The sequence below is a fragment of the Sycon ciliatum genome, chromosome 5 (assembly GCF_964019385.1).
Source record: "Sycon ciliatum chromosome 5, ocSycCili1.1, whole genome shotgun sequence".
Classification (NCBI taxonomy): Eukaryota; Metazoa; Porifera; class Calcarea; order Leucosolenida; family Sycettidae; genus Sycon; species Sycon ciliatum.
The window spans coordinates 17,959,657-18,030,889 of NC_088647.1; the positions used below are offsets into that span (position 1 = coordinate 17,959,657).

General features: G+C 48.3%; 3 protein-coding genes across 4 annotated transcripts; 1 reads left to right on the plus strand and 2 right to left on the minus strand.

The window, feature by feature from the left end:
* Positions 1-273: 273 nt before the first annotated feature.
* On the minus strand, positions 274-8,669 carry LOC135817907 (uncharacterized). Its single transcript, XM_065331204.1, has 5 exons — positions 8,123-8,669; positions 5,405-5,461; positions 3,886-4,013; positions 2,364-2,504; positions 274-1,932 (listed from the first exon to the last, which is right to left on the minus strand). Exons 1-5 carry the CDS (start codon positions 8,284-8,286, stop codon positions 1,493-1,495), a joined length of 930 nt encoding a protein of 309 aa, XP_065187276.1. The 5' UTR covers positions 8,287-8,669; the 3' UTR covers positions 274-1,492.
* A 660-nt stretch (positions 8,670-9,329) lies between these two features.
* On the plus strand, positions 9,330-23,136 carry LOC135817908 (apoptosis inhibitor 5-like). Its single transcript, XM_065331205.1, has 15 exons — positions 9,330-9,498; positions 11,250-11,411; positions 11,811-11,907; positions 12,847-12,912; positions 14,078-14,235; positions 15,798-15,938; positions 16,662-16,727; positions 17,123-17,305; positions 18,161-18,277; positions 18,815-18,876; positions 19,084-19,150; positions 19,450-19,497; positions 20,461-20,517; positions 20,771-20,832; positions 22,161-23,136. Exons 1-15 carry the CDS (start codon positions 9,430-9,432, stop codon positions 22,411-22,413), a joined length of 1,608 nt encoding a protein of 535 aa, XP_065187277.1. The 5' UTR covers positions 9,330-9,429; the 3' UTR covers positions 22,414-23,136.
* Positions 23,137-23,591: 455 nt separating this feature from the next.
* LOC135817909 (uncharacterized) lies at positions 23,592-41,965 on the minus strand. 2 transcript variants are annotated; one of them, XM_065331207.1, is made up of 5 exons: positions 41,647-41,965; positions 34,221-35,391; positions 26,874-27,350; positions 25,275-25,367; positions 23,592-24,862 (listed from the first exon to the last, which is right to left on the minus strand). In XM_065331207.1, exons 2-5 carry the CDS (start codon positions 34,732-34,734, stop codon positions 24,450-24,452), a joined length of 1,497 nt encoding a protein of 498 aa, XP_065187279.1. In that variant the 5' UTR covers positions 34,735-35,391; positions 41,647-41,965; the 3' UTR covers positions 23,592-24,449. The 2 variants fall into 2 exon arrangements, with proteins under 2 accessions (XP_065187279.1, XP_065187278.1); XM_065331206.1 differs by lacking the exon at positions 41,647-41,965 and adding an exon at positions 36,598-36,821.
* Positions 41,966-71,233: the final 29,268 nt, after the last annotated feature.

Consider the following 71,233-nt stretch of genomic DNA (forward strand, 5'->3'; position numbering starts at 1 on the left):
ATGTATTCCACTTCCCAGACACAGACAACAGCTAGGCAGCCGGCATGTAACATGACTGACTCTGTACATGACTGTACAGTCATGTATGTAACATTGTATTATTGTGTGTGGGGGGGGGGGGGGGGCACGGGTTGTACACTGACTTGTGCACATGCACCACATCACGGATTCACGGCGTGTGCTAGGGGTGGAGCAAACCCTATGCACAACTCAATGCTTCAAGTGTTCTTCAACTCTTTATACATGTAATATAATTATTACGTTTACTGGAGGTTTGTTGCAGACGTGTCAAGTCACAGCGCACTGAGGATTCTCAAGATAAATCATAGTTGAAAATATTATAGAGCATACAATGATACATGTACTTCTTTCGGAGTACGAGTACACCAGGGAGTCGTCAAATACCATTATTTGACGACTCCCTGGAGTACACCTCTTTCTAGAAAGTTCTTAGGGTAAAATCGTACCGATGAAATGATTATCATGTGGATCGCATGGAAAAGAAAGTGCACAGTATTGCACTTAAAGTCTTTGCATGTACCGGTATGTTACTACTTCAAAAAGTATAATGGAATATCCATGGGATGAATGATGTCATGTCCACAGATGTGTGTGATAGTGTTTACTGTGACAAATGTAACAGTAGCTGAGCTAGGGAAATGAAGAAAGAAAGAATACAACACTGATTCCTCCTTGCACATCCAGCATTGAGCGATGCCGCAAGCTGCAATACGGGCGGGCCTGCCGATGAATCACATTTTGTCTTGATGCTCGGGCCTGGCTCCAAACACAGCCGGAATGGTAGTATTAGCATACGAGATTCAACAACTGTACACTATAGAACGGGTCATGTACATCTTACAGTCTCGCTGTTGCAGAGGGATTGCCTGTCTACTAAGACATGTGTCCAGTTTGTCCAAGGTTCTACGGGGGGGGGGGGGGGGGGGGGCCTGCTGAAGATACATGTAGGTTACACTGTACTGAAGTACATGTGACTACTGCCCACTGAATCTCACCTGGCATACATACATACATGTACCGGTAACTTGGAATCAAGGATAACATGACTGTATCGGAACTTCAGCCATCAAGGCAGCTTAGGCTACACTCATTTTCGGAGAGGTAGATTTCAAAAGTCGCCTCAGAAGTCCACGGCAGTTTAGTGGCCACTGAGTGGAACGCAGATTCTGTCGAATGTGTGTTGTGGAGGTCACAGCGGAAGCAGGCCTTGTTGAACGTGGGCTTCCTTTATGATTATGCTTCTAAGTTCTAGCCCTGCCTGGATGCAACTACTTCTTCCGCGTTGGTCCTGCATCGATGTGTTGGTCCTGCATTGATGTGTTGGTCCTGAATCGGTGCTATTGTTTCTTTTGTGTTGGTCCTGCATGGATGCAACTGCTTTTTCCGCACTGACACACATGGACATATGTTACATAATGTAGAGCTGAGTTTAAACCATTACACTGTAGCCTGGTTCTAAGCGTCTGTCTATCTAACTGTGCTCCGATGCAACAAATTCTCTCTTTTGCTCAGGAGAGACTTCAGCCTGCTCCTCAGGTTTTCTCTTCCTGCCTCGCTGTGCTTCATCCAGTTCAGTTGCAGAGGCAGGTGCGGGATGGACCTCCTTGGCACTCACGACAGTGGCTGCGTGATTCTCTTTGTTGACGTTCAAGGCGGCGGATGCGGTGTAATTCTCCTTGACGTTCACATCAGTGTGTACATTATTTTTCTCCTCGACATTCATAGCCGTGGGTGCATTATTCTCCTTGTTGTCATTCAAGGTGGCGGATTGACAGTTCTCCCCCTTGTTCTTCATGCCAGTGGGCAGGCTATTGTCCTCCTTCGCATTCACGGCAGTTGGTGCGTTATTCTCCGCTTTGCTGTTCACAGCAGCAGGTGGGTTGTTTTCCTTTTGTACATTGCAGACTGCACCTGCAGGGAGGAGAATACAATAGTAGCATTTAAACAAGAGCAACATCATAACGGTATACACAAAAACAAAACAAAAAACAAAAAAACGGTAACTTTTACAGCCCTGCGCGAGCACGGCAATTCGAGAATGCTCTCTTCAAGCATGGCAGGAGATGTTGTTGTTTATTTTACTTCGCAGATTCAAACGGGCAGGTTGCCCAATAACAAGAAAGCGAAGATGATCGACTTATGTCTAGCAGGGCTATACATTCGGCGTGCATAAGTGCTTCTACGGCCGGCCCAGGACACAGCAATGTATCTGCACAAATTTTCGCACGCAAATGCAAACATGGCTATGGATTGGCATTGAAGGGCGGCATAAATAGAAAGGAACTGAAAATTGAAGTGGGTGTTGCATAGATTGATTCAAGCCTGGGCTCTTTATCACTCACCTTCAGTTACCTTGGGACAGGCAGTAGAGTTGGACATGGCACCCGTATACAGCGCCTCACAATCATTCTCATCATCATCGCTGTAGTCGGTATGCGCCTCTGAGTCTTCAGTGCCGGATCCAGTTTCCCCGTAAGTACACCCTACACAAAGCAGCAAACTACATCCATCACTCATAGCTGTATGGCGCGAGTCAGCATGTATAGTGTAGTTCTACAAATTTCCGGCTGCATTTTAAATTTCAGCCTGTGAGGCGCTTGCCCACATACATACTGTCGCACTGTGTCATGCGAGTAAAAAATTCAGCCGCAACTAAATTTAGGCCTCACAGCGTCAAGCCGAAAATAGATACGGGCCGAATATAAATTTTGTTGATGTACAGGACACGTAGCATTGGGGTTGCAGTTTGCAACAGCATAGCGGAACAAAAATGCATCAAGGTCAAAGAAGCTACAGCCACAACTAGTACAAGTGTGCGGTTTGCACAGCGGCGCGAACGGAAGTGCATGTACACAAGCTGTGGGTGTATCCTACGTACCACAGGTCTCAGCACAGTGGGTAGGGAGGTCATGCATTCAGAAGGCACCCTGTGAATGGTGTATCTGGTAGGCTGTGTTTACATGAGAAATTTCAACCCGGGTCGAGTTCAGCCCGGGTTGAAAGTCTGTACGATAGACAAAAGAGGTGAGCGTTTACATGAAGACAGTTGACCCGGGTCAAATACTGATATGCCGCCAAAAGTCCACTTCTACAGTCCTGTATGGTCACGTGAATCCGTTCGCGCGAAATTTGCATCTGCAGTGCTGTTCAAACCTGGCGCGAGATACGCACAGAAGTACGTTTGTACGATTTTCTTGACCCGGGTTGATTTCAACCCTCCCCTTGGGGGGAGGGTTGAAATCAACCCGGGGCGAAATTTCAACCCGGGTTAAGCGCAATGCGTCATGTAAACGCGCCATTCATTTTGTGCACATGGCGGGTTGAAATCCGACCCGGGTTGAACGCTTCATGTAAACACAGCCTTACAGGTATGCACCAAGTACACAGTTAGGCTGTGTTTACAAGAGAATAAACCCGGGTCGAGTTCAGGGCAAGGGGAGGGTTGAAATCCACTCGGGGCGAAATTTCAAACCGGGTCAGGCGCAATGCGTCATGTAAACTCGTGCGTCAGTCAAGTGTCAAGTCAGGTCGGCGGGAGAAGTGCGAACTCCAGTGTAGGGTGCAACCAACTTCCTAAATTGAATAATATTCATTGCTCTAGCATATCTCTATAAGTTCAAAGCTGCCCTCAGGAAATTTACAGCTGACTATGCTTATGCAATCAACGGAATTCCGCCACCTTGCAGTTGATTTTCCCCATTTCTCTCCTCATCAATCCCTACTTCTCTTTGTACATACATCTACATCTACTGTTCTTTCAATCAAATGAACCCCTCGATAGGCACATTGCCTTTGGGTCATTTCATAATAATAATAATAATAATAATATCACTACATCCATTGCCTCCATCCACTGTGACCCACCTTCATTGGCATCGTGAAAGTCAAAAGCACCTGGACTAAACTTGACGTAATCTTTGAGCCACATAATGGCTTCCAAATTTTTATTCGGCTGTGTCAAGAACCCAAACCGACTCCTTTTACTCATCCACCTTTCGAGGGACAAACAAAGAAAGAAAACAATTCACAGTTTGTTGTGTCCTGATCCCCATGCATACAAGCATCCAGCAAGCACCAGTACATTGGGGAAAAAAGCCCTGCACAAGAGCATGCACAGTGTGATCATGCTAGTCGTACAGAAGTAGGTATATTACTACTATGTACAGTACACATGAGTACCTATCTAACAAGAGTACATATATAACGCAGTTCGCGCTACACTCGGTTAGCCTGAGTTTCCCGCATCCGTAGGAATGCCACCACCCTCATAGGCAAAGAAAGGTAGACAAGAAAGAAAAAAAAGATGACGTGGTGTGTGTATGTGGGTGTGTGTATGTGTGTATTTCCAAGTCCACCCATAGTTCGGGGATTTCAGGGGGTGTCGGCCGTTGGGTGGTTCAATAGCCAATTGAGTCATCTTTCCAAGGTTCCTTTTGAATCTCTCTCCCCTCTTCCGCGGCGAGAGCCACGTGACCAGGTTTGGCAGTGAGCAAGTACAGCACAGCACAGTACAGTATGTGTGTGTGTGTGTGTGTGTGTGTGTGTGTGTGTGTGTGTGTGTGTGTGTGTGTGTGTGTGTGTGTGCGTGTGTGCGTGCACAAGTGCTAGCCAAAAACGTCATTTCTAAAAATAGGTGGCATAAATAGTAGACCAGGATGGCAATGTTGTGTTTGTGGAAAAGAGGAAGGACACCGTGGCTGTTACAAGTTTTGAGTATGGACTAACCGGCCACCAATGTAACCCAATCAACGAAGGCGAGCATGAGCTCCATCCCATGGCAACAAAGATCACCGAATGTTACTGGACCACCCAAGTTGGGTGGTCTGTTGCTTCGCGCTAGTGTGTGTATGTCCAGCAGTCTTACAAGAAGCAAGCAGCACTCTTTGTTGCCGTGGGACGTAGCTTGGGCTCATCTTCGTTGTGCGTTTCAGGCTTCCTCTCATTGGACCTTCCTAACCTGAGCCTCCAAGCTGGAAGGTTGTTGGTTTGCGCTTTATAGACGTGTTGGAGCTAGGTGTCAGGTCTTTGAATGTCTCAGTACTCCGTGTCAGTTTTGTGCTTTGTTGTCATACACTCTAGCCGTACATGATCTGGTTACATCGGTGGATGGGTTACTCATGACGCATAACATTTTGTTCTTTCTTTTACGCTAAAGAGTGGAGGTTAATTATTGAGCCCAGCAAAGTGTTGAGCAGTTCTGAATCCCAGCCCAAGTCTCTAAAGTCTCTAGCGTAGCAGCACTTTAAAAAGACAATATGAGTGTGCGCTTGAGTGTGTGTAAGGGACGGGAGAGAAGAGGGGTGGGGAGGGAGGGAGGGGGAAAAGCCCGAGATGTGTGGAGATATTCTGCTCCAGCGGCAGCAAAACAAGGAAAGAAACTTACTTTTGATACTCTTTTCCGATTACATACCCTGGGAAGCAATTGCGGATAAAAGAATATCTACAGCAATGAACACATACAGTCATGCAGAGGCCAGACATGTGTAAGAGTAATCACAACATGCTGTTTATCACACATACTGGTATGACGGGTGTTTAATACTGAACAGTGCCGGATTCATGTGACTCTCAATAAGGTCCAAGGTGGGCACACAATGTACATGTACCGTAAAGTCCGGAGCAAACGCCCACTTCGCAGCAAACGCCCACCCCAGCGGGTCCATACTATTTTCGTCTTTTTCAGGTGAATATAGTTGTAAACAACTGGCGTGGTCGAATGCGTACGAGAACGACTGTAATGCCTACAAACTGCCTATGTCCTACCAGGAGGCTGTGCAAAAGCGATTGTCATTATCTTCCTGCAAAGAAATAACTTCTGTCGAGATTTCCTTTCATTCGATAAATGTGTCGTCTTTGTGGTAGTTCGTTCTCCATGTGGTACGAGTAATGCCGTAGAAATTTGTGCAGTGCCACGATGTCGCGCTGTCAGGAACAGTAATTGTTCTGATGAAGCGTCAGTCAACGACTTGACTGGTCCCAATATTGCATTTGCAAGTCGAACAGGGTATGTCACAGAAGCTACACCTACAAAGTCGCTGCTAACTTGTTGAAAACAAGAAAAACACCTGCCTTTAGGCGTTGTGTGATCTCGAAATGATGGCTTGAAACACCGTCAGAAGTGTATTTGGTTCCTTCAATACTCTGTTCTTCGCTACCTTGTTATTCGGAAGAAAACCCGTTCGGATTTGCGAAATAAAACAACCATCATTATAAAATCACTACGAGCTAGCTCGTGGCTAGCGCCCAAAGAGATTTCGAAACCAGGAAAGTGGACATAGTTTACCGTAGCAAAGTGCTCTTCCCGTTACGGTGTGAGATGCACTTTCGTACAGTAGGGGTGACAGTGCATGGGGTCAGTGTGTACAGGCCAGCAGATCTTGCAAAAATGGGGTGGGCGTTTGCAGCGGACTTTACGGCATATAGCCCCCTCCCCGGTGGTACCACACTAGAAATGATAATATTACTGTTGATACTGCAGGGCTGAAACGATCAACCAATATCATTAACGATCGATATATTGGTTTTATCGAATCTTGTCGGCTCTATCGAACACCAGTTTATGAAGAAATTCCATGTTGCCTTTGCTACGTTAGAAATGTTTGGCCCTGCTTTGTTGACATCTGTACATATCTGGCTGGTTTTATCAACATGAACTACTCAAGTAGAAAATTTCATGTTGTTTCTTTGTAGAGCGAAGAATCTTGTCATCACCCTCTGGCAACTGCTCTCATCTCCGACTTCTCCCACAAATGAACCGAAAAGGCAAAGTCTTCTTTCCCGATCTCTTTCAAAGCCTAAGATCAATTTTACTGCGCTTGAAAGTACATGATTGCACTCATATCCACTATCAGATGGAGAGCAAGGGCTAGAATACTGTCACTGATATACATGCATAAAAAATAGTGGTGAAACGAATATTCGAACATCAGTGCCTGTACATACATGCACGCCGAACACGGCACAGTGCAGTGCGTACAGCCTGCCTGTGACTTTGTACTGTATGCATGCACATGTATGTCCATACTGGACTGCCAATGGTGCACATAACATGTATGAACTTCGAAGTAGCCTTATGTGGCAGAACATTTTATGTGGCACTACCGTTTGTCATACCTAATAATAATGACAGTATCCATCAAATGACTGGGAGGAGGGCATGTGATGTCATCTCTGTTACCAAAAGAATATTCGTTCATTCGTTCGTTAAGCCGAAGAATATTCGGCTAGTCGGTTTTGACATTCGTTTCACCACTAATAAATAATCGTTAGCACTCGTTTCAAACACTAACGATTATCGATTGCACTCTTAACGATCAATATGCGAGTTATCGGTATAATTGTTTCAGCCCTAGTTGATAGTATAAACACTAACATTGGCACTAACATTAACACTAGCAGCATTAGACCATGAGATACTCGCCGGCACGCCCCCCCCCCCCCTTTCCCGGTTGCAGCCTCGTTCAATATTCCCGGAACTTAACTGAGAAGATTGCGGCGCACGAGGTTGAGATCTTATCAGTGACTACTGTGATGACTGTAGTGTGTGTTGAATGAAGTACAGTGCTGGACAGAGAAATCCAACATCATGAATAAAGTAGCGCCGCGTTCGAGTGCACAGACGCTAGACCAGTATGTGTAGTAGTGATAGGTTTTTCATTTGACCCGACGAGACCGCACGACGCTTGCAGATCACAGCACGAACAGTTCACCATAATGTGAGTTAGTTGAGTGTTTACACCTTGCGCCGGTATCTTCTCTATAAAATAGCATTATTCAGCTTAACCCCTTCATTCAACAACTGCTTCTCCTCTGATGAGTTCCCCGTCAACTTTATGGAACGAAACAAGACTTGTCAGGAGTAATACTACTTGCTTTCGTGGAGTGTGGCTGGTGAACTGTTCGTGCTGTGGTCTGCAAGCGTCGTGTGGTCTCGTCGGGTCAAATGAAAAACCTATTACTACCATTTGACGGACCTATTGAAGATGGCAACAAAGAATTTAGTACTCGAAGTATGTGTAGTGCTAGGGCTGCGTAGCGCCCAGCGCTATTCTATTCATGAAGTTGGATTTCTTTGGCCAGCACTGCAAATCATGTGACCTACCTTCGCTTGGCCACTGCTAGGTCAATGCCCAACTTCTTGGTCACCTCGTTCCAGGCAGCCGCCTTCCGCGTTGCGTTGCGATAGCCCGGATTAGACCAATCGTATATTTCTTTGTAGTCGCGAACGCAGTTCATCAAGAGCACATCTGAATCGTAGGTTGTCATCTTTCTTCTCCCAAATTCTCGTTCCTTGCCTCCAGGGTACTACTTCCGTGAAATTATTATTATGTAGCAGGATACTTTTAACCGCTGGGATTATGTGGTCACAGATTATTACCTTGTACGTGTATGAGTTTGTACAGTCAGTCTACTTTAATCCAGTATGGTATCTTTTCCAGAATTGGCCTTTCCAAACTCGTCACACTATTAGTATTAGAAGTCTGAACTACTTCACCTGACTCAAAAACAAAGGTACTAGTACGAGTACAAGCTGCCAAAAAAAGCCTCTCTGTGGGTAGCAGACACAGATCGTTGGCTAGTGTGTAGTCGTGACTTTGCCTCCCTACCCTCTAGAGCTCTACAGTAGTAGCAAGTGCTGTAGGGCCAGCTCCAGACTCTATCAGTATCAGTGCAGCGCAGCAGAATACTTCTGGCGCACACCACCACTGATCACAAGATGAAAGCAGAAGCCAGCTAGCTGAGCACTGTGCCAGGATTTTGGCTGCAAAAGCTGGTCAGTGCATGCAACTGCAAGACCACAAACAAAAACCTCGTGCACATTTTGGATTTTTAGAAAGCGGGCAGGGCCACTTGGCGGGGGAATTGGACCATGTGGACTACCGGTACGCCGTTACCGTACACTACAACATAACAGGTAGGTTTTTGACACACATACTGAAAAACCATTATTTTGTTGCTGCGCGGAGAAGCATTCACCCCGTTGTAAAGTAAGACTGAGTCCAGCCTTTCCACGACTGCATGCTCACGAGCGCCAGCTAGCTTGAACTGCCTTCTTCCTCTTCCAGTTCCACTGGGCTTTCTGTCACTTCCTCTTCGGACTTCAGTCTTCACAATTGACGTGACGAACCCGTACCGTACACACATTGTACACACCGTACCGCGGTACGCGGTACGCCATGCAGCTGGAGCATGGAGGCTCGCAGCGAGCGCGCGCGCCGCGCCGCCCGGCGCCATGTCTACACTTTGTAGTTGCGCAAAATTTTATGTTTTTTGAGGTGAACAAATTTCGTTCAGGATTTTCAAGCTCGTTGTTTCCGGAAACACAAAAATATTTTCAGTGTGGTCCTACAAATTTGTCTGTTTGGTTGAGCGAAAGACTAATCTACTTCAGTCGGCAAAGGAACAGGCATGGCGGACGTAGAAGTGCTGTACAAGTCTTATGGTGTGTTGGCAGACGCCGGGGAAAACGTAGCTCAGGTGAGTTCGTCACTGAGGCTTCTTGCTAGCGTTTTTGAATAATTATTTTGTTTTCGAATTATTATTAGTCTCTCCTCGAAACTTTTGTTATGTGCATGGATACGCGTGAGCTACTTGTGGCGGATCTATGGTGTGTAGGATAATATACCTTCCGGTATGTTGCGGATACTTTCTCCGGCGCACGGGCACGGAGTTTTATTCTTTGTCTTATATTCCCACCTTCTTCAGTGATGATTTTTACGAAGTATTTTGTACTGAGCCCATGCCTTCTGGGCAGAATGGAGCCAAGCAATTATCAGTCGTGGTTCTGAGTTTCGCCTTCATGCGATCATCAGAGAAGAATAAAGTGAAAAGGCCTGCACATTTAATCAAGACCCTGAAATGGGATGCCACTGTCACAATATGTGATGCTGTTCTGAAAGCGTGATGTTCATGTTGAGGCATGCTGCAGTTTATCACTCAAGTATTAAAAAAGGTCACTAGGCCACCTAGAATTAATTTGTTGTTTCGGGTCACTCCACTCATCCGTACCAGGGTCGGTCGGTCAGGGATATTTTTTATTTCGTTAACTGCCATGTGGATACATACAATTGACAATGTGGAATGTTCATTATCGAAAATCCAAGCTTTTGTCCATCAAGCCTGTCGATCAAATCTGAAGTGACTGTAGATCATAGTAGATTTAGCGCAGCCATTGTCCCATCAGGTCCATGTCCACTCCAGGACCAGATCTTGGCCTCGCTGGCAAACGAGCGAGCAACTCTCACCAAAACTTCTGGCAATAAGCGACAAGGTGGCAGAGCTGATGCTGTTTCAGGACCAATTGCGGATCGGAGATAAAAGAAGACGTCGTCCCTGACCGCTAGCGCTGCATCCTGTTAGTTGGCTGCTTCCGAGGTTGATGTCTGGACTGCTGAAAATCAATGTGCATGTATGTGTATGTACACTGCCATGTAACAATTGTACATTTGCATGCACAATAAAAAAAAACATTTTGCGGGAGAAATAAGACGGTCGGTCGGGTGATCCGAAACAACGAATTAATTCTGGGTGGCCTTTTTAATATGTAAAAAAAAGCGGTTGGGTAGCTTTGACGCTAATCCGGAAGAGTGCGCTAACTGCGGTAAACAAACACAGCGAGCTTTGCACGAGAGCAGGTAGCTAATCAGAAAGAGTACTCAACCAAGCCGAGGCGAGGGAGCGAAATACTCAATCTCTGGACAGCTAGCTGTTTCCACCACCTTGCTAGGTCTCATCAGCCGGGATCTCAGAGTACCTGGCTGAACTGGTCGCAACCAAATTTCCTAAGAGTTAGCCGTAGGGACCTTTGGCGATATTTGTAAGGAAGCCGGTTGCTGGCAGCGTTCGAGCCAGCCCTCTTCTCTCCGACTTGACGCTGTCCTGACTGATAAAAATGCACTGGTTTTACGTGCTTTTTTATGTTTGATTTTCCACGAAATTTATGGTTTCATCTGACCGTTTTTGATCGTGTGCTCGTTGGAAATGTCTTGGAGAGAGAATTACAACCAGGCCCAACTTATCAAGGGAATACGTTTGTTCTGTGCCATACCGAATACAAAGAGATATAATACTGACAAGAAAGACACACTTCAGGCTCTTGAGCAGCTCGAAAGTTTTCACTGAAGTGTGTCCTTCTTATCATCGTCATATTATTGCATTCTTGTCTCCAAGGAAACTGTTCGCAACGAGACATGATGACATTCTGTTTTGCTTTGCTTGAACGTGCGCAGCATACAGCCGAGTATGAGGCACTCATCACTGGTACGAAAGGAAGCACCGGCTCTAAGCGCCTGGCAGCCGACTTCATCACCAAGTTCTTTGCACACTTTCCTGACATCGCCGACCGTGCCATCGAGGCTCAGCTAGATCTGTGTGAAGACGAAGACCAGCAGGTGAATTTAATATGCTTGCACAGCTGGCAGTAGCAAATGCTGCCGACATGGTCAATTCAATGCCCTTCTTGAGTCTTGGGTGCGCAAAGTCAATAGGATGTGTGTGTGTGTGTGTGTGCGTGCGTGCGTGCGTGTGTGCACATCAGTATGCCTGTTACTTGTTTCCACCTGCTATGTTATCTAGTGTGTTTGTAGCACCTCGTGCCCTTAGAGTTTTGACGGGCACACATGCTTTTGACTATCGCCGCCCTTTTAATAAGTGAATACGGTCTGTGGTAATCGGTGCTTGAATGCGTACGTGCATACATGTGCACATGTGTGTGTGTGTGTGTGTGTGTGTGTGTGTGTGTGTGTGTGTGTGTGCGTGTGCATGTATGTGCACTTGTCATTTAACTGCAGGTGCGCCAAGCTGCCATCAAGGCCCTGCCATTACTGTGCCGTGAAGGCATGGATAACTCTCAGATTGGCGATGTTCTGGCTCAGCTGCTGCAATCTGGTAGGCCATATATCATCATGATGTCCCACGATTCCAGCGCAGTTCAGACCGAGTGGTGAAATTTCTATACATACAGCTGCTGTGGCCAGGCGTTGCGCGTTCCATCTGATTGTATAATTAGCCACGTTGTGAAAATCACGACCTCAGCTGGCTTCAGCCTTGGTCACTCGAGCATTCTCAGTCAACTGACCGCCTCAACAGAGGGAGACAGACCGGGTAAAGTGTGCTGCGCCATCTCTGGCGTGCATGCCTGTGGCTGTCTCTCATCAAGTATGGTCTCCGCCCCGCCGCAGTCACCTCTGTTCAGCGTGCCGTCGAAACCTCTGCTTCGATCTGGCGCTTTTTCGACGCGGCTTTGCCGGTGGCCGTGAAATCCCGGCACACACAGGTGCCGAGGAGAGTGAATATGCGCTGGCTGTGATGTGCTATATGCTACGCAGGAGTGCCGTGTACCTGTCTGTAATTGAATTGTTGTGTCCCCATTATGATGATGCCAGTGTTAGTAGTTTGGCTGATAGTTACTATCCAGTATGTTTGGGTGCTGCACTTCTTGTGCCAATTGCAACTATGCCGTTCCTGAGCTGTTGCTGTGGGCGGGGGGAGAAGTACGCTGTTTTCACTGTGCTAGAAGAATGGCTTCTTCGTAAGATTCACCTAACGTGTGCCGATGTGTTACGTACTGCTCCTCGTGATGTCAATGACAATAGCTGCGCAGCATCCGCACATAATGTAGCTTTTCCTCTTCTTTTTTTTTCTTTCTTTTTTTCCGCTCACATCGGAACCATGCTGTGATCTAGTGTGATGTGAGCGTGTTGGTATATGTGTGTGTGTGTGTGTGTGTGTGTGTGTGTGTGTGTGTGTGTGTGTGTGTGTGTGTGTGTGTGTGTGTGTGTGCGCTGTGCTGTGCTATGCTGTGCTGTCGTTGCTTGATTCTGGTAGACTCGGCCTTGGAGACGAAGATTGTGCGAAATGCTCTCATTTCCCTGTTGAAGAAAGACACGAAAGGTGAGCTATAGGTGGCCCCCGTTTGCCAGTGGCTGTCATTTTTTTTGGCAAACTGCCGGAAAAGTGATCAATGCGCAGGGCCCAGAGGTTACACGTAATGAGAGAGAGTCCAACGTGATCTGTTGTGATTTTTTAAAGTTTCATGCCAAACAATCGCCAGGGGAATACTTCGAAGTAGCTCAATGGTTAGAGCATCATTGGCCCCAAGCGAATGCTCCTGCTTCGAATCCTGGTGGTGACGACCATTTTTTTCTTCAGACTTTTTCCCTTTTGGACACCCTCACTTGATTACTACCCAGAGCAATATGGTTGCAATATGGTTATTGCTATTCATTCACAAGTCTTGACACTAAACAGTTGGTGGTGGAGATTTAAACAGGGTCACACTACAAGCTGACGCTTTTGTGGGGAAGCTTTTGTGGTGCAGCTGCGACCGGCTGTGATCTTGTCTTTTCGTGCCAGTGCTAAACATAGCATTTGATAATCATATTGTTCGTGATGGCGTGTAATTTGATGTCTGCTTGATTCTCCACCACCAACCATTTAGTGTCAAGACTCAATAGAGAGGTTCTGCTACACGGAACTACGTACCAAACTCCGTGTCAACTGCAGGGAAGTTTGACACGGAATTTTCGTACGTTGCACCGGTTCTGCTGTTCGTGCATGCTCGTAGCATGCATGAACACCCCGCCACATGTACAGTATGTACTCTGTACGCTCACTTTTCACACGGAGTCCAGTCCGTGTGAAGCGTGCTTCACACGGAAAACGGTATGAAAAAATCCGTATCAAACTAAATCCCGTACCGCGGCGAAGTTTCCATACGTACTTTGGCACGTTTTACCGTGTGGCAGAATCTCACTATTATCCCCCAGGGTTTAACCCCAGTTGTCTGGTGCTTGCTTTGGCCTTATACTTGTAGTCATACTTGGTAGCAGATTCTATTGGACCCTTCTCTCTCTTCCGTATGTGTATACCGGTATCTGTCTGTTTGTCTGTCTGTCTGTCTCTCTATCCTCCATGGCTCTCGCTGCCACTCACCCACTCTCTCTCTCTCTCTCTCTCTCTCTCTCTCTCTCTCTCTCTCTCTCTCTCTCTCTCTCTCTCTCTCTCTCTCTCTCTCTCTCTCCTCTCTCTCCCCCCATCTTTCTCTGTTGTTCTGCAGCTGGATTAGCTGGCCTGTTTCTCCAGATCGTCTCGACTGAAGTTCTAGCCAAAGACAGAGCTGTAGCGTTCTTGGGCACGGTACTCGTCGACCTTGTTCCGGAGTTAGTCAACCCGCACCCGGAGATCGAGGAGTACATTCTTTCTGAGGCGAAGGACGTGAGTGTAATAATTTGGCTAGGGGGCTAGGGAAACTGTTCTTGAGATTCAGCAGTGCTGAAGTGAGTAGCGTGTGAAAAGCTATTATTGTACAGGCAAGTTCGGTGCATAGCACTAAGTAGAAACTAAAGTTTATGAGTCGAGAACTCGGCTGGTTGGATGTGCGTTACCCAAGTCCAATTACTGCTGGTACCATGCTGTGCAATGTACATGATTGTACTGTATACATCGTTCTTGATTCCTGTGAGGACGAGATCAGCTATGCCAACGGTTACCCGCCTAAATGTGCTGGCAGTCGGGCAAGAACAGTCAGCGGGCGAAAAGAGAGAGGTGGTTTAACCCTTTGGAGCCGGCACAGTCAAATATCGACGGTATACCGTCGATGGACTAAAACATTCGTAACTCACTCGAAACTTGACGGATTTCCACGATCTAAATATCTAGGAAGAAGCCGGAGAGCTCAGCTTTCTAATGCAACAATCGCCGAACAGCTACAATGTTGCGTTGCAGAGATATCGCGCTCGACATTTCAGTCACGGCAAAAGTCGAACTTTTCTCAGTCACTGGCCTTGAGTGAGGGGTTTCCCCTTGGATGACATGCTGATTCACCCAAGCACGCTTCCTCGATCCTGCATGCACCTGGCCAGCATAAAACAAAACTCAGTGCAAAAAAATTGAGCGTTCCGCAATGAATGAGAGTGAAATGGCTGGCGGCGAGGAAATTTGCTCGTATATCCAGCTCTGTGGACTGTTCGAGGCGCCGTGGCGTTGGATATGTGACTGCTGTGGTGTTGAATTTGAGCTCTAGTTACTCTGCTCGCGAAGAGCTTTCCAGGAAGCCCAAGATTATAGAAATCCAAAAACGAACACCAAAGTTATGGCCAAAATAAGGTAAAGAATATGTAGCAGTTGCAGTTGCATACAATTATCAGGATTATTTGGGGCTCCAAAGGGTTAATGTGATTCTGGGCCAGTGCATGGTTGTGTTCGATACATTGCACTTGGCAATGGTGCTGTGCTTCGTGAGTGTATGCAGTCATGCTTGTGCTGAGCAGGCGCTGTACAGACTGCTTGTCTTAGGAGACCAGTCATCTCACTCAGGGCCTATACATGACACATGGCACCGTGACAAGCATGTTTGATCTGTGCAGAAGGACTACGGTAAACCGGGAAACTTTTGTGGTGTGCAACTTTGGCGTTTTGAAAAAAACGCCCCTGTTAACGACGGGAAATTTTAGCGATTTGGTCTTTTCAGGTGGTACTAGTACATGTACTTCCGTTCAAATTCTTCAGTTTTCAGCGATTCAAATTCGCGTTTTGGCGGTGATCGCGAAACTCGCGAAAATTATCCGCTCGCGAAAGTTTCCCGGTTTACAGTACCCGGCTGAACGAAGGTTTTTTCTTTGCACCAGGGGATATACGTAGTCAGTGAGTGAACCCTGGCTTGAGTGTATTTGTTTTTGCATTTCTCTGTGTGTGTGCGGGAGTGCGTGTGCGTGCGTGTATGTGCGCGCGCGCGCGCGTGTGTGTGTGTGTGTGTGTGTGTAAATGTGTGTATGTAGGCACTTAAACACGTGACTGGCACCCAGTTCAGTTCTGTCATGCTGGTACTCCGCAAGCTGAAGTGCACGTCTGCACAGGCCGGCATCCAGAAGTTGGCAGAGGTCCTTGCTACAGTTGGTGGCTTCAGCGCAGCCGATGAGGTCAGTACTGGTTCCAGGGGTTTGTGTGTGTGTGTGTGGGGGGGGGGGGGGGGAGGGTAGTAAATTCGAAGAACTCCTTGGTGTTTGCATGGCGATCTTTTAGCCGTGCTGTATTACTTATGCCTTCTGTTCGTGAGGTCCCTGAATCTCTTCTCACCAACAATCCAAGCCTTACTAGCATGTTGTTTATTCTCGGCACGGCCTGTGATGAAAATCTCTCGGCTATTGACACTGTGTGCTGCGTGGTCGGGGATCGCCAGGCATCCAGGCAGGCTTTTGACTGCTTGGGTTTTGGCCAGTACCCACGCCACTGCGTGCAGCAGTGGGTGATTAGCCTCGTCCTTATCCTGAGGCCAGCAACTAGATTTTCTGATCTTTTTTTTTCTTTTCTTTTTTTAAAAAATATTCCTAGTGAATGATGACCTGTCTGGCTGTGTAGGGAGGGCCACAGCTGGGATTTAGGAAGTGTTCGCAAGGAATTCATCAGTTTGAAGATGGTTCACGGGGCAGGATTTTAGTACTGACTGTTTAGGGTTTAGGTTTGCTTGACTCATTTTAAACGAGCTCAGTTCGTGTTCTGTAGACTCTTTCGGATCCTTGAGCGTCTTTGTTTGAGTGTCTGCCAGGGTAGTGGCCTTGGTTCCCGCTATTGTCCAGCGAAAGCGTGGGGATTTGTTTTAGTGTTGATTGTGTGCATGGCGTCGTTGTTTTGTGTTTGTGTAGCCAACAGAAGGTGAGGCAATGCTGCGGGCGGTAGCGTGCGCGTCAGAAGCAGCACACCTCTGCAAGGTGAGTGTGCATGAGCTCACGGCTGTTGTGAATAAGTGCCGGCGCATCCTCACCACACTCGTCCACCAATGCTTATCCTGTAGGCCTTGCCTGTTGTTTGGTATATGTGCCGAATAGCTTGTAGCTGAAGAAGTTTCCTTGGAGACAAAAAAAAGCTATAACAAAACCACTTCAGAATGTTGTTGAAGAGCCTGAAGTTTGTGCTACTACTAAGTGTTGTAGCTGAAGAGGCTGCTATAAAGCGGCCTTCCGATTATAGTGTATACCAGATACATGAAGGATGGTTTTCCCGGCCATTTTAACTGACCCGTGCGTGGCCAATTTCCTCTCGCCATTCCTTGTTTGTACATGTGTTCACCCTCCCTTACGTTGACTCGTGTTTTCTGTGTTGGCAGCGAGGAGCGGCGCCAAAGGTTTTCATTGACTACTTGGTCAAAGTAGCGTTGCCCAGTTTGGGCAGCCTGCCGGAAGACGTGCAACTGATGGCTGCCAAGGGCCTTGCCTTGTTAGTGCACCCACTGGTCATGAAACAGGAAGACATTCAAGCATTGTGCGAGCCAGCACTGGAGGGGCTCATGGTATGTATACATGTAATGCTCTCTCCCTTCCTGTTGTTTTCGTGTAGCGCTGGGGCTGCTGAAGTTTATGCTTGTATTGGAGAGTGTTGGTGGTGATAATGTGCTGCCATTTTGAGATGGTGTGTTGCCATATTGAAAGCTTAATAGCTGTATTGCTATAATGATCCATTTATCGTTCTTCATTGGTTTAAAAGCACTATGACTTTTTAAAGGAGGTAGCGGATGATGCCTTGATTGCAGAGTTAGTTTACAGATGTTGTGTTGGGGAGCAGAAAGATTGCTGAAGGCTGTACCCTGGTCGGGCCCTGCGTGTCAGTGTGTGTCGAGCAGTTGTCTATCGATGACCGGACAGATGTTTAGGAAGGGCGAGCAATGCTGCCAGTCGAGGGATTCAACTCACCCTGACGTCTGAAATCAGTGATGTGAAATACCAGTGACGTTTCCCTTCTCTCTTTGATAAGAGCTCTGACTAGTATCAAGGTTGTAGACCAAACCATGTAACATAACAACAAAGGTTTCACTGTACGTTGGCTAAATTTTGAGGTTGATTGTATACCCTCGTGATGCTCCAATCCTTGAAATTTGAGCGAATTCGTGGAGAAAATGGTTTTTGACCTTCAATAAATTTCGTGATAAGCCTGAGCTACCTTATTGTGTCTACCAAGTCGTTTACCTTTTGTTGTGTGTAATTTCACTGAAGGCTTAGTAGAGGGAATCTATATGTACTGTACTGCACTATACATCTAGTTTGCTCTTTTCTCAAATGTTGCAGTGTGACGTGTTATGATGATTGAGATTTGAGAGCATGGCTTTGTCTTCTTCTGTTGTTTTCACACTGGCCATCGTCATGTGCAGTCCCTTTTACCCGAAGCACCACAGCCGACCGAATCCGACGAAGCTCCTGCTACTCCGGAGATCAACTATCGCGTCGCTGAGTCCGTCCTGTACGCGTTCCACCAGCTGGCAAAGAAGGTGAGAGTGATCACCGGGGCCGGGTCAGATGTTTGAGCTGGCTTGCCATAGAAGTGCTCCGGGGACAGTTGTTTGAATACTTTGTGAAATGCGGTGCATGTAGTTGTATACGAGTACCAACCCATGTACTCCGGTCTTGCACGCCGCTAAGCGAGGTTACTAGTCACTGCTGCTGCCCCGGTAATTCCTACTTGAGGTTTAGGGGACGGCATTGGTTTTTATAACAGTCCAGTAAGCCACGCTTTGCGCTCAGCACTCAAGATCCCCGTCCCCCTTCACTTTTGTTCTGGCCATAACCCTGAGTCAGTATGCATGTGAGTTGTGAGCAGTGCCCGCTCTGAACACGCCCGGATACTGGGAGTTCTTCTGTACTGGCCAGTGTTCTTGGCAGTTCTGTAGAGAAGAACCACCATTTCCGCATCTAGAGTGATATTTGACAACATGCTGGAGAAGCATGGGTCCTTGTTTTGAAATGTGTTTTTGAACTGTGTTTGTTTGTGCTTGTGTTCCGCACGCTCGTGTGTGTATGTGTGTTAGTGCCCAGAGTTTATGCATTCGGATGAGGAGGCAACCACGAGGCTACGCCTGCTCAAAGTGCGGTAAGCCTGTCTTCTCGTAGTGACCTGTGCGCCTATTGCGTAGCCTGAGCTCTTGCTTCTGGTTTATGCCGCATTGTTCCCAGCGTCACCTTGACTGTGTACGGTTGCAAACTTCTTGCTGGTGGCGAGTGTGCAGCCTGTAGTCGATTGTCATTTGCTTTGCTCGCGGATTGCAGTTCTTAGAATTGTCCTTTTCTTTGTTTGCAGATTGCAGTTCTTAGGACTGTGTTGCCAGTCTGCGCTGAAGGATCTGAAGGCAAGTCAAGCCACAGAGGTAGGGCATACACCAATGTACTCCATCCATGTTGCTCTTCCATAAGTAGCTATTGCTGTCCTCTTTTCTTTGGTGTGTGCTGGGTCTGTTAGGGTAGAGGCACCAGGTGTGTCTGCCCGGGGTTTGAGCCGTGTTATCACGTACCGTTGCTGTTGTTGTTAGTTGCTGCTGCTGTCGTTGTCGGCGGTTATGGTGGTGACTTTATTATAATTATATTGCAAAGCAAACGGTGTGTATGCCCGGTAATCCTGACAGCTATTTGCCGTGTGTGTGTGTGTTCCCCTTTGATATCATTACAGGCAGCTGTGACGATCAAAGCTATCCAGAATATCTCTCTGCTGATCAAGGTGAGTGACGCTGGTGTGTTGCAGTGTATTAAATGTCAACTACTAATTTGTGCAGCACTTACAACTAGGGGGCCATCCGTAAATACCGATATTTATTTAGAAACGAAAACTATCATTTCTCCCCTTCCCTGAGAAACGAACACATACAAACGGTACATAGTATCGAAATATTTTTCTGGACATGCCCACATAATTATACAAACTGTGCATCGATATTTTTCGAGAAACGAACAGGCGCTCAACCCCTCTCTCTCCCCCCCCCCCCCCCCCTAAATGTAGTCTCGTTTCTAAATAAATATCTTGACTAGTTTGAGGGAAATAAATATCTATATTTACGGATGGCCCCTATTAGTAAAGCAGGTCATGCATTTCAGAATCACGATAGAATGTGCATGGATTGCATGTGATTCAGCCGAATGTAACCAGCCATCGTGTGTAGAAGACATTCAACCCCCCCCCCCCCCCCCCGAACATGCACACACAATGCCCGGTCCCTACGTCGTGCACAATTCACAAGAACATTCTGTTGCTTGTCTTCAGGGAGAATTGTGTGCTTGCTATACACATCTCATTGTTATTGAATACCCAAGCAAAACTTAATTTCCATGAGGGACTGTCCGGGGTTACGGTTTACCAACCGCATCAGGCGAAGACTTTTCGTTTTGAAAAATGGACAGTTGGTAACCTTGGACAGCGTAACGAAAGAATGAATACAGACCGGTGAAGGAATATGATTGCATGGCTAACGAGCAAACGCAACCTTACTAGAGGAACAACTGCATATTCTCTTAGGTTTGCATGATTGTGTTTGTGGGTGTGCACGGTGATCTGAGCTGTAGCCTCGGGGACATGTGATAGGGCGTGGTGTTGTAGAGAGCACTAGTATCGGCTTTCTCCTGTCGAGACTTGCTTTTCCCTCTGTAGTTGTGTTCATGTCTGTTTATGTTCCGGATGTGTGTGCAGACTTTCTTGAAGGCCCCACCAAGCTATCAAACCTCTTTCACATTGTCGTTCGCAAAGGTATGCCTTTCTTCCCACGGCCTAATCTCTCTCTCTCTCTCTCTCACTCACTCTCTCTCTCACTCTCTCTCTCTCACTCTCTCTCTCACTCTCTCTCTCTCTCTCTCTCACTCTCTCTCTCTCTCTCTCTCTCTCTCTCTCTCTCTCTCTCTCTCTCTCTCTCTCTCTCTCTCTCTCTCAACTGAGTGCAGGGTGTTTGCTGGTTGCCTGTAGTTGTTAACTTTTGTAACTGCTGTTGTGTTGTGCTGTTCAGCCTGTGACTGCGCCTGCAGCGTATAGCACCGTGACCTCCCCGACATCAGATACCACTGCACAGTAAGTAATACGAAGTATGCTAATAGTGGCATGTGTATTATCTGATGTACTGTTACTGTCTGCGGCTCTGTTGTCTTGTCTGCATACATGCTCGTTGTACGTGAACTGTTTGATGTGTTCACTATGCAATGTCTCAGAGTACTCATCCATGTACTGTAATCTAGCGCATATAAGGGGTCGTCCATAAATATCGAACTTTTTTCACAAAACGAAATGATTTCGTTATGGGGTGGGGTTGACCAATTTCATTTCGGAAAACATTGATACAATGTGCATGCCCATAGCAGCAGTTACACACTTGCAACTTTTGTTGTATTATGCATGCATATGTTAAACTTTTTTTTACGTTCTGAGGGGGAGGGAGGGAGGGGTTGGGTCTAAACTAAAATAATTCGTTTTGTGAAAACGTTCGATAATTACGGACGGCCCCTAAGACCATGGTGTTCTATTCGAATATAAGACCACCTCCGGTTACGAGACCATGGTCTCCTAAGTGAATGAAAATCACGAAACGAAACGAGGATCATCATAGTTCCATTGTACTGACATTCACCAGTAATATGCGTGCTTGCTCATGCACATGCCGATGCGATATTTGTCTCTCGCATATATTTAAAGACCATGGTCTTATGATCGAATGAAAATGCACTTGTGAAAGGACTGAAAACAGCGACTTTTCGATTATAAGACCATGGTCCTATATGCGTGAGATTACGCTACACGTATGTGTGTTATTTGCTGCGCTATGGGATTGTGGTAGTGATGATTCATTCAATGCCTACAATTTTTCTCTTTACGTTGTTTGCAACTACTTTTCTGGCACGGCTGTGTTAGTGGTCTGGGTGGTAGAAGCCAGTGATAGACACCTCAGCTCAGTGTTCCGGCACAATGCCGTTGCCCTGGAGCTCATGACCAGTCCTACGCATTGCTTGTCTCCTGAGCGGTGGTTTTCACGTATTCATTATTGTTGTTGGGGTGGTGCCGTTGAGTGTCCCCACACGGAGAAGTGACTGCTGTGCTAGTCAGTGCTCACCATGGCTCTTGCCCGCAGCCCATTCGTCACGTCCGTGTTGTGAAGTGTGTGGAGTCTTCGTTTGGTACTGGGCGAGTGTTATACCATGGTGCCACTGCTGTCACTGCGTTGGTCGAGTTGCAGGGTCTATCTCCACGACGTTGCATGGCACCACGATGCTTGGCGGTACGGCGCGCCTTAACTGTGTGGGCCCTATCTGTGTTTCGCCTCATGCCTGGCTTCTCAATGATGTCATCCCATCTGTAATGACGTAATGGTGTCCTGCTGTCTGCCACTCTTCTTGCCCTCGCTCCAGAAAACGACCAGCACCGGCAACAGCAGGAGCTGATGTGCCCAAACGGCCCATGACCGGTAAGGAGTTGCGTGAGCAGTACAGCACAGCCGCCCCTGGGGGCCGTCCACAGCAACAACAGAAGCAGCCGCCGCAGCAAGGAGGACGTTCCTACACTAACCGCGGCGGTGGCCGGGGACAGTTTCGCGGCCGCGGTCAGGGGCGCGGAAGCTTTCGGCCACGCACCAACAACGACTGGAAGGGTCCCAACTTTTGAAGTCTTGTCCGTTTCGCCGTCCGTCGTCTTGCCCTGAGGGTTATCTTGTGGACTGAACTCTTTGCTGTCTGCAGTCACAGTGTTGGTCTGTTGACTGCTCACAGCATCTTTATACCATCCTTGACTAGCACGTAACACCCACCCTTACTTTTTTAAAACTATGATTTCGTTTAGGTGATCTGGAACCAGTTGGGGTGTTCCTATGTATGTTTGTCGCTGGCTACTGTGTTAGCCGAGTTGGGTCTTGTCACCAACACCTCTTCCCCGCGTGTAGTCATGTGTGGCTCCCGGACAGACGTGGGTGCAGAGCGTGTCGCCTGCGTGGCCTGTATGTACTCAAGTGCTGTGTCCGGAGTCTCGTCTTGTAGCAACTGCATGTACATGTGTGCGTGTGCTCTTTTTTTCTTTTGGTTGGGTGCTTCAACGCTACCCTTCTGCTGTGCTGTATTTGTACGTTTCTATTCGCTACTGTGCACAACTCTTCTTTCCTTTATGTTTCAGGCCAGTACTGCCCAATCTGCACACGTCATGAGCAAAGCCACTAGTTTTTGTTTGGGTCTTAGTAAACTTTAGTAGTAGGTGGGTCACCTCTTCCGTGTCTAGTTGACTTTTCAGAATGGATTGCTACCACGTCTGTCAATTGTTAGCTATCTGCACGTTCTCTGTCTCGCACCCACACCGTTGTGATTGGCAGTTTCATGAAGTATAGTGCTGTTGCTTTGAGTCTTTGAGCCCATGTTTGTGTGTGTGTGTGTGTGTGTGTGTGTGTGTGTGTGTGTGTGTGTGTGTGTGTGTGTGTGTTTGTCGCCTGTGCCTGCACCTGAGTGTCATCAGCATGAGTCCATTAAGACGACAGAGAGAAAGAGAGATACACAGAGAGTGAGGGAGGAGAGAGAGAGAGAGAGAGAGAGAGAGAGAGAGAGAGAGAGAGAGAGAGAGAGAGAGAGAGAGAGAGAGAGAGAGAGAGAGAGAGAGAGAGAGAGAGGTGTGATCCTACAATTGAGTGCCGTGCACCTTCCCCCTGCTCTGGAGTATAATGTAGTTGCACTTTGATGCACCCCATGAGTTGTTACTTTGCTGTGCAATTGCTAGCTCGATACGACCCAAGATGTCCAATATGTCCTGGGCCAAGGCAGAGGAGCCTCGCGCTGCATGCAGTAATTAGAACCCGTTTCAAGCTAATCTCCAAGTTTCTTTGCAGGGTTTATAGTTTACACGCCGTTCCTGTGCTGGATGCTGATGTACGAATATGCCGGAAGCGAAAAAAAAGATATAAATATGAAAGCAGAGCACGTGCGGCAATGTGTGGTCAGTCAATTGGCCGTCTGCAGAGATGTACATGTGCACTGCTTACAGTGTTCTTGATAGTTATGCACAAGGATATACAGTTTCTCTATGTACAAATCTCAAGCCGAGACACTGTAGATATTGTTGCATCAGCAGTGGTGGAAGCATTCGCGTTCAGGCAACCGTCCATGCTCATAGTTTTTGAGTGGCTGGCCATTCATGTGCTGCCATATACTCGTCTATAGACCTAGACGAGGAATCTAGGGAGCAAGGTATGGGGTGTGATGGTGCAGCGGCCAGCACCAACTCAAGCCAGTGTGAAGTGCAACTGCGCGTTGCCGTTACTTACTCAATCGTTCTCCGGCCGCCTATCATTGATGCTGAATGCATGCCGGATCAAGATAATAGATCTGCTAACTTTGGGGAAGACCACCTTGGGTCGGCTCAGTCAGTGTGTGGTGGTTGTGGTGCTGGTGTTACACCTGGGGTGTCGCTCAATAAAAATGGCTTAGCTCAACTATCAACAGGGGCATTGGTAAAGAAGCAGGAGAAAGGAGAGTGAGATTAGATGAGTTGAGGGCAGAGATGGGTAGCTTCTTTCGTAGAAATGTCTAGAATTTTTTGATAAATCTGTTGTTGTCCCAAGTCATGACGTCAGTCCACTGCTATTTTTCCATGAGTTGTCTTTGGTCAGTGGATAGACGGACACATAAGCGGGTGTGGTTGCACACTGGCGATCACCAGCACGGTTACTGTGCCGTGTGGTCCGGTAGTTGATTTGACGACGGCGGCGGCGCGGGTATGTGCCTGCTCGGTCTCGCCGACATGCATTCGTCGGTGAACGACCACATGTCCTGCCTCCATGGTATCACCATAGTGCTTCTCTCGGACGAGTGCAGCACCTCGGCGCGCACGCTCGCCCCGGACCCGACGGGGACGCTCTCGACGCCGCGGCAGTTCGTGTTCATCACCGACATCTCGTAGCCGATCAGGTAGAGGAAGTTCGTCTCCATGTATGGGCAGACCGTCTGCATGCTGCTGTTGTCGGCCAGGATGTAGATGACCTCCTTGCGGCATGGGCCGCGGTAAACATTTCTGATCTTCAGCGTGTAGAGCACTCCCAGCTCTGTCTGCTCCACATTCTGCACCACGGCACGGAACACTGTGTGAAAGAACAGAGGCAGGTAGAGAACAGAACAGACTGTTGGTCATTGTCCGTCGGCATGGCTATGTATTTGGAAGAAATTGAATGTCTCGGATCAAAGCAAATAATGAGGCTTTTCTACCACCCCACCCTGCACCCTGCATTTGCATAGGACCTTGTGTTCAGCTTGATTATGTGGGATGGCCTTGGGGGGCATCAACATCTGCATTCACCATCCTGCAGCTATTTAGGCATTGTGGCCAGTATACATGAGATGAGTATCACTGGTACATGTAAGCGAGGTCAGCCAAGCAGCACTGCTGTGCATGTCACCTCAGCTGGCCTGCTAGAGCAAAGGCAATGCTAGTGATAGTGTGTGTACAGTAGTGCATTATAGTAGTGTGTATGTCTCTGTGCCTATGGTGCTTACGGGCTCTACGGCTGTGGAGTTGGATGAAGCGGCATGCAGCTTGGCTTGCCGTTGTCTGCACAGCACATCGATCTCTCTTCTTTGCATGGATCACTACAATGCAAATCACACACAGAAACAGATAATAATAGACCAGGATAGCAGGGTGAGCTGAGGTGAAGGACATCTGTATGATCCCATTTTCAGGCCCCACTGTCAGTGCTTTGTCGTTCAAGCCCTGAGGCATAATCCTGGGGTGTTGACTAGAGTTAATTATGCCTCTCACTAGGCGCATCCACAGACAATCGAGTGCTAGAGTCCTGTGGTTTGTGGCTGTTTACAGTGGCCAATATTAGGACACCTTTCATGTGTCAGTTGGGATTTATGTGCAACAAGGAATTAAGCCATCAGATCACGCGTCAGTCACGGCCACATTTCTTTGGTGTGTGTGTGTGTCACTGTGTGGGTGTGTGTGTCACTGTGTGTGTGTGTGTGTGTGTGTGTGTGTGTCACTGTGTGTGTGTGTGTGTGTGTGTGTGTGTGTGTCACTGTGAGTGTGTGTGTGTGTGTGTGTGTGTGTGTCACTGTGTGTGTGTATGTACACATGTAGCATTAGCAGTCGTGTATCATGTTTCCCTCTGTGGACAACACTCATAGAATTATCCAGAGCATGACCACAGAAGGGTTGAGCTGGCCGATGTTACTCTGTATGGCTACACTCAATCTGCGGACAGCATGCTGTTATGCTGCTGCTATATGGCTACACTCTGCAGTTGGACCTGCCTTGTAGTGCATGTTGTATCAGTTACAGTTGTATGCATGCTGCAACCCTACACCGGTATCTGTGTGGATGGATCAAAGTGTTTGTGTTTTGGTCTGTGGCGGCGGTACTGATGGTACCCAGCGTGTATGTGATTGTTCAATTGGCACATCAGATGGTGGCATACACAGGTGCTAGGCTGGACATGGTTTTGGGAGCAGATAAGATTGGAAGTTCATGTACGTGTCCAGAGGTGCAGTGCGTGTGGCATTGTGATAGTGAATGTACTGAATGGACACAATCCCAGCACTGTGAGCACTCCAGTCTAGACGGAGGAGCCTAAATGGCAGCTTGTCAGTGTCACTCAGTGCAGCAGTGCGAATAGCGGCGTTTCACACCTGTTTTGACACACGCAACTCAACACCTGTGCCATGCCTCATAATGTGATGGTTTCCGTGTCGATTTGCGTGTTTCTGTGCAACCGGATTCTTTCGACATTTCCACCCTATCTTGACCGCCAGCAGCTTGTGTACCTGGGAAGACATATGTGATTAACTGTGTCTGATCCTTATCGGTGAACTTCGAATAAGTGTTTACTTGTCCTATGTAACACCACTACAGTATTATCTCCAGCATTTCCCCCGTTGATAGGTATTCTCTGCGCGTATACATGTGTTTCTCTTCTGTCGGTACTCCTGTCATGTAGCAGATCATGATAAGCCCATTTTGCTCCTTTGAGCAGGATGTGTGCATGCGCGCTGTGCAGAGTTTGCATTGGAGAGGTCCATGCGACTCCTCTGCAAACTTTGCAGCAAAGCACAGTGCAAATAGTGAGCTGAACCGGACAACGGACTGCTCACCTTCTTTAGCGCCCGGCACGCACTCCGCCCGGCACTGGTCCAGGCTGGTGAAGTCGTGGTCCCGTGTGCAGCGCGCACTCTGCCAGTGCATGACGCAGCGGTTGTCGACGGCGCTGTACGTGTAGCGCACCTCGCTGGTGTTCTTGCCGGAGTTGCGCTGGCTTGGGCACGAGGCCGGGCGACTGCAGCCGGGGTGCGTGCGCATGACGGCTGCCTTGGTGGCCGGCTGGGGAGTGGACGCTCTCTCCGTGCAGCGGCACGCGTACATGAACTTGCAGCAGGCGTTGAGCAGGGTGCGTTCCAGGCAGCGCTGTCGTACACAGTCGGCCGGCATGTCCGGGTCGAGTGGCGGTCTGCAGGGAGTGCGTCGACACAGCTGCCGACCGTCGGGACTGCACTGGCACTGTCGGCACATCGGCGCGGCCTTGCGGAACGGTCCGCCTTGACTCAGATGCTCTGCACTGCAGTTGCCCTCCACTGTACACACATACACACAGACACACACACACAGCAAACAGAGAAGAGATTACAGCTAAGCATTTGTGTCAGAGTGGAAGGCCGAGGCACGCTCATAAATGTTTCCAAAAGACATGTTTTTATAAGACATGTAGTGCAATCATGACATTGTATCAAGTAATTATAATACTTGAAGCAGTCTGATTCAAACAGGGCACTGCGAATGGTGGGGAATGCCTCTCTGGGTGTCGCACTATACAGGGGAAGATATCTGTGGTCTAAAACTAGTTGAAGGCATGCAACCACTTTTGCACCTTAATCATAGTTAATGACAGGAGCAAGCAAGACGTATTTGCATTACAAGCTACTCTATCACTAATAAAGTTATTGTTAGTTTTCCTCCTTGACAATTACTTCCGCTCTCAAGTGCATCGTGTTATTTAGCCTTGTCTACACACGTTTTGTTGTCCTCAGGAGTAACCGAAATTACTTATATTGTCAACCAGGAGAACTGGGGATGTTCTGATCATTAGAGAACAGTGTTTGTGCACTTGGATCATGATGATCATTCGTGTGTGGTAGCATGCTCAGTATGTTGAACATCTTGACACACTGTACTGGTGCATATGGAGTGGGTAAGCAGTAGATCTACAAGTACATGCCGTGAAAAGACTTCTATCAAAGCGGGCAGTTGGAACTCTGTGAAGCTCTCTGGTGGGTTTATGGCGGTGCATGTACATGTATGATCGTTCAATCCAACACCAACGAGGCTCTTCTGCCCACCACTCCTTCCGCTACGAAGATCACAGTCATCGCGTATTTTAAAAGTAATGCAAAGCCACGATTAGAATACCTAGGCCAACTAAATCCAGGTGCTAAGCGCGTAGATTTGATATCCGCAAAAGTGATCCGAGACAAATGACGCTCCACGCCAGTATAATTATGACCATGGCATAGTGATGACCTCTGCTGGTTGGGTTCACAGTCCGGAAGGCTGAGGCCGTGAGGGCTAAGCAGGAGTGATTGCCTGTGCGGGCCGGCCTCTACATCGTAGATCTACCCTGGAGAGTAGGCAAGCAGCATATTCCATGCTTCCATTTCGGGATCATGGGCTCTCAGCGACCTTACAGTGACCAATGAGTCGTCCTGACACTGGTTGTAGAGACGCTTAGTAACTGTCACCGTTCGCCGCATTTGCCTATGAAAGGCAGCACTCGTGACGCCTTATCGCCTTTCCAGATGTGTTGGCCCCCGACCTGCATGCGCCTAATGATACTATTGGTCGTGCAGATCAAACCGGCAACGAGGATCTGCTTTCGGGAAGCTCTGATCACGTATCCTTCTCAAGGTACCCAGGACCAGGCAGAAGCAATGCTTCGACCTGCGTAATCTCATCAAACCTGGCAGCTGTGTGAAAGGCGGAGCGCGCACACACACACGCGCAGCTTAGCAATGCGACTCACTGCAGATGATCCAGGGGTTGCGCTACAGGAGACGTCCCAGGGCTGGTGATTTCCATAACAATCTGGGCTACAGCGGGGCCCAATCAGAAATTATACAGGCCTTTATTGCAGTTGATCCTAGTACTAGTTCAATGGGTATTCCATTATTCGTATCACTCAACCATCCTTTCAGACCTGAAAGTGGCAGTGATTTCAATAATGGCATGTCACTCCCGCCAACAATGCCATCTCCACGCCGCACAATAATACTAGCACTTATGACAAGAAGCTGTTTTCCATGCCAGGATTGCACATGCAGAGCTTTGCCCTGTGGCTATGCCCGCCATTGCCATTGGTGTTCAAATTTAGCTCACTATTACAGTAGAATCCAGGCCAGTAGCGGCTGTACGATTCCGGAGAGAGAACATATTCCACGGGTGATATCTCGAGTCTTGGTCAAATCTTCATCTGCATTGTTGGCGATGGCCGTGAGTGGCCCTACATGGCCGCTCATTCCTGCTGGCCATTATCTTCAGGCCATGACAAGATCCTCTTAGCACCCTGCCAAGCGGCGCGTGTAAACCCCTCCCCGCAGAGTTCAGAGCTGGCATTATTATTTTTGAAGTCAGTAGTCATCTGTAGCCAATATTAGTACAATGTAGATAGTCAGTAGTCATCCGTAGACATCTACACTACAGTGCACTGTAGATCTACATGTAGTAGATCTACTACTAGTACTAGTACATAGGACAGGTTCGCGTTGACCTTCTGTCCGCACTCCCGGCGATCCCGTCTACACAGTTTCAGTCTAGTCGGAGCAAGCACCAGCCGCCTTGGCGGATAATGCTCGAAAAATTGGCAGATTCTGCTCGAAAAGCAGTGGAATAATTGGCAGATCCATACGAACCTTATGGCAGGCACTTCCTGGAACTCTGCTCCATTTCTTTATGCACATACCAAACATGCATGAAACATACCAGAAAAAGTACCGAATTCTGCCCATTATTCTGCCGGCAATTATCCACCAAGGGCTAGCAAACACTGCGCTGGGGACTCGAGAGAATGGGAAGGGCAGATTTTCATGTTCAATGGGCAGACATTGAAGTGCACTTCATCACGAGTCGACTCTCGCTCTCATGCACCACCCTAATGCAAAAGCGCTGATAAACCTTTTCTTCCTCTTCTTTGTTGTTGTATTGGTGTCATCATGCCCCTGACCCTCACCCTTATTCCAATCCAGTCTACTCTTTCAGGAGTTGAATCACTCCCGAATTACCCCATTTTGGAAGCAGCTAGCGCGCCTGACAAATAGAGAAAGGCCCGGGGCACGATGCTCGCAGCCTGCGGCAGGGCCACACGCAGGGCAACACCTGATCTACCCCGTACCCGTCCAGTTTGCATAACTTCACTTACACGCATACAATGTACATCTTTACATGTGTGTGTAGTGCAACGATCTATTATTGTACTCGTGCATGTACTTGGTGTATGTGTCGGTGTAGATGTAATTGGCAGAATTCAGTCATTTTTTCAGAGGAGACAGAGGATGAGTAAAAGAGGCCATTGTTGAAGCGCTCCAGCTCAACATCACGTTTGCGGTTCTGTTTACTGGCCGACAACAATACGCTGTCAAGGACCAATCCGTTGTAATTTACATAAGGGTGTCACGTGCCTGAACGAGAATACACCAAAAGAGTCAGCAAGGCAGTAAACCATGTAAACTGAACCAGGAAGAAATGCGATTCGAAAGCACTTGTGCTGCGGGTTGCACGAGCGACACCATTTCGGTGGAGTTTTTCTTCGTGCTCTTCCTCGTTCCTGCAGCGACTCTCCAATCTTAGGACGAGGGCTGGAACGCCAGCAATGTGTCCATTGACCAAATGTGGACGGGCTCAGGATGCTACAATGACGCGATTGCCCTGGGCCACCGCAGATTCGGGCGCACGAGAAAAGATGCACTTTTCCATGGAGCACTAGTGGACGTCACCAACTTCTTTGTTTCGATTCAATACACACACGAAATGCAGGGCTTGTGTACACTGACACAGACACTGACATAATCATTGGGTCGACCGCGAAACGTGCTACTCGTGGGACACGCACTAACGAAACAGCTATCACAACTCAGTCAAGTTCATACGCAGGTTTTACATGACTACGTGCATGTACATGTACATGTACATGTATGTGCATGTGCAACCCCAATGTAACAATGCAACTTGCAATATGTATTGCAGCCGATTTGTAGTAGATTTGTAGTACAGCCACTCGCCATACAGTGCACAGTATTGTGAATTTGTGATGTTCTTGTTCTAGTAGTAGTAACCTTTTGGCAGGGGTTTGTGGGCTCACATACATGTAGAGGCCGCTACTGGAGCGCAGTACCAATGTATTGCGGAATGTACCCGAAGTTAAAGATAGTACCGCTACAATTCTATTGCCCCCCCCCCCCTCCTGCTTGGTCCGAAGGCGTTAAAATGTGCTTTCAGGCAGACAGCCTAACACTATTAGTACATGTATTTGCTATCTTGGAACACAGCTCAGCTGTACAGCTGTAGTATGTTCTTCAACTCGTACTGCTAGCCTCCCTTTTGGAATAGCCAGCCATATTTCACCGATAATTGAATATGAGTCCGGTCACTGTGTTGCAAGCATTCGACTGCTCGTGCCTGTCTGGTGTAGGGTGGTTTCGTCCAGGGTCATGTCGTCACACACACACCTGCGCCGGAAAGGCGGTAGATTGAAATCGGCAACGCTGCAGGAGCTCATGCCGCCTCTGAACCACTCACTGTAGGCTGTAGCAGCAGCAGCAGCCATAGCTGCATAACATAGCGCCACCCATTACTGTTTAACTTGGAGCACTTGAGCCACGCCGAACAGCGATAGGCATCTAACTCTTAGCACCTTCATCAGCCTCACAGTGTGACATTGTTTCTAGCCTGTACTACATGCAGTGAGTAAGAGTTGCTTGGAATCAAGTTAGAGTGCTCCAGCACTAGTACCAGTGACAGTAGAACTTAGCAACAAGTGGAAGAGTCACCGAGCAAGGATCCTTCACTAGCTCACTCTCTTGAGATGAGATCGCATCGCAGACAACTCGCGGGTGAACGTGCAAGATGGTTAATGCGATAAAACAGCAAACAACTCGTCCGACCGCGATTAAATTGTGATAGCTTCCGAGATCAGTAAATACAGTATTGCGCCAAAGCATGGCCCGCGGTCCTACTTTGCCTACGTTACGTCGTTACCTATCATTACAGCCATACATGTAGGTGGCCACATTAAAAAAAAGAAGAGCGAATGCCATTGTGTTGTCACCTGTAAAGTACTCCGGTGACTGTACTGAAAGGTAGGTGTCGACATTTCCGGGACTTGAGGTAGACACACTGAAGAACCGTCACCAGATCCTCTAATCCTGAGCTGCTGCAGCAGCAGTAGCAGTAGCAGCACAGTATTCATGTGACTTCAAACAGTCTTGTACTGAACGCTCTGGTATCACACTGGCAATAGAGTCACTCGCTGAACGCTCTGGCATCACACTGGCAATAGAGTCACTCGCTTAACTCCACACTCAAGTTCCAGGTATACAAGTCATAGTGGCATCAAGTATTATCAGTTCTCCATGTTTGAAGTGGCCGGACATTTGGCGGGCAATGGTGCAAGTGTGAGAGAGGAGCTTGTACTAGCGGGTACAGACACAGATATCTCAACAGCAGCAGCAGCAGCACTCTACGATAGTCCCAATGTCAATGCAATTCCCCAGTACGTACTGGGAATGCTGCGGGTGATCCGGGCAGGCACTCTTATCCCTGTCACACCTGCACGACAGTTCACTGGCCGTCTCACCACCGGATGAGTGGCATTCGCAGCGGTTTCACTCTATCAGCGACACCATCATCGGACGACGTCCTGGACCCTGAGCGGAGAGTGGCGGAGAGGAGTTGCGGCCCCGAGATTCGAGGAGGCACTTCAGCGATCTCAGTTTGACAAGTGACACACAATGCGAGTTCACGGTCTCACCCTGGATTGCCTCGTGCTCGTGGTCTCTGCAAGCCAATCATTAGGCCATATTTTCGTGGTGGGACACTAACCACATTAAGCCCCATTACACCGTCCAGCATGATACATTCCTGACATCTGTTTCCGAAATGAAATTCTTAGACGGGCCGTATCTCTGCGTTCTGGCTATCCGGTTTGCAGAATAATGAAATTGATAGAAACCTAGAGACGTGAGAAGGAAGCCTATGTCGCGAACACGAGGTTTGTTACTCAAGTGCCTCTCCTCCTCAGGTCTTTCCCCCTTTCTCTAGCCTCAGCTTGACGCTACGCTGGAAGGCGCATTCTCTGGTGCTTCGATTTCATTCAACTGGCCCTTCGCATTCATTCCATTACTACCTCCCGGGACCGGCTGGATAGGCAGGCTTGAGCTGCCTTACCAAGTTAAAAGACAAGGCGCTATGACCACCTGCTATCTCGCCTCACTGATGGTCGCATTACGTTTGTTTTATCTTTTCCTGTCTCAGCCTCTCACACATTGCTCGTTCCGATTTGGCCCAGCAGGTGCATGGCTCATAGCGTTTCTCTCGCCACAAATCGACAAAATTGGCCACAATCTGTCGGGAAATCTATTGTAATTGTCGGTGCATGCCTCGCCAACGTTTGATCCCCAGCCAGACATACTTTGCTCTCCTATATATAGTGGCCCACCCGATGAAGCGACTGGGTCCGATAGAATACGCGTATACGGCATGCATTCACTGCTTTGTCACGCACTCCAAGTCCTAAAGACCTGAACTGTCCCTTGAGTACGGATGCTGTTTCCTCGCCCCCCCCCCCAAACACTAATGATAGCACTCCAACAATAATACTATTATTTATGAAACAAACACAATGTTATTAAAGCCCGGATGTTGAGCCAATAGTATTCAAGTAAAGAGACCGGGCCAATATGTTACGAGTTATGACAAACAGTCCACCAAGGTAACGAGATAATACTAGTATACAGTCGGATAGTCAGTTTTGCGCCTTGTTGTCGCGCTATCTGGCTGTATTATGATCTCGTTACCTTGGTGGACTGTTTGTCATAACTCGTAACGTATTGGTTCTTTCTCTTCACAATGTTATTGTGTTTTGTTTGAGACTATTTTTCGACCTCAATATCCGCCTATCGAACGTTAACATAAGCAAGCGTGCCTCATTATTATTTCGCTCTGATCTGATTATGGCGCATAACTCGGATCAGTAGGGTAGTTCAACCATGCACATCTGCATCTACTCATAAACACAAACATACTCCCAGACGCATTCTCCTCCTCCCTTCTTTTTCCCCTATAACCATCCATTTTTTCACTTCCCTCCATAATTCGCTGCCTTGTTATTGAGCATCTCTGCTCGTTTGGTTCTGCGAATTCAAATAAAACACAACAAACAAAATGCTACTGTCCCTTACCTGTGTGGCATCTTTTAATTCGCTTCTCTCCTGCCGACGGGTAGCAGACGAGGTCCCGGTCGCACGGTCGTCGCTTACCCTGGCAGCGCTGCCCGTCGAACTTGACACAGATTCTGCAGCAGCCGCACCGGTCCAGCTCCAGACGACCGTGGCACTTCTCCGGTGCGCGGCGCGCCGATCCTCCCGGACACTTGGTCGTGTTGCATGGTGAACAGTCGGCAGGGTAGGCATGGGAGTGTCCGGTGGCAGCTGCTGAGCTGGTGGTCAGACGTCCCGCCAGCGCGGAGTAATTATCCGCTTGCTGATCTGACTGCTCGGCTGATACCCACTCTCCACCCTCGTCCAACACCCAATCTCGCGCCATCCGTCCATCCTCATGTGACTCTTCACTGCCTTCCAGTATCGATCTCGCATAGCAGAGCGTTGGAAGCAGTAGAAGGTGTAATGCCGCCATCATCAACAGAACACTTCGTACACCTTGCACGCGTCCATTTCGTGGCGCCATTGTATTCATATTGGTTGATTCACTTTGCAGGAAAACAGACGGGAGGGGACCTAAAAAATCGAATACCTTCCCAGTTCACCACTCAGAGTTTACTACCTCAGCAGGGTACTCGGACAGCTCCTTTTATACAGGCTGAAGAGAGCTATACAGAGCTGCCGTGAGTTGGAAATGAGCAATTTATGACCAGCAGTAGCAGCAGCAGAGCTTCCAGGTCACGTAAAAGGCCTGGGGGATTGATGCAGGAAACTGAATTGAATCAGCCCGCCTCGTGTGCTTTTCTGCGGGTTGCCAGCGGACGCTGTCAGGGGATCGTCGCTGGATGCGCGATGGTATCGGTGTTGATCAGAATCAGCGGACGACCAGGAGGAAAGAGAGATGTCAAGGACTGGGTCGGCGTTCTCCCCTTGCGCAGGCAGAGTAGCTCGGAATGGCTCTACCGATATGGCCTGGTCCGATGGAGGCGAGATGATCCCTATCTGGATCTCGAAGCGGGCGTAAGCAGCCAGTGAGCCAGTCACCAGTACTATTGACTATTGAGTATTGTTGGTCAGTCTTCTCGATGCCAGTCGGTTTTCAACGGCTAGAACAACACCATGACCGTAGTAATGCCTACTAATGGTAGTCTAGTGCCTGCCGTTGATCACTTGCGTTGCGGTTGACAGGCCACTACAAGCACACAGCAGAAAAATTATGTAGAGCATGAGCACATGTACTCAGACTCAGTGCAGTGTGTGTGAGCTAAGCTGGAAGTGACATTACATTTGGAGAGACCCTACTCCCTAGGCTGGGGAGAGTATTATTCCCAATGCCAATGGCATTCGTGCATTTTTTTAAAGACCCAGACAAGAGCGGCGAGTTGCAGGTCGTGCGGCGCTTTTGGAGGCACACGTGTACGTTTTAAAATGATAATGGTAATGCCATTACTGATGTCGATGACATCATTTCTCACTGGACACTAGCACTATCTCTGCTTGCTGCTAGCAGCTAGCGCTATGCCAACTCTGTCTAGATCCGTTTTACTTTTAGTTTACAAAATCTATCACCCGACCATTCCGACATTCATGCCAGTTTACTAGCAGGATCGTATTTTGTTGTATTTGTGTGCCGTTCGCTATGTGCTAGAGTAGAGAGTACTGCACTGTGAACCGCATAGCGTGCTGTGTCCCAGCTGTTATTATCTATCCTTTTGGCTAAACAGTTTTTTGGCACATGCAATGTACATGTACAGTATGTGCGGTACTGCCAATTTATTTTTAAAGATTTTCACGCACTCCTCACCCAGCTCAAGTATCTGATGATCAGTGCTGGGTTGTATGACTCTTGGTCGATTAGCTTCTAATGCATTTTTTACTTTGCACATTAGAACAGGATGAAGAACTAACAAATGTTGGCGAAGTCTGAGGCCAGAAGTGACTCTACAACAGCTAATGACGCCACTCTGAGATACAGCTCTTAGTTTAGCAAGGAAGCACCATCTGACCGATTTCAAAGCTACAATGTACATGTAACTGATCGGAGAAGGCATGTTCAATGATGCACCCGGCGTTTGGAACAAATTAGAAATCAGATTCTTAAAAAAAGTGTTTTGGTTCACGTAAGAGTCTCTTTTCCGCATCCGCAGGAATGCCCCACCTCCATGGATGGAGACGAATAAGGCATACCGCTCCCAACGTGGTGGGAGATGAGTACGTCAGATTCACCACAAAGTGGGCAAAATCTGAGAATCTCATCGGCTGCACCCATGTTACCCTACATGTCATAATGATCAGACATCCCCGGACTGGTTAAACGAGAGGAACGTGACATGTAGGGCTTGCTGCGTAAAGCAGAGCACAATTAGTCGTCAGCCTAGCCTCGATTCAGTGAACTCACGTCAAAATGGCCGCTCTGCTCTGCTCCCTGAGTGGCCGGTTCGGTGATACACGATGTTACTGAGTTGCTCCAAAACTGAGACATAAACTGCGCTAGAACTGAGCCACAGGTGAACTGCAGTTGGGTGAGTTGTTGAATATTCCTTCGTTTCAATCACCATTGACGGAGTCAGGGTTAGTTACTGTAGTCTCACCTTTAGCTACGATCGGTCATGAGCCACAATTACTGCTACCTTCTCAAATCCAGCACATGACGAAAAATGAAAAGCTCGCAGAAAGTTCAACTACTAACGAAGATCGCGTGGTGTTGGCTTATTGGCCTGCCATGCGAGATAGATTCTCCAAGGATAATTGCACCCAGACTAGTACTGAGGCTGTTTCAGCTATCACCTTCTCCCCTGGCGTCCATTTTACATCGTACGATCGGGAGGGAGAGAGAAAGAGGGGTTGTTGACACTTCCGCTGTACGGTACGCGAAAGGGTGAAAGTTGTTAACAAGCATTCTTAGCACCCGCGTGGAATGCGCGTTACAAATGCGCCGTGGATAAAGAGTGGATTTAAGCAGCGAGCACCGTCTAGATGTTGGCGAAGAAGTGCAGCATTGCCAAGAGGAATCGCATGCGCGTGAACGCTGGATGACATGCCGCCGTCCAATCATGGGCCACTTCCTAGTCACATCCATATAGTCACATGTGGTCTTCGCACGGCGATCAGTCATTTCCGCCTCTCCGACAGCACCGTCTAGCTGAACAGTTGTCGTGCGACGGCCTGCTACGTACAGGGAGCTGAAGCAGTGAAGGTTTCAAGTCTTCCTGCAAACTACAACTTGTACAAGCAGCTGTATCTTGTAGCCTCTATCTACTGTCTACGTATGTTTAATACCCCTCTGGAATGGATGGGGGCACAGGTCTCGAGCTTAAGGGATAGCGACTTGGTCGTTTGAGCGTTGGACGAGCTGTCTGTACGATTGCTGCACTGAACGCTGCCTGGACATCTGCGCCGTGCCCCTGGGGACTACGAGCAACTTGTATCTGCTGTTTTCGATATTCTCTTGCTTCGTCGTGAAACACTGAAAGCGACACGCAATACGGCGTGCTGTATGTCATGCTTTGCGCGCTTTCGCCCCATCTCAACGCAAAAGGTGTCCCAGGCAATACGCGCGTCTGGGTCGTGTTAATGTGTTGTTCCGCTCGAAGAGACGTGGCCACTCTAAATCACATCCCACAGGTAATGTTAACAACCACAATAATGACCACCACCATGGCACGTACTGACGCCTCATTCCGTCACCGTGTGCGCTGCGGCCTAGTAACGTTAGTTGGAGATGCACATCTCCTCGCTTCTCATCCCCATCGCGCCTTACCTGTCAGTGACTATGACTCTCTTTACGACAGGATACTGTACTCTCGCTGGAGCCGGTCTATGCATTATACATTGTACACTACCCACAACGTCTATACATGTACTCAGTACTCAGTACATTGTACACTACCCACAACGTTACACCATCATGATTGCATGCTGGTCTTTAGATCGATAGCAACGTGGACTGGATTGGGGTATGGACGTAAAATCGCTGTTATCGCATAGGAAAAGGCAGTGTTGCACATGCCCGCTGGACACCAATACTAGCTATACAACTGTTCCACAACGAATTGAGACTGGATGATGTGTGGTCGCAGGTGCGAGGAAGCTCCCCGACCTTTCAATCATGTCAGATGACGTGCGTTCCTGCGGCGAGGCGTGCAAGACACGCGGCGAATGATTTGTCAGAAGTTTGGAGATGGACTCCGCAGCACTCTGTTTCGACCACCTGGCCGCCGATCGCCTCTCGCCCACTTCTTTCCAGCGACCGCTCTTCACGGCACAAGAAGCACGCGAACATGCACAGGCCCAATAAAACATTGACTGGTGGCCGGTCTGCAAAATATTGTGAAAAAGTTGACCATTGACATCGTAATGCTACCTCGAGTTTAATGTGTACATTTGCGGATCGAGTGGGCGAGCGCGCGACACGCACAAGCCTGACGATGGTATTTGTATTTTTTTTGTATTTCAAGGATTACCCAGAGGGCCAGAGCCAGAGGCTCTAGGCCTGTCGAGGGGATCAGTAGGAGAAATTTGATGAATCGGGAAAGACTACAAGAGTACAAAAAAAGAAAATTAAGAAATGAAGCTGACACAGCAATTGCGCAAGTCAAGGCGACTATGTAGTTATCAATACTGATTGGGGTGACCTGAAGTCATCGTAATAGATAAGTAACATATAAATGTAGAGATCTGCAGCACACACTGACAGTGCAGGACTATTTTGCTTTGTAATTCAGTCCGCACCTTTTGGATGAAGGGAGAGAGAGAGAGAGAGAGAGAGAGAGAGAGAGAGAGAGAGAGAGAGAGAGAGAGAGAGAGAGAGAGAGAGAGAGAGAGAGAGAGAGAGAGAGAGAGAGAGAGAGAGAGAGAGAGAGAGAGAGAGAGAGAGAGAGAGAGAGAGGAGAGAGAGAGGAGAGAGAGAGAGAGAGAGAGAGAGAGAGAGAGAGGAGAGAGAGAGAGAGAGAGAGAGAGAGAGAGAGGAGAGAGAGAGAGAGAGAGAGAGAGAGAGAGAGAGAGAGAGAGAGAGAGAGAGAGAGAGAGAGAGAGAGAGAGAGAGAGAGAGAGAGAGAGGAGAGAGGAGAGAGAGAGGAGAGAGAGAGAGAGAGAGAGAGAGAGAGAGAGAGAGAGAGAGAGAGAGAGAGAGAGAGAGAGAGAGAGAGAGAGGAGGGGACATGTCTTTAACCGCATGGTTGCCACACTGCTAAGTGGCTATGAATGCGATCTCGTCTCTACCCTCGTCTCTCTCTCTCTCTGTGCCTGTGTTACGTAACAGAATACAGCGCGTGTGACCAATGTACCACAATGTACTACTTACAAGACTGTACTACTACTAGTTTTGTGAAGCGCTATCATTTCCAAGGCTAATCACTTGGCAACCTACGTACATGTACAACAGTAGATAGTGGAAGCACACAATCTGCAGTGGTACATGTACATGTATGCAATGGATCTTCTAGCTGAACCTTTGCTGGTGTGTCGTCGTTTGGAGAACCAAGCTCTTGCTTGATGCACTTGACAGCCGGCCTGAATGTCAGGATATTGGGTTTCAAGATGAAAATGGTTAAAATAACGTAACGGATATACACGTATGTACATGTACATGACATTGAACATGTACATAGTCATGGCTTCTATACACGGAGAAACGAATGGACATACCTCTTCCTTCCAGCACCGATACAGAACAAAGTTGGCACAACGTCCGCGGCTGGTTCAAGTGCTAATAAATCGCAGCAGTATTGATCGCCTCTTCACTGCACTCACAGGTCAGCAGCGCGGATTGGCATAGACGTGGCATGTGATTCTTATTCTACATCTTCCTTCCGCCGGCACGCATGCACAGTACAAAACAAGTTTCATCGTGTGCGTCGCATCATCCTATCTGCTCGTGTAAAAGACCAGTACCGCTTCCCATGACCACATTGGGACTGGGGTGGTATCACCGTTCTATTCGCACTCCAGAAGAAGGTTTCAGTGCAGCGCCGCAGAGCCGATGTCAATTGCCGTCGTGACGTAGAGATGGCTGGATTCGTTTTGCGCCTGAAGTACATTGCACCGACTCGTTTCCCACCCGATTATCACCCTCTCTCCACCGGGGACAGAGTTGAGCGTGGATCTCACCCTTTTGACGTTGCCACCCTCTGGCATTGTCCTCCTACATACATATAGCAGGCACTGCTCACACCGGGCGTGTGCTATGTCTGGATCATCCCTAGCACACGTTCCGAATTGTCTACACAGCGGCCTATGTACCGATATTCAGCAAAGAGGGACTGTGAGTCCATGATTCAGGCACAAAGTTGAAACCACACGGTTTTCCCTCGCCGCTGGTGATAGGAGCGAAGCGATGCCGGATGGGATAGGCCTGCTGACACCTGATACGAATTTCACAGGACGCTTCGTTACAGCCAAACAGAACACACCTAATGTAGTCTATTGTATATTGTACATGTACAGACGAACACTGCTGAACCAGTTTAGATAAACAAACGATGTTCGCATTTAATGGGCAAGGGCAATATGCAAGATTGGTAGCACCAACTTCAACAGGACAATTGTGAAAAATCAATGGAACGTTTCCTAAGGAAGAGCATGCCACTCAGAAAATGGCGCAAATGTGCTGTGTGTTGTTGTACTGCATGCGCCCTTCGTTTTTAAGGAAGTTCTGTCGCTATGTCGATCGCTAAACGCAGGACTTGCTGCGTGCTCATACACTCTGTAGCAGTGTGGGTGGATTTGTTGGTCGAATCACACCCTCACACATTCGTGAGTACTGAATCGATCACTATGCTTAGCAGGAGAATATTATTTTGTGCTAAAAACGAATTTAAAATACTGAAGTATACAGACCAGGAAAGACATTTTTGGAAGTTTTTGACACAAGCCCAACTGCTTGAACATGGATAAGGGGATTAGGAACTGTCCGATACGAAGTTCTGTTCGTGACGCAGTCATCTTTCCTGATCTCTCCAGGAACCGGTCATGATGTGTTTCTGCAGCTGCAGGATCCATTTTGCGGAAAAAAGCATACATTATTTGGAACACCATGGATCATTCTGATTCGGAAGCGCGAAGGTGAGGTTTAAGCCCCGTGATTGCTACAAGGCCAGAATAGTTTCCGTTTCCAAGCGGGGTTTCAGCATGCACTCATCAACTCTGCGCTGTGAACGTGGCAGCATTGCGCAGAGCTACTGGTTCACACCCCAACTATCTTTTGATGCTACAGTATGGTGCCTCTGTTGATTCGGGATTTGGCCGATTTGAGGTTTTGTTCGCAGTACAGTGTAATGTACTTGTACATTACACATCCAGGCTAATGACTGGTAGAAGGAAACGGAAGGTACTCAAAAAAAGTATTCTTAAAGTTAAAGGCACTACACGCACGCGCGGATGTTTCACTATATAAAATGTAGTTCATTGTGATACGAACTGTACACCGTACATACATACATTTACTTACGTAGAACATAAGTGGTCATATTGGAATATTGCGTACAATGGATCTCAGCAAATCAAATCCGACGCGACTGCTACCAACGACGCTGTTCAAAGAGCCACAGAAACACGAGAGTGGGTTCTTTGTTTACTCGTACCTCGTCAGTAAAGAGAAACCAACGCTTCCGCAAGATCTTCTTCTGGTTGTGGTGAGTGTCGACTGCTGGATGTGCTGTTTCAAGTACTCGGTGCACAGCATTCCGGCCTCCACGTTTGAAAGGCTGTGATGTGGTTCGATGACTCGGCGAGCGCGAAGCCTTTGACGGCGCGCAAAGAAGCGGCGAATGTTAAACAACATACAGTGGATTTGCTCTGGGCTGCACGCTTGGTTTGTTGTGTATTGCACAATCGAAATACAACATGACAATGGCCATGGTCTACCATACACTGATTAATACCATGAATATTTCCAGGAGGTTAGGTCCATGTGGCGCACTCGCAGTACAGTGTGTTGTTTTGGTCGAGCATTGGTCCGGTGCACGTCGGACCTGCTGTACATACTCTTAAACCCCCGCCGGCCGTCAATGTCCATCATCAGTGCCTGCTTCATGATCGTAGCACGTAGACAAAGCGCTAAACCAAACACGTATGGGTGGAAGAACAGTCAACTGATGTACACAAAGGCACACAATGAAAACCTTGGGCAAATTCCGTTGTCACTCAGAGTTTCATGGCTGACCCAATCATCAGACAAACAGATGTAGTCATGCAGCGGTAAATCTATCTTCTCGACTTGTCCACGGTACGATGTACTAAATTTCCTGCATGCCTAGGCTATGGCAGTGTCAGGGTGCGGAGACCGTTACTTCCCCTGGTGTTCTGCATCGTTCTCGATTGCTCCTGCAAGCGGTGCTACTGTCAGCCTCACTGCTTGATACAAGAATGAAGTTGTTTCAAAAAGCGTTTTCAGTACGCGTCCCGTGTCCTCTAGACCCACGTGTTCATGCGTAAAGGAGATCAGTACTTGTAGAGGAGATCGTTGTTATGTCTCCGACCATCTGTGTTGAGGTTTAAAACCAGCAGAGATTGAATCATCCATGTACCTGCTGGCTCCTGAATACCCCAGCATTTGCTCTACTGCCATCCAGCCGTATTGATAGTGAGGGTTGACCGCAGCGCCGCGAGGATGTAGGATTCGCTTCCGACCAGACCTGGGCCACCTCTATCTCCTGCTCACTTTGCCTCCATTGTCTTGTCGCCTACATTCTCCTCATTCTTTCTACTTCGAAGTAGCTGTTAGCTACACGCGAATTCCAATAGAATGCAGCATGAACCCCGAGACTGGCTTCAGCAACGCTATTCGCTAATGTGTTGGCTCATGTGGTGGCACAGCCCTGGTCGGCTAGCTTGTGCCAACCATGGCGTCGATGCATTGCTCTCCTGTGCACGCACATGCACGGGGTCTTTGCTCTCTGTTCCAGCAACCAGTAATGAAACCGTTTGGAGGACGTGCCTATCCACACTTGCCGTCTGGGCAATGACATCACAACAGTGTATACCGACACGCGGACTATTCCTACTCATGCATCAGACGTGCAGGGGAAATTGTCCAGCGCGCTAAACAGCCTGCTTTTAAAAAAGGAGTGCGGAATTGACGCCTACGTCATTCGAGACTATACCACCACAGCCTCACAGTCACAGGCCACAGTGCTTCGGGCTGGTCATCGCAGCATTTACTGGCCATATGCTGCTCCGAATCACATCACGTTCATACAACCCTGAGATTCGCACTTGCGTCCTGAGACTCGTGAGTGCAAGTCACAGTGTATTGTCTATAGGGCAACAATCGTCCTATCAACTCCAGCCCCTGGATTGGTCGGCACCAAACTAGGCATGTAACAATAGGCTGTTCAGGCTTGTGTGGATTGCATTTAGCCCTGACAGCAGTTGAGACGGTGATAATTCGTGTTGAACACGCCCGTGTGTCTGATCACCAGTACTCGGTCCGTAGAACGAGCCGCCAGAGCAAACAACCTGTCAAGGCCGTGTCAAGGTGTTCAGAAGACTAAACTGACCGTCGCGCTTCGCGCTTGTGCAGTCTCAGAACGACGGAAACGCTACGCAGGCTGAAATACCCGTAGAGGTGCATTTTCCGAGCGACAATGCCGAGACTTTTGCGAATCAAACACCAACATTCTGTAGGCCAGTTACGCGTACATGATCTCTTTTTGGCGAACACGTAACCAGTCGTTACTCAAGTACCCAAACAGTCATTACTTGAAGTCTACAACAGCAATATCAACAGGACCCAAAATACCGGTATAGTGTGTGTAGTTGTTGGAATAGCCAAGACGTGCTAACCATCATAAAATGGTGGCTCGCTCCATTTTCGCAGCCACAGAACTCCCTTCAAAGTTAAAATTCTGTACTGAAAATTTGAGGGGTCCCGGCATTGGAACTAGTCTTCGATAAAAGGCTGTTGATACATACATGTACATGTAGGTTTAGCAAAACTTGGTGCGTTCACGGTCTCTATGAATACCCGTGTAATCATTTCAACGGAGCAAGAACGCACCAGTTTTTCCCATTGTTTTCAAGGAAAGGGCTCTGTGTCTCCGACTATCGTTGAATTATTGATCCAAGAAAAACGCATACACCATGGGCTGGATGTTGCCGGAACGACTCGTAGTCGTACCTATTCCGAATGAGATTGCTGCTAGTCCCAGCATAAGCCGCTTGGCAAAAAGAAGAATACGTCATGAAGAAGCTAACGTTACCACTACCGGCACATGTACAGTGCTGGTCCATGAAATCCGATCGACTGAGTCAAGTACGTGCCGGGGCGCCGTGCAGCCCTATACCTGCGAATCTTCACTGGTTGAGGACGCAAAGCTGACTCACTCAATTGGATTTGGTTGGTTGGTTGGTTGGTATATTTTATTTTACTTCGCCAGAATGAACAGGCATTGCTGCCTTCTTGCCTGGACAAGTGGATTGTCCAAGCTCTCACAAAAAGACGAAGAAAGGAAAGAAATATTACATGAGAGTGTGAAGCATGCAATCTTATATATTAAAAAAAAAAAATTAAAAAAAAAAAAAAAATTCCATGAGAGTGTGACGCATGCATGATGAGAGAGGAGAGATAGATTCGAGATAGAGATAGATAGAGAGAGAGAGAGATATAGATAGATAGAGAGAGAGAGATAGAGAGAGAGACTGCTTTATTGCCTGGACAAGTGAACTGTCCAAGCTCTTACAAAATGACCAACAACAACAGCAACGACAACAACAACAGCGACAGCGACAACAACAACAGCAACGACAACAACAACAGCGACAGCGACAACAACAACAGACCAACAACAACAGCAACACCACAGCAGCAGCAACAACAACAAGAGAGAGAGAGAGAGAGAGAGAGAGAGAGAGAGAGAGAGAGAGAGAGAGAGAGAGAGAGAGAGAGAGAGAGAGAGAGAGAGAGAGAGAAGAGAGACGGCTTTACTACCTGGACAGGGAATTGTACAAGCTGTCACAATTTGACCAACAGCAACAGCAACAACAACAACGACAGCAGCAGCAGCAGCAACAACAACAAGACCAACAACAAGAACAAGAACAAGAACAAGAACAACAACAACAACAACGACAACAACAACAACAACAACAACAACAACAACAACAACAACAACAACAACAACAATAATAACAACAGAAAGAGAGATAGATAGATAGAGGGAGAGAGAGAGAGAGAGAGAGAGAGAGAGAGAGAGAGAGAGAGAGAGAGAGAGAGAGAGAGAGAGAGAGAGAGAGAGAGTGTGTGTGTGTGTGTCAGAGACACAGAGAGAGAGAGGGGGGGGGGGGGGGGAGGAGAGATATGCGGATTGTTAAAATGGATTTCGACATGAAGTTAGGTACACAGAATGTTAATATGGGTAGAGGCTGGGCAAGTCGAGAGCCGTGGCTAGAGCTTTAAATGTCTGCCAATCACCTTCCGTACGGACTGCAACTGGGAGAGCTTTCCACAGAATGCTGCTAACAAACTGAATTGAACGATGTCCAGCAGGACCAGGGAGGAACGGAACTCTCAGCAGGCTTGACACTTGACCCCGTGTCGTCCTCAGCTGAGGTGTGGCAGGGTCGTTGATCGGCACGAACAGATTCTTTAACAGGGGACTTGTCTTGTCATTTAAACATTTGAAAACGAAGATGGCAAGCTTCTGGAAGAGAAGCTGTGGCAAGCTTGGTACACCCAGTAGCTCCAGAAGGGGGGCAGTCGGGACCAGAGTCCTTTGCTGCAGGGTCGCTCTGACACCGGATTTTGACAGGCGGTGGAGTTTATCCAGGAGCTGCTTGGAAAGACTGGAGAAGAAACAGTTGGATCCATAGGACAGATGAGCCTGTATCATGCTGACATACCAGACTTGGCGTGCTCTTAGGCTCAGGGACCTGCCGTGTCGCCATAGCTGTCCAATTACTGGCCCGATCTTGCGTGTTACATGGCTGATATGTGGCTGCCAGGAGAGGTCATTGTCGATTACAACACCCAGGTATTTCGCAGATGTTGTTGCTTCCAGGGGTTGTCCTCGACAACGTACATGTTCTTGAACATCAGCACCGCCTCTTGGCTTTACAAACAGAACTTGGGTTTTCTGGGCATTCAGAAGTAGGCCGATGTCATCTAGCCACTTGGCGAGGTTGGTCACTGCAGACGACAGAGACTCGCAGACTTGCTTGGGACACGCGTTGGAGCAATCGAGAGCGATGTCATCAGCGAATTCCTGATCTGCCACATCCGGAGGCATCGTTGACTTGACGTCAGCAGTGTAAATTACGAACAGGAGTGGGCCTAAGACACTGCCCTGCGGAACACCGCGAGAGCAAGGAACAGTCCCTGACAACTGATCCTGCAATTTGATCTGCTGTGTCCGGCCAGACAGGTAACTGCAGAACCAGTTGAGTGCAGTTCCCGAGATACCTAGCTTAAACAGTTCAGTAATGAGTCGCTCATGCCTGACGCGGTCAAAGGCCTTTGACATGTCGACAAACACGATGCCGGTATACTTGCGCTCTGCCCGTGCCATTTGCCATCGATCAACAGCATACGTTAAGGCATCTTCTGTGGAGTGAAGCTTTCGGTAGGCGAACTGAGTAGGCGGAAGAAGTTGCTTGGAGTCCAAGTACTGCGTGATCTGATTTTTTACAAATGCTTCTGTGATGCGGGAGATAACTGGGAGCAGTGACACAGGGCGGTAGTTCTTTGGCAAAGTTGGGTCTCCACTCTTGAAGAGCGGACTGACGTGGGACAACTTGAAGGACAGGGGGAACTCACCGGAGGACAGGGATATATTAATGATGCGTGTAAGTGTGGGGGCAATGGTTGGATAACACTTTTGCAGGATGATGCTTGGAACTTGGTCACTGCCTGTTGCCTTGAAAGGGTTGACAGATTTCAAACTGCTTGCCACATCCTCGACTGTCACTACACTGAAGTCGGTAAAGGCCCCTTCCGCCATTGGACCAGAGGGAGAACAGAGCTGAGGAGGACGCTGGGGATCATGGACAACGTCACCAAACAGCTTGCTAAGATCCGATATGGGTACTTGAGCAGTGTGCGATTGTTTCTTCCGGCCAACCACAGTATTGATGACTGACCAAAGTTTACGTTGGTCAGAAGTCTGGCACTGCTGGATGAAATACGTGTTCTTCAGGCTCCTGTCCAGCTTCCTGGCCTTGGCACGAGCAGTGCGGTGTTGACTGCGGAGATCATCATTGCAGCGGTTCTTCATGAGCAGTCGATGGAGTCTGTCTCGCTCCCGTACGCAGGCCACAAGTTCATCTGTTACCCACGGGCAGGGACGTCTATCCCGATTTCGCCTCATCCGCACGGGTGCATGCTTATCCAATGTTGACACTATGGAGGCGATGAAAGATGATGCAAGGGTGTTGACATCATCTATGGCGAGCAGAGAGGCCTGCTCTACACTGAGATCGCTGTTGAAGGTGTCCCAGTTTATCTTATGGATGCGGCGTGTAGGTCTGTAGCTGGAAGTACGGCCTGGTGCAAACCCTGCCACAGAGAGATTCCCAAGTACTGCAAAGTGGTCACTAATGTCTAGGTAGGCTATCTCACAAGGTCCCGTCAGCGGGCAAGTTGATAGGAAGAGATCAATGATTGACTCAGTAAGGGTGGTGGCACGTGTTGGTGAAGACACATAATTGGTCATACCAAATTTGTTAAACAAGTCAGTTACTCGTATGGCCATGGGTGACTGGTTCATTTTCATATCAACGTTGAAATCACCCAGCATGACAGTTGCCAGAACCTTCTTTCCTGGTGCATGAACTGATGCGTCTAGGTTGGACTCCAGGGAGGTCCAGAATGCTACAGGTTTGTCTGGTGGACGATAACAGCATCCAACCAGCACTATGCCACCGGAAACGCTAACTTCTATCCACAGCAGCTCTAAGTCAGTCTCCAAGTCAGTGCGTCTTCGCGCAAGAACAGATTCATGGCAGTATATCCCAACACCACCACCACGTTGCTGCAATCTATCCTTCCGATGTAGCTTGAAATGTGGGATAGTAAGTTCACTGTCCAAGATATCTGGAGTGAGCCAAGTCTCAGCCATACCAAAGACATGAATGCCTCTGTTTGACAAGAACTTTTGCACTTCGGCTGTCTTGCGCCTGATACTACATACATTCAAGAAGGCAGTGTGCAGCATGGTCATCAGCAGGCATGGTTGATTTCAGAGCCATCGCTGACTGAGGGCGCGTGCACATTTGTTTCCACTTCCGAAAGGGATGCAGAGTTTGCTTGCGTGTCGTCACATGCTGTGGTTTCTGTGGTATCATCACTGACATCAGAGGCAGAGTACTTGTCGAAATTCCACTGTCTGGAATAGAGTGGTCTGGGCCAGAAGCGACGATCCAACAGCGTCTTGCTGCACGATGCGTGGACTACCAGTCTCGCAGACGACGACTTCTGCTTCTGAAAAACTTTACAGTCGAGAATTTTAATAGGGGGAGTCTTCAACTCCGACGAGCGACACTCCACGAAGCGTGCTAGCTGCTCCGGTGAGGCATCGCGCAGCAGATTGCCAACAAACACAACACTTTTCTTGACAGGTTTCCTGGCTGTCACCAAACGCCAGGCAGCATTTTCACTGTCGTCATCGACGTCTGGCAAATTGGCCTCACTGACTGCACTGGCTGCATTAGCTGAAGTTTGAATGTTGGTCTTAGTCTTGGAGTTCGTACTAGTAGTTTGAACGTTCGACGTGACACCCACGCGTTGGTGATGATCCAGGTCACTGAGGTCATGTCCTGGTACGGTAGGTCCGCTCCCGACTGGAATGTGACACGTGGCCGCAGCATCCTGCTGGGCCGGACCAGATGAAGTCAGTTGTAGATCTACTACGGTATTCGGGTTGGTTTCGGACTCAACGGTTGGGCAGTTAGTAGCATGGCGCCTCTTTCTCTGCGACTTGCTCTGAGCCTGAGAATCTCCAACCGTAATGGCGGAACTTCCTGAACTTGGAATGTTCGGTGCGCTTGATCTGGATAGCTCCTGAACGGTCCTAGATAGCTGGTCGATATGGCTTATCAGCCTTTTCTCACGGTCTGCAGCAGCACTTCTTTCGGCATCAAGCATATCCATTATCACCGCCAGAGCGTTGTGGAAATCGCGGCAGCAGTTCGACGTGGGGAAACGATCATCTGGGACATCGCATGGCTGTTCGTGCTCATCGCTCTCTACTGCGGCCATGGTCGTGGAATCCCTGTTTGCAGACATGCTTGCAACAAAAAATCCGGGTCAGAGACCCCAAAAGTAACCTAAAAACGATACAAAAACGGGAGCTGAAAAACATGCATCCTACTCTATTTCAATCGGGTTTTCATTGAGCGGCACTGTGGATTCGAACCCATACTACCATAGAGCAAAGTACTATAATAATAATATTATTATTAAAGTATCGGAAGAGGCCCCAGACTTTCCTTTTCATGGCGTACAGCACAATGGTAAACTTCGTTCGATGCCGGCTGGCTTACGCACTGGCTTAGGCACTTCTGCAGTCTGCCATCGCAAGTTTATGTAGCCATCGGCAGCGGGCACTACCATCCGAAGCCAGTTCAGCAGTGCTAGCTGTTTGCCGGTGTTATACAGGTTGACCCTGATGCTCCTATTCCCACTATTTCCTCCCTACCTTCACCAGCAACTACATTGCACTACCTGATCATCACCTCATCGACTGTTTACAAGTATATCGCAAGCTGCCTCTGAACAAATCCCCCGGAGCTGATAGGATCACCAATGAGATTCTCAGGAAACTGAGGTACTCAATTGCCCGCCCACTCTCCATTCTCCCTCTCCTCTGCCACATTCCCGTCACGATGGAAGTCAGCCACTGTCATTCCAGTGTACAAAAATAAAGGCGACAAGAACAACCCGTCTAATTACCGACCAATCTCCCTCTTGTCCTGTGTCTCCAAACTGCTGGAGAGTATAGTGTACGACCGCTTGTATGACCATCTACCCCCTCTTCTTCACCCCTCACAATCTGGCTTCCGTCGTAAGGACAACATATCCCTGCAATTGTCCCGCATAATCCAATACCTCTGCTTTCTAAAACTACCCAGCGGCAGGTCTCCTGCATCTGTTTCTTTGACTTCTCCAAGGTCTATGACACCGTGTGGCACAAGGGCCTCATCGCCAAACTTTGTGCTCACGGTGTCTCCGGCTCCCTACTCGCCCGGATAACTAGTTATCTCTCCGACCGAAATCAGCGCGTTACTTAATGGAACTTTATCCGACCCCGAATCTGTGACGCCCGGAGTACCCCAAGGCTCCATTTTGGGTCCCCTGCTCTTCCTCACATACGTCATTCAATTCCCAATATTTATTTGTTTGCAGACGATACCACTGTCCGTGCTTCCTCCAAATAGCAAGCGTGCGTTTAAATCAATGGCGTCTAGCCTCATTCTATCATCCATATGCTCCTGTAGTAGCTCACACTGTACCCCATCGTAACCCCATCCCCTGCAAAGTGTTGGTTTCCTTACTTGCTAGACTGATTTTATATGATTCTGGACTGATTTGAATCATATGGGCCATCGTGGAAATAAAGAACAATAATAAAATCTCACGCCACCCTGTACCCCAAAGTTCAGACCTGCATCAACAACATTGTCCACTGGATGAGCACTTGGTACCTCAAGCCAAATGTGACCAAAACCGAGCTCCTCCTTTTTCCTCAGCCCACAGATACAGTGCCCATCTTCCACCTTCCCGACGACCCCGGTCACCCTATTTCTGTAGCGCCCCATCATAAACACCTTGGCATTGTCATAGATTCCGCCCTCTCCTGGTCTCACCATGCTGACCATGTGTCCTCACGCGTATGTCGATCTGTCGGCATAATGACAAGTCACTTCTCCCACTTGCCCCACAATTGCCGGATTTATTTTTATAAATCATACACCCTCCCCATCTTCACGTACGGCTTCCCTGCTTGGTCCACCATTAACAAAACCCAAATCGCTAATTTGAAACTCGGGTATTGAGCCAATAATAAAAGTAGAAAGGAAAAGGACATATGGAAACGAGTTAAGAGTAACTCTCCACCACTGTAACTAGATACTATACACAGTCAGAAAGTGCAACAACTAGGCACAAAACTGACAAGAGTACTGAGACATTCGACGTCCTGACACCTAGCTTCAACACATCTCCGTAGCGCTAACCGACAGCCTTCCAACTTGGAAGGTTGAAGGTTATGGAAAGACCAAAGAGGGGAAGGCAAGCGCAACGAAAACGAGCACAAGCTACAGTCCCAACGGAACAAAGAATGTCGATTGTCACTGGACGATGACGAGACCAGTAGGCGATTTGACAAAGCGGTCTAACTACAATTCGAAGCAGCAAAGCAGCACACCATCCAACTTGGGTGGGTCAAAAATATCAAAGATAAGTTAAGAAGGGGGAAGCCTTGCGAGAACGAATTGTACAAGCCGAAATCAGGACGTCAGGACGTTGAATGTCTCAGTACTCTGTCAGTTTTGTGCCTAGTTGTTGCACTTTCTGACTGTATATAGCATCTAGTTACAGTGGTGGAGAGTTACTCTTAACTCGTTTCCATACATGTATGTCCTTTTCCTTTCTACCAAATCGCTAAATTAGAAATTCTTCATCGCCGTATACTGCGCATAATATTTCGTACTGATCGATACATCTCAAATCCAGACTTGTATGCTGCTGCATCAACTACCACGTTGCAACGCTACCTTGATGCTTCCAAGTGCACCTGGTTCATTCCATTTTTCTTGACCAGCACCCTGCTCATTTGCAGTCACTTAATTGGTTTACGTCGGGTGGCACCACCCGATGCCGCGTTCGTCTCCCCGTAGCTAGGTCTACCCTATTCGCAAATCCCCCTTTCTGTTCCTCCTACTCCACGTGGCTCCAACTGCCTCCCAGTGTTTTAGGCAAGCTTCAGATATGCCCAAATTCTGTACCCTCGTCAGACAGCACTTCAGTATCTTCCAGTAAACATAATCACAGCCACACCACTTCCGCTGCATAGCTCGCTGGGCATCCCATTGCTTTGTAACTTGTTAATCCCTACCCCTTTTGTGTACGTGCTTTTCTTTTCTTTTTTTTTCTCTTCTTCCGTGGTTGGTCTCACCCTCTCCTCAATTCAATATGGCTGTCTTGACATGCTACGAGGTGCAGAAATAAAAAAAATAAAAATACTCTTAGTAACAATGTAATGTCTTTTCACTAAAAGACTTTTGAAGTACATACTAGTACTTCAAGTACATGCAACTTTCACCCCACCCCGGAGTGTATAACTTCAGGGTTATGCACTCTTGGTTACACAAATATCGTCTTTGAGGCTTTGTCCTACATGTACATGTACAATGTACATGTATAATATTATTTGAAACTCGGGTATTGAGCCAATAATAAAAGTAGAAAGTGCCTAGTTGTTGCACTTTCTGACTGTATTTATGGTATCTAGTTGCAGTGGGGGAGAGTTACTCTTAACTCGTATCCATATGTCCTTTTCTCTTCTACATATAATATTATTATTCAAGATTCCCAACTAGGAAATGGTAAAGAGCAGCATGACGTGCGGATAAACAAGACACTTCAAGTCTTGCTGCTGGGATGGCACTGCAGGACGCAGAGCACTGTGTGATGATGAGGCCATGGAGGTTCGGCAGGCCTACGCAGCCATTAACCCCTTGAGCGCGGGGCTGTTTGTCACTGCACCACGTAAGAAAAATGGTCTTTTTTGAAAATTTTCAAACCTTGGCTATGTCAAGTCGTGAAATCTTTGGGAGCCACAACCACAGGCAGTAGTAGGTAGGACCCAGACCAGCACTCGACAACAAGAACAAAAGCGAAAATCGGCCAAGGCACGCCAGGCCGAGCGGCATACTCAGGTCGATTTTTGAGAAATTGCACCAATTGCGTGGTATGCGCGCGTAAAAAAGGAGAAAAAAAGAACTGTACTGATCGCTGTACATTGACAGCTGGGAACTGAACCCGGCACCTCTCGTACACAAGGCATAGACACTACCAATCGGCTAACAGACCTGAAGACTGAAGATACGGGCCGTTAGTTTGTATATAAACGCATGACGTACTAGTACGTCATCCGTGGGGCACTGTGTGGGTGTTATGACGTACTAGTACGTCATCCGCCCTCAAGGGGTTAAAGCATACCTACCTACATGTACATGTATAATTCAAGCGGTAGTTTGGAGGCAGTGAACGTGGTTTCGCAATCTATACCTTCGCATGCAAAGACACAAACCCTCGCAATCAAGTAGACACTTCCTTTCATAATAAATGAAGACTGGAACGAACAAAGCCATTGAAATATTATTATAGAGATGTGCTTCCGTCAGAAAGTATACATCGATAAACCCATACCAAGCTAAGGCGGCTCAGTACAAACGTGTGCCTCCACGATATAATATATCAAGCCGTAGTTTGGAGGCGGTGAAAGTGATTGTGTGGATTTGCGTCTTTGTATACGAAGGTATAGATTGCGACACTATTTTCACCGTCTCCAAACTACTCCTTGAATTGTATATCGTGGAGGCACACGTTTTACTGAGCAGTCAGCGAGTGCGACAAAGTGGCACAAAACTGACAAGAAGACTAAGTAGTGAGACATTCAACGACCTGACACCTACATGTAGTCCCAACACTCCTCCGAGGCGTAAACCAAGAACCTTCCAAGTTACTTGGAAGGCTCAGGTAAGGAAAGGTCCAAGAGGGGAAGGAATCTCTACGCTTCTTACATGTGCTGGTGAGAATATCTCTTTGCGGAAAAAGTGGCAACGTATGCGCCATAGAGCAATGGGCTTCCACTCATTCTCACATGTATCGACCCGCAGCACTTCTCTTGCACTCAGTCAGTGGAGCCACAGGAGCGACGTCACCGTCCTGCTCCCTAGCTCTGATGATTGTTTTTTTTGGGGGGGGGGGGGGGTATTATTATGGTATAGCGGTGGGCAGTTTGATGCGTGGGTGTGTGACTGCACTGTATGGGTACAGGGCGTTTCACGAATTGTCTACGCACGCTGAGACGGACGTGATGTACCACACAGCGTTGGCCCTCGGCCTCCCCGTTCCAGGTCCACAGGCACCTTTTTCTTGCAGTGCCCCTTGCGAACGATCTATGGCATCAATTTCAACACTTTAGTTTCTTTGGAATCATTGTCTTGGAATGTACATGTACACGACTTTGAATTAATCATTTAGACCAGTCAGCTCACTGACACCTGCCAGGTTGATACATGTACATTCACCACGGACATGTACATGGTAAAATATGTCCTAGGTTTTCCTTCAGAGTAAACGCATTGTTGTCTATGCACGTCAATGAAATTAGAAGTGCATTCATCCAGCAATCGCTTCTTCGCCAGGTAAAGATGACAGGAACAGGGCGCATAGCACGAACACGGTATTGCATACGTGTAGTTCGTATCCGATAATACAAAAAAAACACAAAGAAAGAATTGGTCCCGGGCTAACATTGTTAGCAGATCGAGTTCTGGAATAGTTCTCAAACGCTCTGGGGAAAAGCTTATTCATTGAATACAAATTGACGCAATGCCAAAGTAGAGTATAGCTTCGGTGACCATCTCTAACTTTAACTTCAACTCGATCGCTGCTGCCGGGGCGTTTGTTTCTACTCGTGAAGCTTTCAGTTGAACTTGAAGCCGCATTACGCCTTGCTTGTTGTCTTTCAAATGTATACACGATCATTACGTCTTGCTTGTTGTCTTTCAAATGTATACACGATCATAACGCCTTGCTGGTCGGTGTTCAAATGTATACACGATCATTACGCCTTGCTGGTCGTCTATCAAATGTATACACGATCATTACGCCTTGCTTGTTCGCTAGACTTCATTTATAATCCGATCAGTTCAGCCTGTAACTCTGAGCTCCACTGATGAGACTTAACAAGGTCGAAACAGTTACATGTACAATGATTATGTAGCTGTCCAGAGATTGAGTAGATGCAGGCAATCACTAGACACTCGGGGCCACGCCTCTGGCCGTCCCAGGTCGCCAGGAGAGATGTTTAACCATGATTAAAATTACATCCGTGTACTTTCAGAAACCCTGCGTGGTAATTCAATCAACCTACAATGTAGGTCGAGGTCGATTTAAGCAAAATATTGCGCACACAAGTACATGTACGTGCATTGTGGTAACAGTCCCCAGGTAGACCTCACCTGGGTTCAGGTTCTGATTCATAAGCTGTGTGAATACCACTGCCATAGTCTACTGTGTGAATACTATACATAATCTACTAAAGCATTTCGTACTCCCAACTGCACATACATGTAGTTTTGTCTGCGAAATGCGCTCTCTGAAAGTATACTGAAGAGGCCAATGATGGCCTTTCAGTACATACCAAGCCGCTGCCAACAGTGGGAGGTGGTTGAGTGGGTGGGACATACCAAGTGTTAGTTCCACAGACCAATAATGTTATTATTCTCTCTGCAGCACTGCTGGGTATGTGTGCCAGGGGAGCAGAATTATAGAAAATGAGAGCGCATTTGAATGAGGTGTTGAGAGTAGGAGTCAATGAGTTTGTGAATGTGCGTGTGTGTGTGTGGGGGGGGGGGGGGGGAAGGGGGGGGGGGTGCGTGTGTGCAAGTGTATGTAATGTGTATCTGTGAGTGTGTGTATGTGTATGTGTGTGTGGGTGCTATTTGAAGTTGTTGTTGTGGATGCAAGAAACCGAGCGCGATAGTGTAGTGGAAGGAGGAGGAAGGGAAGGAAGAAAGTAAGCAGCCACATACGGCCGTTGGAAATTCTCCGTAAATAGACTAAACGATAAACCACCATTGCCCTATTTTTCAGCATACATTGGTTTCCTTTTTCTTTTTCTTTTTCAGTAATGCAGCAATTCAACCTCCTCTGATGCATCGATTAGCCCTTTCTCAAAGGTGCTCGACTGCTCGCCCTTTTTTCGCCTTTTTGGCCCTTTTTGGAAAAGCCCGTTTCTTTCGCCCTTTATTGGGTTTTTTTGGTGAATATCGCCTTTTTTTTTAGCTTTTTTTAGCTGAAAAGTGCTAAAATCTGTTTGCTCATGCATGCGATCACAGTTTCCGAGTGCTCGATGGGCCTTGGGCCCTTGGCTTGGCACAAAGCTTTTTTGGAGGCAATATGTTAATGAAGCTTGTACCCGGTGTACACAATGCTGCAAAAAGTGGGATTTTTGAACTTCATTTTCCTGTTTTGCCTTTCGTGAACCCATAAATGGAAGAGTGCATATTCATTTCTCAGCTTGGGTTCATATCTGAACATGTATCATAGCTAGGCTTCACTGAAAAAAGAGCTCTTTTTGCCTGTTTTCACTGAAAAAAAGAGCACTTTTCAGCATATTTTGAGGGACGCGAAAAGCACTAAGTGCGAATTAAAAGAGCACCTTTGGGAAAGGGCTAGCATCGATGAGGTATCGATTACTGAAACAGAAGCCAGGACAAATTATGTCAGCACTCAGAACGAACCTCTTGCTGTTATGGGAACTGTGTGTGATCGTGTTTCAATCCACCTAGGTTGATGGAATTACCGCACAGGGTTTCTGAAAGTACACGGATATAATTTAATCATCTCTTCTAGCGACCTGGGACGGCCAGAGGCGTGGCCCCGAGTGTCTAGTGATTGCCTGCATCTACTCAATCTCTGGACAGCTATATGACACATGTTGCTGTTTCGACCTTGTTAGGTCTCATCAGCGGAGCTCAGAGTGTGTGGCTGAAATGATCAGATTATCAAGTTAATGAAGTCTGGTGAACAAGCAAGGCGTAATGATCGTGTATACAATTGAACGACGACAAGCAAGGCGTGATGATCGTGTGTATACAGTTTGAAAGACAACAAGCAAGACGTAATGATCGTGTATACATTTGAAAGACGACACGCAAGGCGTAATGCGGCTTCAAGTTCAACTGAAAGCTTCACGAGTAGAAACAAGCGCCCAGCAGCGATCGAGTTAAAGTTAAAGTTAGTGATGGTCACCGAAGCTATTCTACTTCGGCATTGCGTCAATTTGTATTCAATCAATGAGCTTTTCCCCAGAGCGTTTAAGCACTACCCCAGAATTCGATCTGCTAACAATGTTACCCCGGGACCAATTCTTTGTTTTTGTATTATCGGTTACGAGAAACACGTATGCAATACCGTATTCGTGCTATGCGCCCTGTTCCTGTCGCCTTACCTGGCGAAGAAACGATTGCTGGATGAATGCACTTCTAATTTCATTGAATTTCAATGTCGTTGACGCGCATGGAGAACAATGCGTATTCACCGTGGACGGTCCCGTACAATGATTAAAACTGCACCCCGTTTACTCTGAAGGAAAACCTAGGACTTATTTATTATGTATGTACTGTATCAGCCTGGCAGGTGTCAGTGAGCTGACTGGTCTAAATTCCAAGTCATGCACATGTACATTCCAAGACAATGATTCCAAAGAAAACAATGATTTGAAATTGATGCCATAGATCGTTCGCAAGGGGGCATTGCAAAACAAGGTGTCTGCGGACCTGGAGCGGGGAGGGCCAACGCTGTGTGACACATCACGCCCATGTCAGAGTGCGTAGATGTGAAACGCTCGGTTACTAAGTAAGTTAACCCATACATTGCAGTCACACACCCACACATCAAACTGCCTACCCCCCCCCCCCCCCCCCCCCTCCGCACACCCCAACAAAATATCATCATCAGGGAGCAAGACGAAAGTGGTGACGTCGCTCCTGGGGTTCCGCTGATTAATAATTCACGTTGCTGGCTGGACACTGTATCCTGAGAATATCTCTTACTTGCCTTAGTGTTAGTTGAGTGCAAGATAAGTGCTGCGGGTCGATATATGTGAGAATGAGTGGAACCTCATTGCCTTTGGCGCATACCTTTCCACTTTTGCCGCAAAGAGATATTCTCAAATAGTACCTGCACCCTATGACCTTATCTCATCATCATCATCATCATCATCATCATCATCATCATCATCATCATCATCATCATCATCATCATCATCATCATCATCATCATGTGACCAAGCCGCTTTTACGGGCAACAATATTATGAATATAAAACGCAAGGTATTGTAAGAGCAATTTTCTGAAAATAATGTTAAAACACGAAATATAACAATGCATTATCACACCGTAGCCACTTTTATGGGCAAATTCCAATACAAGGCAATAAGAAAACGAGGATGAAGTTAACCTTTTAACCCAAAGAAAAGACAAAAGATGTCAACAATCGAACTACAAATATAAAAAACAAACATCAGGTCATAAAAACTACTTTAAAACATAACCAAATGACAGCAAAGCGTCATCATCATCATCATCATCATCATCATCATGAGAAAAGCCTCTTTTACGGGCAAAGCAAATGTATATCATTACAATATGTAAAGTGAACAGGGGAAATCAACACAAAACCAACCGGAAAATGATGAAACACAAAAGCAGTCAAGGAAGTAAATCAATACAAAAACAAGCAATGAACACAGAATCATCATCATCATTTGAACAGCCTCTTCTACGGGCAAGCAAAAACGCAATACATCAAAATTCAAATAGAATGAAAAAAGAGAGGAAAATGAACACAAAGTGCACTGGAACTCAATATAAAAAGGAACGCAAAGTGCAGTTGAACACAATGAGCATGGGGCATGGGGCCACCAATCGGAGAAGACCGGCTCATAATGGAAAATAAAAGAACAAACATAAGACACCCGTACACATCAACGTGCTCTAAGGGTATGGCAGCTCGTTAAAAAGCTGTGGCGCTGGCGCTTGTATGATGCCCGCGAACCACGTATGCAGGTAATACACCAGCGGAGCAAACACAGCGACAATACAGATCGAAGTTGTCCCATGACTACAGAATAACGTAACTCGGGATTTTTCTCAACAACAAGCGATACCAAATTTTTCAAAAAACGAGACCCCTCTGGCCCACACATGCCTGAAGTTGAAAAAACTAACGGTGTAAATGATGCTCTCTCTACAATATTTACACGGGCACAATATTCTCTCTTTTTGGCCTGTTCATGGGTCTTCAGCTGACGCAGGACGTCTGTACGCGACAGCAGGCTTGCCTTCGGGTGTGTTACCCGTACATCAAAAAAGGCATCCTGCTGCCGGGTCCAGAAGCCCCGCGCCCTGATATCCAGACGCGCCTCCAAAGACCGGTTCGCAGTTCGATGTGGTAGTGTTTCTCCTTCGAACGGCTTGAGAAGAGGCTCCTTCTCCACATCTGGTAGTATTTCCCGAATAGCTTCTGACAGAATGTCCCGGATCTCGTTATGTCTTGCAATTGGGTAACCACCCGCCGGGCAACTCATGGCATGATCTATTGTCATGTCTTGCCCACAAATACAGGAACTGGACACTCCCTCCAATGACAAACCATATCGAATACAAACAGCATCACGAAAATCCGATTTGTTCAGGATTGAACTGGGCGTTATGAAAGACGGCATGGAGGATAACCAATTTGAAACACCCTTCTCACCAGCCGTTTCCAACAAAAGCTGTTGCGCCGGCGGTAGCATGGGGCGCAACTGTGCCACTCTTTCATCCTGTTTCTTTTGCCGCTGCTGACGTGACTGACGTGCCCGCTGGCGAACATCCCCGATGGCATCAAGGGTAACATCTGCGCCCGAGCCTCCGGCTGCGTCATCCAGGCTAGTGATCCCCGGCCGTGGTACAGGATGTAGGCGGAAATCATCGGGTAGAGATGACGATAAAATCAACCCGGGAGAATGGCCCCGAACGTTGTGAGGCTGTTCCGCGCCCGCAACGGTCAGAGGCTGTGTGGAGGACTGGTATGGAGCAGCAGGTGCCTCTTCTGGAGGCGTTAATGTATCTGGCGGTACAATCAGGCGCACGAACGGCTCAGTGATCTTTGTTGAGGCCGCATACTCCACAGGCGCCAGGGAAGGCAGAATCGGCACAGGAAGACCACCACATCTCGTTGGCAGAGACAGAAGCTCCCGCTGTGAGCTATTGGGGTCGAACTCATGGCCCAGGAGAGCTGGCAAAAGCTCCGAATCGATAACCTGGCCAGGTACCTGAAGAACCTCAGGGCTGTGCTGTGTGGCACGGAGATGGTATTGCCACCGGCCAGCCAGACCCTTGGTTAACACCACGTATGCCGCGTGTGGCTGGGTCCTCGCCAGTCCAGCCAGAGACTTGAGTTCTTGTGCCCAGGAACGCGACTTTGCGAATATACATTCTTCGGTATACCTGGCCGATCCCAGCACACCGCCCAAGTATCGGGCTCCTTCGGCTGATATAGTCACCCCGGTACCGTCAAACACCTCTCTCGCTCGATCGAGGTGCTCTGGCTTCGTAACGAGGATGGTCTTGGCTGCATTGGCGTGGTAACCATATCCGCGGCCAGCCTGTTCCAGAGTATCCCAGTACTGTCGGAGCTGCAGGAGTCTATCCGCCGCCGCATCGTCATCTGCATACCAGGACTGGACGACCGACGGGCAAGCCGCTGCCAGGTGCTTCACCAGAGGTGCTGTGGCAACAGCATACACTGCCATTGCCAATGGGTCCCCTTGGCATGTCCCTTCCTGTGACAATATCTCACCGCCACCAGCAACGAAAAGGCGAATTGGCGAGCTGTAGGTGTTGGCAAACACTTTGCCTAGAGCAGGGCAAATGCGGGGAACGTTATGGAGTGCGGCCTGACGATTAAGCGAGTTGAATGCATTTGATGCGTCGACCAACAATACTCCTTCCGTATTTGGTCCAGCGAACATGGACGTCATTGCGTGAACTGAGGCTTCGCAGGCTGATGGAACACCAACACATGTCTGGTGGGGGGCAGTTACGCGGAGGACGTCGTGTTCCGTGATCCTCGCAATAGCTCTGCAGATCAGTCTCCTATGCACCTCACCGACCGCGATTGGGCGCACACCTGGTTGTTTGTCGAGTGGAATCAGGCGAGCCGATGTAAACCCCAACATTGATTCTGGCTCCACGGTCACCGTGCACAGACATTGTGCGGCAGCAGCCAATGCAGAGCAGAGAGTATCTGAAGCCTTCTTAAAACACGTCAGCATTCTACACCATGCATCAGAATCCAGGCCGGACGGGCCCGACGATCCGTGCATCCCCCGGCTTAATTTACGAATCAGCTCCGGTGTGATTCTCTGGAACAAGATGTTGTTGGCTTCGGCCGGATCACCAGGAAGGAGGACATCTTCGGAAGGCTGAGTCGCGATGGGGTGCTTCTCCAGCAATACCTCACGAACTGTAGCACCTGTGGACGGATTCCCAATTTCATCCATTCCCAGAACCCTTCCAGAGGATGCCGGGTCCAGATACCTGATGGCTGAATGGATGCGTCCCGAGAACACCAGCCTGCTGAACTTGACGTCATCCAGTTCCTCTGGGCGGTCCGGTGCCGTAGGGACACGCCTGGGAAGATGAGCCTGAATGCAGGCACACTCCTCGACTAGTTCCTTGATGGCTCCTCGTTGCCATAGACCCATACGGCGGCGCAGATGATCCGCCTGATTGCATTGCAGTCTCGAGTCGTGTGGCTGCTGTAGCAGGAGGTGGCAGGCAACTGATACAGCTCTCCAGGCCACACATCGTATATCTGAGCCATCAGCAAAACAATTAATGAGCCAAGACAATTCCCCAACAAATAGAATGCCAGCCGAGCCATGAGGAACAATGAATAGGTTGCGCCTCCACGTGACCACTACCTCATATGCTGCCTTCACCGACTGCACGAAATGGTCCCTTACACTTGCATCCTCCAAGCGCGATGTTGCATTCACTGGGCGTTGACTGTCAGCAAGACCAGCCAAGAACAATGTATCACCTCCAGGAGATTCATGCTCTGCCCCGACCGCAGAGATATTGGCAGGAGGTGGTGATGTCACATCTATTCCGTGAGGACGATCAGGGGTCGCACTTCGATTGACCGTGGCAAGGTGTGGGGAGCACTCATCACCCTCCTCGCCATTCTCACCAGAGCCGGAGGCTCTAGAGCCGGAGGCATTCATCATCATCATCATCATCATCATCATCATCATCATCATCATCATCATCATCATCATCATCTTCCACTCCTTCATCTTGGGAAATTGTGTTTTGTTTGCCCAAAGAAGTGGCTTAATCATCATCAAAAAAAAAAAAAAAAAAAAAAAATCATCATCATCATCATCATCATCATCATCATCAAATCTCTATTATCTCAACCCTCCCCCCCCATCAAGAGTCCTCCATTCTATATCCATTGACAATGTTGTTCAGAGCAACGAAACATCTGCATGCAGACTGGGTGGCAAATCTTCCTAACCGGCGGGAGATCTCCTGATTTCTTTGATGTTTTCGAAACATCTCCCCATCTCTCGACCAGAAAACCTGCCTATATCATAATCCACACGAGGTTTGTGACAAGATTTGCTGACCGTGCATGTACATGTACATGTAAGGTTGGGCACGTGTTGGTGTGACTGGCACTGCTTTCCTACCTGTATGCATGGTCACATGCGCTCACATAGCACGTCCATGTTTTAACCACTCCATATTGAGGGCCGCTAGGGTTTATCGGGTGTTAGCGGCCGTCGTGAGTTCCCTTCGGGAACGGATACGATAATTTACTTTTTTTTATAGTGAGGGCAGTTGACCTCCCTTCTACTTGTACATGCATACAGTTTGTAGTAACCCAATCTGGAGGGAGATGCTAGTAACAAAACAAAAACGTTGATACTGTATCCATAACACATGCAGTGTAGAAATTGAAGTTGGTAGGCCTGTGCATGTCTTGTAAGAGCTAATAACCTTGTTCCTTTGTACCACTCTTTGTCTATTTGTCAAAGAACTTTGAAGATCCATTGCAGCCATTAATTCTCAGTTTCAGCCCTTCCATTAGGCGAAGATTGTCGGCAGGGAGCCTTCTTTTCCATCACGCAAGTACCTCGAGGCTACAGAGATCAGAAATCGACGACCAAAAGTGAACAGTGACAAGGGTTGGTGCCTATCGGCATACTAGTACATCAGACTTCCCAGCACGTGGCTGATCGTGCTGTTATCACAATGAGCGCGAGATCTCGGATTTGACACCTCGAATGGATAGCGACGTCTGACTTGAGATCCAACTTGAGAATAGTGACTCACTCCACACTTGACTCGTATACACACACACATACACACATACCATTGGACCATTGGACGCCCATCGCCGGAGGCGATGATAGCGATGCTACAGCAGAAGCCATAGCAACTTGTGCTGGGATTGCACCATTCAACAGCTTGCAAGGCTGAAGAATTGACCGCCACTATTCAGCCTGGTCTACACCACACAGCTATGAAGTGGCTTTTCTGGCCAGTGAATCCCTACTTTTTGGTCTTTTTCATTTTTTTCACGCACACACATCACACCACATACTCCGGCATGCACTGGCTGTTGGTAACCACCCAGGAGAATGAAAGAAAAGTCAGGAGGAGTCTGAGAAAGAGAAGAAAGACGTGTGTGACCATAATTGTCGGGAATCGAACCCGCAACCTATCGATTGGAAATCGCTGCACATACCACTGCACCATATGGGACACACACATACACACGTACACACATACCTCTCTCTCTTTTTCTCTCTCTCTCTCTCTCACACACACACACACACACACAAACAGACCTGTCCTGTCCTGTCCTGTAGAGTCACTGCCGCAAAAGGGTCACGTGATCCCATCACTGGAAACTTGAGAAGAGAGAGAGAGAGAGAGAGAGAGAGAGAGAGAGAGAGAGAGAGAGAGAGAGAGAGAGAGAGAGAGAGGACACGACGCCCGATGACGCTCCAAGTGCACGGGTAGTCGCATCCGCTTGCCGCATATGCACACGTGCTGGAAGGCTGAGCGCTCCTCTGCTGTTGGTCTATGCGCCACCCTTGAACAGCGATGCCTGCCCCGTCCCCGGCCAACGCGAAAGCAGCGACCACACCTGTCACAATGCGCGGCACAACATCCCTCCGCCGGTGCCGACGTTCCAGGTGGCACTGTGGCATCCACCGTTGAGGCACACACATGCCGGACCAAGCCACCGCGGCTTGTCAGCCACCGCCCACACCGCCCGCACTGAATGGCGCCCCGCTGCTCAGCCACAGGCCGCGCACGCTCCTCCAGACACTTATGCCGAGCCATGTTTCCTTTCCGTGCAAAATCCCGTCCGCATACCGTACATACCACTCGGGGCGGAGGCTCAGGCGCATTGTCAGGCTCTTGGTAGGTGCTGCGCCACTCCGCGCGGGACTCACATGCAACATCACACCATGATTCCTCCACGCCACGGGCACGTAGATCCCGGATAGCACAGTCCTTGAAGGCTTCCATCTGCGGCGTGGGCCATGTGCTGGGCGACGCTGCAAGAAGGAGCCAAGCAGTACCTGTTTCGGGATGCGGTTGTCCGGCATCCGCGCCACATGCCCCAACCACTCCAACCGCCGATGTGCAATCTTGTCTTTAATCGTCTCGGAGTCTCCCCAGCGCACCAGCAGCTCTTCGTTGGTGATGTGTTCGTCCCACATCCGGCTTCGAGAGACCCCGAGGATGGATCGTATGCACCTCATGCTGAAGGTTGAGAGCTTCTGCAGGTTGTTGTTGTTGTTGTTGTTGTTGTTGTTGTTGTTGTTGTTGTTGTTGTTGTTGTTGTTGTTGTTGTTGTTGTTGTTGTTGTTGTTGTTGTTGTTGTTGTTGTTGTTGTTGTTGTTGTTGTTGTTGTTGTTGTTGTTGTTGTTGTTGTTGTTGTTGTTGTTGTTTATTTTACTTCGCAGATTCTAACGGGCAAGTTGCCCAATAACAAGAAAGCGAAGGCAAAGAAAATAATAATACTATTAATAAAAGAAATAACCGGGGGCAGCAGAACACGAGAGAGCTTGGAAGCTCAGGGCCCTGCGCTATGCTTTGTTGCCTAGCTCATCGTGCATGTTGTTAGAACTGATGGAAATGCTTTTTCCTTTGATTAGCTACATCATTGTATTGCAAAAACGTTTCAATGAGATACTGAAGTAACGTCTTCTGCATAGCTATGGGACCGGCGCTGACTCTGCCGATCACGGGCGTTCTGGAGTCGACGGGATGTCTGTCCTGACGTTTCCTGGGACCGGCGCTTACTCTGCCGATCACGGGCGTTCTTCTTCTTCTTATTATTATACTGACGGCAACTAACATCCATTCTGATTGCATTTACTCGTCTGCCTACTTCGTATTTCTTTCCAGAAAATCTCCCCATACAGCAGGGAGTCGTTTACATAATAATTATGACTCCCTGCTATACATCTACATGACTGTATATACGTTATAATTATTATGCTATCGGCCTACATGCGATTCCCGGGCTGGTCGACAGGCGGCCCAGCCAGCCTGCTAGTGGGATCTCGGCCTCGCACACAAATCCACACAAAATGTTACTGCACTGAATGCATTCCCCCGATACACTTCGCATATACATGTATACTCATTCTCTTGATGGTACCGTACTCTTGATGGTACGGGACAGGTACGGGATAGCGCCAAGCATGTCGATGGCACAAACAAAAATATTGTGGCCAGCTGTCTTTGCTGGTACGGTACAGTACGGGACAGATACGGGATAGCGCCAGGCGTGACACAAACAAACAAACAAACACACAAACACCAAATTAAAGGGGAAGTGCATCGATTTTTCGAGTATGGTCCAGAAGAAAGACAATTTGATATCGGTTCGAATGGCATATCTCTCGCTTCTATACGATAAGCCAAACTTGCCAAATCGCCAATTGTATACTCACGTTGCCATAGCGACTAGCGCAGTGATGACGTACGAAAGGCTTAGCTCCACCACAGAGAAGGTCGATCACTGCAGAATTTGGTCATTTTCAATTGGTTTATTGTATTCACGAAGTGAAAGAAGGGCTGTGTTCAATGCTGCTAGTGCAGTGAACTGTTTGTTAGTAGTCCTCTCGGTTGTGTACTGGGACGTGACACCGACAGGAGAAAGCTGGAGTGCGGATACACCAGCAGACAAGCGAAAATAGTGACGAACAAAATGCTGAAATCTTGGTTGGGACAAATCAGACGTTCAGCATTTCCCCAACCAAGGACCATGCCGTTTGCTCTTTCCACTTCCTGAAGATGAATGTGATGCTTCCTGGCGACTCTCCTATCTCTCGTAACATCTTCTGAAGCCAGGTGAGACGACGGGTGGTGGAGATTGACGAATGAAATAATGTCGTAGGTTTGAAAGTTTGCTGAAAATGTCTCAGGAGAGATGGCGAATTCCAAGCATCTTGTCCTGGAGGAAACCATTTCCTAGGCACAGTCAGCCTAGGGAAATGCATGAGAAGGGCGATAAATAGTTCACGGCACTAACAGCATTGAACACAGCACTTCTTTCACATCGTGAATACAATAAGACAATTGAAAATGACCAATTTCTGCAGTGATCGACCTTCTCTGTGGAGGACTAAGCCTTTCATACGTCATCACTGCGCTGGTCGCTATGGCCACGTGAGCATACAATTGGCGATTTGGCAAGTTTGGCTTATCGTATGGAAGCGAGAGATATGCCATTCGAACCGATATCAAATTGTCTTTCTTCTGGACCCTACTCGAAAAATCGATGCACTTCCCCTTTAAAGCTGTGTGGACCCTGGCTAGCGCCAGACATTACTGAAGTAACGTCTTCTGCATAGCTACGGGAATGAATAATAGCTTTAAGAACTCAGATGGTGAGCCAAGGAACAAATTTTCATGTTACAAATAATCGCTTTTAAAAGTAAAAAGAAAAGAGCGGGTGGTACAGCAGACTTCCTATTCTGAATTCCCTGAACGAAGCAGAGACATTAGCTGGGTACATGTCAATATTACACAGTAGCAAGAGAGCTACCTCGGTCGACATCAGTGGACGTGGACTACGAGTGGATGCGACATACGAGTGGATGCGACAGCAACAGTGACTGGAATAATGGGTGATACGTTTCATGGAGCGAGCGTATGTGGGATGACTGACATCTTGAACACACTGCGTTGGGGATGGTGCGGATGTCGCTGGGTAGTGCATTCCACAGCTTGGGAGCGGCAACAGAGAACCTAGCCTGACCAGCGCGGCTTGCGGCGGGTGGTACGTGCCCTCCGATGTCCTTCTGCAGGCGGGTACGCCGATCTGGTGACCTTGAAATCAGTCCACAGAGCCGGTTCCCCGCAATGCCGTGGATGCATCGCCAGGTGAGCAATAGCGCCTTTTGCTTGTGCAGCTCTGAGATTCGGTAGAGTTCCACCCGTTGGAGCAGAGTCGTATGGCCGAGCGCCAAAAACTGCGCGAACCGCTTTGTTCTCCAGCGTCTGGAGATCCGTTGCTTGCTGGGCAGTTAGACAGAACACGAAACAACTTCATGCGTAGGTCAGATCCGGCATCACCACGGACTTCAAGTAGGTGACTCGGGGCAGGTCATGTTGAATGGGCATCCAGCACTCAGAGCCATGCAACAGCAGGGACAGAACGCAAGCATTGAATACGCACCGCTTGGTGTGCATCAGCAGATGTGGATTGGAGAATACAGACCTCCGAAGAGCACCGCAGGCCTTGAAGGCTTGGGCAATTCTTGCGGCGATGTCTCGAGACGAACGGCAACCGCTGTCCACTACAGAACCGAGGTATTTGAAATGCGGTACTCATTCCACCTCCGCTTGACCAAGTTGGAGGGGAACGCGGTCAGTAGGCGTGATGTCGGGGCCAACAACTACAAACTGAGTCTTCGTTGCACTGATGGTCAAGCCGAATCCCGACGCCACCTCGTGAAGACAGCACAATGCTGCCCCCGCTCCAGACCGAGTCGTAGCGAATAGACAAGAGTCGTCATGCAGCAAACTTGGAATCTGTTAGGCAATGGTGTTGGTCGTCACGGCGGGGTTTACAGTATAGATCGCTGCTGTATGCTGAGCGGAGCTCGAAGCCAACCCCGTCAACTCTCCTGACGCGGTGTTGCCACTGGGTCATCACGGCCCACATAAAGATATTAAAAAGGACCGGCGCCATAGAGCACCCCTGGCGAAGACCATTGCCAATGCTGAACGGGTCTGATAATATGTTGTTGAACTGCACCGATGCTGACATGGGGTCGTGGAACGACCGGATGATGTTGATAAGCTTTTCTGGTACTCCCGCACGGCCGAGGACCTGCCACAGACACCCCCTGGGCGCTGAATCATAGGCCTTCTTCAGGTCGATAAACACAAAAAGTCCCTAGTTGTTGATTTTTATTTCGCTTCGCAAGGCCAAACGGGCAATGGTGCCCAATTCTATGGAAGCGAATTTCAAAAGGGAGAGAGCTACGGGGAGAGAGAGAGAGAGAGAGAGAGAGAGAGAGAGAGAGAGAGAGGGGGGAGGGAGGGAGGGAGATGATAAGCAATTTTGTAGCGTCAACAGAGCGATTTTGCAGTGTCAATAGAGCGATTTTGAAGCGTCAACAGAGGGAACACAAAGAGTTCATAAGCACACAAGCACGCAGAGAAGAGTAAATGACGTGGTGTGTGGACGGGAAAAGTCAGACAGAGCATTCATTGCAAGGTGTAGGGGATGGAGGCAAGCTTAAATTGCTGGGCAGCCTTGATCTCCCTTACACTCCTTGGGAGAGCGTTCCAGGCCAAGGCTGCCTGAAAGGCCAGCCTTGGCCTGATGTTCGATTGACTTTTCCATGAGCTGTCGGACTGTGAAGATCATGTCAGAGCAGCCACGCCCTCGCCGGAACCCGCACTGGGACTCAGGGAGAAATTCCTCTGCGAATACCTGCAGCCTTCTCTGAAGGACACTCGCCAAGACCTTGCCGACCACATCCAGCAACGCAATGCCCCGCCAATTGTCGCACTGCGACAAATCTCCCTTCTTTGGAATTGGGATGAGGCTAGCATCCGCCCACTCCCGCGGAACGCAGCCATCTCGCCACACATCTCCAAACAGCTCCATCAGCTTGTTGTTGAGTTCCTCGCCACCGAACTTTAGCAACTGTGGCTATATCCTCGATGAACCAGCAGCGGTGCCATTGCGAAGTCGAGAAATGGCCTTGGAGATCTCATGCATGGTTGGTGGTTCCTCAAGGCTCGACACTACAGGTCGCTGCTCAACGCAAGCCATGATATCGGGGTTGTACGAGCTCTCTGGGTTCAGGACAGATGTGAAATGCCTCTGGAACTGCTTACATTGATCCTCAGTCGACTGGCACAGGTTTCCATTCTCGTCCTTAATGGCGGAAGTCTTGCACGGAGTTAATCCCTCACATGCAGCGTGGATAGCATGAACGCATTTCCGGACGACTGCCCCGTTGAAGCGCGCCTCTGTCGCCTCCTGTGCCTTATTCAAAATCCAAGCCTCTTTGGCATTTACAACGGCTGCGCGCGCCTGCGATCGAGCAGCCCCGAAGCTGGCCCAATACGTGTCGCCCCTCTGCTGACCGTGGGCAAGCCAGTCCGCGTAGCACTCATTGCGGGCGCGCAGAAGGGGCTGTATGGTTGCAGAGTTGTCATCATACCAGTCGGCCTGACGGAGTTCGCTCGGGTGAAATTTTAATTTTTGCCTTAACTTCCCCTTTAAAGGGGAAGTACATGTATACCCAAAAATCAAATTTTCACCAGTTGTAGTCTTCTGGGTGCTGAGTCGAATGGTCTTGGTCCGAGGAAGCTGCGACGCTCCCTTCCTTCTTTTTTCCCAATCGAACCCGCGCACTTCCACCGAAACTGGGTGACTGCGTCCTACTAGATGGGGATTTGTATGCAAAATGTCACTAAAAGTGGTATGTCGTTCTTATAAAAGCACGGATGACCGCGATTGGCCCATATGTTGTAGTCTTTTGGACGCTGAGTCGACTGGTTTTGGTCCGAAAAGGCTGCGATGCAGCGTCCCTCCTTTATTCCCAATCGAACATGGTTGAACAAGCGGTCACGTGCTCCTGGGTGCCCAAATCACCTGGTCACCGCGCCAGCAGGCGACAACTTTCACACCAAGGTTCAACATTTTCGAAATAATAATTATTTCCAGGCTTCGCAACACGTACCACCTGGCCGGCCGGAGAGAGTGGAGTAGTGAAAATACTACTCCGATCAGCGGCACGGCGAGTCAAAGATGTTTTCTGAGTGTGCCGTGTCCTCTCCCGGGCTTTTTTTTAAAGTTTTACTTCTCCCTGGTTCAAATGGTCGCAAGACAGGCCTAGGGCTAGGCCAGGGGCTAGCTCTGCCCCGGCCTGATCATGTCCAATGATTTATGTACATGTACATGTACACGTACACTACTGCACTAGTAGTACTACTAGCCGGTAGACTGTAGCAGATTTACACTGCAAAGCAGGAGTGTTCGTAGAGTTGACATTATTGTTTGATTCAGAAGACACAGCGGCTTTCAACTTCAAGACAAGAGCTCAGAGCTTTGCACATTTTACGCTAGTGAGTCGTTGGGAGTCGATAGCAATGGCTTCTCTCCAGTGCAACGGCTGTGGTTCATCGAGCACAGCTCTAAAATTTGTCTCCTGCCTGCACACGCTGTGCGCAACCTGTGTGCAGAACAGCATTTCGTTTGACGCATCAATCAAATGTCCGAAATGTTTATCCCTCACTCCGCTGCCTGTGGGCGTAGAGCCATTGCGATCACTCCCTAATGTTGTGGGCAGTGGAGATACTGAAGCGAGAGACGAGATGCAGGGTAAACCCTTGTGTGAAGAGTGTGGAGATGATACCATCGCCAGGAGCGGATGTGAGGACTGCCAGGTGAAAATGTGCGATGCACACGCTGGTGTGCATCCACTGAACAAGATCACAAAGGGACACATCGTCACACCATTATCCCAAGTGGAGCAAGCCTCGTCTTCTGCAGGATCGACCAGCAGATCTGCTGCTACACAGCACAGGTGTGTACTGCATACAAGTGAGTTTGTTGATGGATTCTGCGTACAGTGTAACCAGTTGCTGTGTCCAAAGTGCAAACAGGCACATTCACTCAAGAAAGATCATCAAGTCTTGGATATAGCCAGTGCTGGTCAAAAGACTCGGGATATGCTAGCAAATAAGCTTGGCAG

What these genes read in the sequence shown, in the direction of transcription:
- LOC135817909 (XM_065331207.1), bottom strand. Translation starts at nt 34,734, where the DNA reads ATGAATACAATGGCGCCACGAAATGGACGCGTGCAAGGTGTACGAAGT. An exon ending in AATTAAAAGATGCCACACAG is followed by an intron (nt 27,351 to 34,220) that starts GTAAGGGACAGT and finishes ATGTGTGTACAG; the next exon opens with TGGAGGGCAACTGCAGTGCA. An exon ending in ACTCCACAGCCGTAGAGCCC is followed by an intron (nt 24,863 to 25,274) that starts GTAAGCACCATA and finishes TCTTTCACACAG; the next exon opens with TGTTCCGTGCCGTGGTGCAG.
- LOC135817907 (XM_065331204.1), bottom strand. Translation starts at nt 8,286, where the DNA reads ATGACAACCTACGATTCAGATGTGCTCTTGATGAACTGCGTTCGCGAC. An exon ending in CTAGCAGTGGCCAAGCGAAG is followed by an intron (nt 5,462 to 8,122) that starts GTAGGTCACATG and finishes TCATTGCTGTAG; the next exon opens with ATATTCTTTTATCCGCAATT. An exon ending in CTTTCACGATGCCAATGAAG is followed by an intron (nt 2,505 to 3,885) that starts GTGGGTCACAGT and finishes TGCTTTGTGTAG; the next exon opens with GGTGTACTTACGGGGAAACT.
- LOC135817908 (XM_065331205.1), top strand. Translation starts at nt 9,430, where the DNA reads ATGGCGGACGTAGAAGTGCTGTACAAGTCTTATGGTGTGTTGGCAGAC. An exon ending in CCGGGGAAAACGTAGCTCAG is followed by an intron (nt 9,499 to 11,249) that starts GTGAGTTCGTCA and finishes GAACGTGCGCAG; the next exon opens with CATACAGCCGAGTATGAGGC. An exon ending in CAGCACTGGAGGGGCTCATG is followed by an intron (nt 17,306 to 18,160) that starts GTATGTATACAT and finishes CGTCATGTGCAG; the next exon opens with TCCCTTTTACCCGAAGCACC.